Source organism: Pagrus pagrus (genome assembly GCF_965226575.1).
Source record: "Pagrus pagrus genome assembly, chromosome: 2".
NCBI lineage: Eukaryota > Metazoa > Chordata > Actinopteri > Spariformes > Sparidae > Pagrus > Pagrus pagrus.
In genome coordinates this window covers 18,147,480-18,203,727 of record NC_140186.1, presented here as the reverse complement: position 1 = coordinate 18,203,727, position 56,248 = coordinate 18,147,480, and the positions used below count along the sequence as shown (strand labels likewise).

The 56,248-nt window shown below is 40.6% G+C and overlaps 3 protein-coding genes across 4 annotated transcripts; all 3 read right to left on the bottom strand.

The window, feature by feature from the left end:
• Window positions 1–3,907: 3,907 nt before the first annotated feature.
• rnaseh2a (ribonuclease H2, subunit A) lies at window positions 3,908–8,903 on the bottom strand. Its single transcript, XM_084375635.1, has 9 exons — window positions 8,816–8,903; window positions 8,344–8,475; window positions 8,086–8,157; window positions 7,735–7,861; window positions 7,548–7,635; window positions 6,891–7,028; window positions 4,998–5,085; window positions 4,642–4,765; window positions 3,908–4,263 (listed from the first exon to the last, which is right to left on the bottom strand). Exons 2-9 carry the CDS (start codon window positions 8,468–8,470, stop codon window positions 4,104–4,106), a joined length of 924 nt encoding a protein of 307 aa, XP_084231761.1. The 5' UTR covers window positions 8,471–8,475; window positions 8,816–8,903; the 3' UTR covers window positions 3,908–4,103.
• A 1,804-nt stretch (window positions 8,904–10,707) lies between these two features.
• LOC311270119 (transcription factor Sox-10-like) lies at window positions 10,708–17,872 on the bottom strand. Of its 2 annotated transcripts, none has more exons than XM_084374813.1 (5): window positions 17,598–17,872; window positions 15,763–15,875; window positions 14,722–15,382; window positions 14,074–14,360; window positions 10,708–13,957 (listed from the first exon to the last, which is right to left on the bottom strand). In XM_084374813.1, exons 3-5 carry the CDS (start codon window positions 15,162–15,164, stop codon window positions 13,170–13,172), a joined length of 1,518 nt encoding a protein of 505 aa, XP_084230939.1. In that variant the 5' UTR covers window positions 15,165–15,382; window positions 15,763–15,875; window positions 17,598–17,872; the 3' UTR covers window positions 10,708–13,169. The 2 variants fall into 2 exon arrangements, with proteins under 2 accessions (XP_084230939.1, XP_084230940.1); XM_084374814.1 differs by having other exon boundaries at window positions 14,089–14,360; window positions 17,598–17,868.
• A 13,081-nt stretch (window positions 17,873–30,953) lies between these two features.
• Window positions 30,954–42,449, bottom strand: LOC311273592 (ATP-sensitive inward rectifier potassium channel 12-like). The gene is made up of 3 exons (XM_084380719.1): window positions 42,116–42,449; window positions 34,827–35,005; window positions 30,954–33,350 (listed from the first exon to the last, which is right to left on the bottom strand). Exons 2-3 carry the CDS (start codon window positions 34,916–34,918, stop codon window positions 31,712–31,714), a joined length of 1,731 nt encoding a protein of 576 aa, XP_084236845.1. The 5' UTR covers window positions 34,919–35,005; window positions 42,116–42,449; the 3' UTR covers window positions 30,954–31,711.
• Window positions 42,450–56,248: the final 13,799 nt, after the last annotated feature.

Below are 56,248 nucleotides of genomic sequence, written 5' to 3'. Positions count from 1 at the left end.
TTTGCTGTAATGTTGTGGTTGTTTCTTCAACACTTGCTGGAAAAGATAAAACAAATTCTGTAGATAAAAGGTGGAGTTCCTCTGTCAATAAAATTAAAGGACATGATGGTTTGTGATAAGGGTCGAACTTGTGATTTTTGTCACAAGTCAAAAAATTAAAATGGCCCATCCTAAATTCCCAGGGTTTAAGATGATCTTCAAATGTATTTTCTTTTTTTGTTTTTTTTAAAGACTAACAGTCAAATAAACACAGGGATATTTTATATAAAACGGACGTAAGGAGCAAATTGTCACATTGAAGAAGCTTGAACCATAATAATAATAAATAGCTTAAATGACGGATCTGTTATCTAAACTGCTGCTGATGAATTAGCTGACAACGTACCCATTGTATCAGCTCTAGTCTGCGTTAATATGAGGAATGCCATCCAACATCATCTGCCTGTTTTTTGTCTAAATGTAGTAACACATACCACTGCATTTGCGATATATAACACTGTGAAAAAACTGCGAGCAGAATAATAACATGCACTTTGAAGATATTCGAGATAGAAATGTCTAAAACTGTCAATATACAGGGACATAATCTAAACTTTGATGACAAACTATGCCCATTAATAATCTAATTAGAAAACTATTTGAACTCACAGCATGCTATTTTGAACTTCGAGGTTGAGTTTTATTGTATAATTGGCTCATACTGTCTCTTAATCAGATGTACTCTGCCTGGATCTTTGACTGATCATCTTCTTACGCTCTTATCTCAGCTAAGGGAATGAACAGTAGGTGAAAAATATAGACTATCCAGTCTGCTGTGACTCATTCTGGCACCTCTTCTGGTCTCTTTTACAGCCCGTAATCAATGGAAAAACACACTTGCTGCCAAACATTAGCTTCACCTCATGTGCACCTTGTCTGCTAAGAATGGGCCATTTCTTTTGGTTAACAAAACTGCTTTTGTAAACATTTACGTTTATTTGTTTATATAAAGTGGGCGACAAAAGTCAGAGGCCACTAATCAAGAATCTTCTATTTTGCATTTGTTTCAAATGTAATACTATTTTTTTCATTGCAAATAATAATATCAGCTTAACAATTTGAGTGAAAAGGTGAATCTCTACTAAGAATAGTAGTATTTGACATTTTATTCTTTCTTGCTCTGCAACCAGGACAACCGGACAATATTTTTATACAAAGGAATTAATTGATGTATAACACATGCTGAATTTACAAGAGGGGACAGATAACCAAGAATTTGTTGCAGAGATCTTTTCACAAAGCTTGCCAAGTTTCCCCTAACCCAACAACTCACAAAACTCAATTTTTGAAGGGAGTCTGGGGATGATTTGCAGCCTTCTCAAGTTACTCATGGAGGGCAGAGATCCGATCTCAATGAGGATAACAAGAATTTATTAAAAATGTCAGGTGTAAACAGAAACGCATGATCGGATGGTGTATTATGCGGATAACATATCCAGATACAGATCCCTTTTTAGTACCAAGTGTAAATGGAGTGTTTGGGACTGCCTGATCGTGCTTTGTATACAACTGATGCAGTTTCTGTAAAGCGTTTTAGAGTTTCCACTCGGAAACCTTTAGTCTAGCCATGATTTCACGCTGAGAAAGCCCCTCTGCTTCTTCTTACACTTCCATTTACTTTGAATCATCAAACCTTCTGATTATTTCCAGGTTTGAGTGACAAATAAGAGATGTCAATGTGGTCTCAGACGTTTCGACCCCACTGTATATTTTGTGTGGTTATTTTAAAATACAAAAATTAGCAGAGGAGTAAAGGGCTTTCTTTTCAGTCGTGATGTTTATAAAGAAGAAATGGCTTTGAAACTAACACGCCAAGACGTGTGGAAATTACCCTCATGACTGACTGACCGTCAAATGGTGTCATTGTTTATGCCTTTTTCTAATTATGTTGACACACCAGAGCTATGGCTGTTTGTAAACTCCCATAAACAACTCCATTCTCTCGCTATGGCGGGGTGATCTAATAGAATTAAAGAAGACGGTCTTACGCTGAAATAGATCGCCACCTTAGTCCTTTGCTGGCATGGACTAACTATTTTTAATCCCATTGACGCAGTAGGAGACGGGGCTACTTAGAGGGATTAGATGAGGAGCCTGGGGAGTCTATAAATGCATGTTCAGGGACAGATCAGGAAAGGCACCAGACAGAAAATAACATATCTAGATCTGTTAGTCAGGACAGAGACCCAGACAGCTCCCGCTGAGGCTGCAGTTGACCAAACGGCTAACCGAGACCAGCTTGTGGACTTCAGCTTCCTTACATCCGAACAACAAGACCATGGAGTCTGTGGCGCCGACGGTTAACACCACTGCAGCCTTCGACAGAGAGGCTTTCTCCAGGAGAGCCCTGAGAGCAACTCCAAGAGGAGCATCTTCTCATTTTGTGGGGAGCTCCATCGTGATCCTGTCCTCATTTGCAGTCTCCACTTTAGCAATGAACTGTGGGAAGAGGATCCAGGAGTCCAGAAACAAACCCAACATGAACTAGCGACGGAGGACAGACGGATATGCCTTTATTTTTTAGTTAATCTCTGTTGAGATGGGTTAGTAAATTAAATATTTATTTTTCTGATGAAACAACGGACACCCCTTCTTAGCCAGCTGCCTTTTGTGTTTTCCCTGGCAAAATGTGAAGCGTTATGTCTTGAAGTTTCTTGTGTGTTGGAGAAAAAGCCTGGAGAGTCAGAAGATGATGAAGCTCTCAGAGGATGCAAGACGGGTCAACAGCAGGAGAACACTGATTTCTGAGAAGACAGGCATTTGGCAAACATCGCAAGATCAATCTACAGGACGACAAACATGTTTTGTTGGGTAAATAGAGATTACGCTGTGGTATTTAAAGAGAAGAACAGTATGCAGTAACACCATCAAACCTCATCCTCCTTTTTGCCTCAAACTTGTAGACAGTAGTCTCACCATGTGAGATTGTTACACTAAAATAATAGAAAAGAAGGAAATCCTGAAGAGGTTTCAGTTTAAAGTGTCTGTTGCTGGTGCTTCATGTGATCTTTTCTTGTCAGTTATACTCTGACTTAGTCTAAAATATCGGCATCCTGAAATAAACATTACTGCCGATGTGACAGGCTGAGTGAATATGCACATTTTGAAAAGCATTGTGTGCCTGCATCTGCCGATGGGCAATCAATAAGAGTAGGCAAAGTAATGTGTTCATTCTGAGAATGCACGATATGGATTTTTTTCAGCCAAAACCAATAACTGATATGTACTTGCTTCTTATGGCCGATACTGATAAGATATCCGATAATTTTCCAAAGTTTATAACCTGCAGTTTATGCACACTGGAGGGTAAGAAAGGCTCGGATGTAGTGAGCAAGGATGGATGATTGAATATTAATAATTAATTAATTAATAATTCTTAACTTATTCATTGACTAAACAGTCCCAATTTTAATCATTTAAGACCATTTTATTTCAGAAATGTTTTTGTTTGGTTGTTTGTTTTTAGACGTTTAACATTGGCACAATTTGTCTTTCTATTCCCTTCTGTGGTAATAAATGTTTGTATAACTCATTTTAATATATGCACCAGAACTCTGGTACTGCGGTCTTTACACAGTACTGAAGCCCAGACAACATGATGATAGATTATGACTTCAGTGTAAATTGAACAAGTTGTGCTGAGTGGTTGTCATATTGTGATGGATATTTTGCATTCGTCCATGTTAGCCATCAGAACGTAGCCGTGTTGGAGCCCATAACTGACGATGCTTTTAAATCCTCTGGTGTAATGTGTAGCATCACCAGCAGGGGGCAGTATCGGCATTAAAAATTGCAACAACTTCCAACAATGTCTGTTTTGCTCCTTTCACAAGTAGCCTCACATTTTTAAAACAAATGAAGAAAACCGGAGTTTTAAACATTTCTTTTATGTGTAAAAATACAAACAGAACAAATAAAGATAGATCGTCATTTTGAGTCTGAACTGATGATACAAACATTCATCAAAGTTTGTCCACATCTGTGCCCAAGGCTCAACTATTCGGGCTGTATATCACAAAGATTTGGAGGATGATTTTCTGTGTGTGTTCTCTACTTGGTTGTCTTCAGAGTGTGTCGAGGCTCTTCAGCCTCCGATCAGTGAAGAAGCGGTGTGTCTGGGTCTGCTTTCTGTCGTTACCTCCAGCTGATGCACCGAAGTAGGACAACATGGACTTGTTGTTCTGCCTCTGTGCCGCCTTCTCCCCGTCCTCCTCATCATCATCCCTGAGGACAGATTTAAAGAAACTGATTTTTACACTGTGGTTAGCACTTGTCCCCTAAAGTCAAATGATTTGCATGCACATTAAGCGTGACCTGGAAATTGAAGGGACTGTGGTTTTCAGATACATTCAAGTATTAAGACAGACAGACTCATTACAGAGCAAATCTGAAAAATCATTTTTGTCAAGTTACTTTACTTCTATGAGAAAAGGCTGCAAACCATTTTAATGTGTTTGGGAAGTTCCTCTTACCTTGGTAATAAATATCTAGACTAATTTTCTCTGTAACAGTCATTTTCTCTGAATCACCAAGTCAGGTTTTCAGTAGAATTCCTATTTAACTCCAAAATAGTTTGTCAGATCACATCTGAACGCTCTTTACCAGTGGACTGCCACACCCTTGCTGTCCATCAGGGTCTGGGCAGTGCTCCAGCTGAATCGAACAAAGTGAGGGTAACCGAACACAGGGTCCAGGTGCTTCAGGAGCCAGGCTTTAGTCTTGGGGTCTGAAATGCAGGAAAACATATCGGTCTTAGTATCACTTAATCTAAGTGCATAGATAACTGTCTCACTCTTGTTTAGTTCATTTTAACAGGGATACAGATTTTTTAGAAACTGCATGTCTAATAACAATTCAAGTGCACATAAAAGCTGATTTAAATTCAATACTTTTAAAAAGTATTCCTCACACCTTGATGTCATTATGGCAAGATTATAATAACTGGATAGTTGCTGTACCGTTGGGGTATCCTGAGCCGTAGTCTGTATCCACCTCTCCCAGGTCCTCAGTAAAGTTCCAGGCCTTTACAACACGATCTCTGGCCACCTTAAAAATAAGCAAATAGCATCGTAAAAACTACTGGTCAACTTTGAACAAAGCTTAAAATGTGGACACTGAGCTTTTCAGCACTGGTAAACGTTAGCGTTCAGTAGATCGCATATTGCACTCTTTGAGGCAATATTTTTCGTGACTTGGACGACCCTTAGCGTTCTTTTGCATGAAGGCAACACAGAAAAACATGAAGGAGGGTGAATGTGACACAGAACAGGATAATTGCGAACAGGAGGTGGTCTCCAACCAGCCAAGACAAAACAAGGAGCCGGTACCTATATGAGGGGCTACTTCTGTCACATGGATGTGGTTTAGGCAAAACTATTTATTCATTGAATTTACAGAAAATGTGCAATATCATGATACGTCTCCTCTAGATATGAAATTACCTATGTTGGGATATGAGATTTCGAACATATCGCAGAGACCATCAGTGTTTCCTCTGAATCTTTTCAGTGGCGATGCCGTTGTGCGTGATATATGTCTGTGATTCACTGGCACATGCTCATGAAGGAACTATAGGGGAAACAATGGCTTTATTATCTTGAATTAAGCCCACTGGTTTAACAAGGACTACCATTAAGGCAGTCTTGACAACTGTGAAAACTGCATATTCACACATGAAGCACTGAGCACTTTTCTTTAATCTTCCCAAGCCTAAGAGCACTCATCTGATCATCTTACGTTGCTGGCGACACCAGAAGACTGTATTCAGCTGACTAAAGCCACGATTCCACCGCAGGAACATTGCCCAGGGGCTAGGAACCTTTGAACATTTCTATCACAGGGACCAGGGTCTTAATTTAGTGCCAGGGACATTGTTTTACTCCCCCAAAAAGTCCCCTGCTCAGGGCGCAGTACTTTCCAAAAGTACATGAACTTTAGGGGTGGAGCTTGCAGCAGAGATGGTATCTGATTGGTCAAGTACTCACAGCATTTAACTTTCTCAGCAACCATTGTTTAAAAATCTGCAGCCACAAACCAGTTTTATTTTGTCAATTGTGCTTTGACACATCAAGTCAGAGTTGACAGGGAGACAGACATAATGATGCCTGTCAGGCGCATTATATAGCAGTGTTGTTGTTGTACTCACTAGGGATGGGTATCAAGAACTGGCACTAAATTGGAGCTGGTTCCGGACTGGTCGGTATCAAAATATTGATAAACTCCTTGACAAACTGTGCTACTAGCTGGAATTTTTTAAATTCCTCTCTGTCTCCTAATGACAATGAAGCAGCAAGCATCAGACGAGTTTGTTTTGACGTTGCAAAACTGGAGGATTGTTTAAAGCTGAACTGGGCCTCGGCTGGAAAGCTGATGAGAGCAGGAATGAGCAGCATTGGCAGAGACAAAAAGCTGCGGTGAAGTTGGACATTTTCCAGCAGCCTTCAGTCTGTACAGGAAGACACGGAAACATTCACACCCTTCTAGATCTGATTTCGATTTATTAACATTTACTTATCAGGCCCACATATCAGTTTGTATGCAGTCTCCTATTGTTGTTACATAAAGTCTCACTATGTCAGGGTCAAGTCAGACACAAATCTAACCGGCATGCATTGTACGACAATCCCCTCTGACTGATTCTGCGCAGGACTGGCTGATCTCAAACAAGCCTTGTGTGAATACGTTCTGTGCTCTGTCATCACGGCTAGCAGAGCAAAACTTTCAAAGGCAATGTTGTAGTCCAGTGCCCACATTATCTTTTCAACCTCAGCCTCAAACCCTCAACAAATGTTAATAGTCAGGTGAATGACATGAGAAAGACACAGAGATCCAGCTGGCTAGTGGTCACTAACCTTCGCACAGATACTGGCTGCACTGACGATGGGGAAGAGGGAGTCGGCCTTTGGCCTCACAGTCACCTCAATACCCGGGAACAGCTTCGACAGTTTGTCCTCATATTTGTCTGCTGGGCCGACTGTGTCCACAAATACCTGAAGAAGACCAGAGAGGCCAAGTAAAACAGAAAAGCACAAAGTAAAAAGACGGATGAGAGACAATGAGAATATGTTGTCCGAGGTTGACTCATTTCATCTTGAATCAGTTGAATGTATTCTGTAGAGTATAGCAACAACAATTAGTCAATTAATAAATTAGTCCATCTAAGAAAAGCTGCCTACTTTTATAATAATCGACTAAATGTTTCAGTCATTTTTCAAGCTATAAAGTCAAACATTTGCAGGTTCCAGCTTCTTAAATGTAAGGATTATGCTGCTTTTCTTTGTCGTGGGACTGTTGGCTGGACAAAAGAAGCAATTTTTTGACATTTTACAAATTAAACGATTAATCGATGTATCCTGAAAATAATCAGCATACTTCTCGATAATAAAAACAGTCATTAGTTGAAGCCCTATTGTACAGTACATAAAAGAGGACATATTTCACATGGGTTGCAAACTATGAAATCTAAAAACACTATCTGTGAACCTTTCATATTAATTACTTGTACATACCTCTTTGAGCTGTACTCCACTGTCCAATGCATACTGTACTAGACCAATTGCTGTATCATGTGAAAGGGCATTCAGGTTGTATTTCGTCCTGACAAAAGATATTTTATAAAGGGTGAGAATATAGAGCACAGTTTCCAAAAAAAGAACAAGTCTCTGTGTGCAGTATACTTATACATGAGCCAAATACCTCTGTAACATGCTGGTAGAGATGGTGTTTGGTGAGAGGATCTGCAGAGCCCAGCCGACATAACTTTTGGCTTCATCCAGTTTTTCGAAAAGATTCTCTCTTTCTGTCTCTGTTAGAGTCTTTGAGTCTGACAGGAGAGTGACAACATACATCAGTTTGTTTATGTAATAATATAACATAACTGGGGATGCAATGAAGAATTTACTTTATATCTGTGTAAGGAAAAAATATGTAGTACTTATTCAGTATGAGCTGAATTGGCTCACTCCGCATTTGGTCAGGTACAAGACAAGGTGACAAGACAGTGAATTCAAGGAGTGCATCAGCAGAGATGTAAGATAACAGCATTACCTGCAACTTTTGAGTTCTTCAGCTCCTCCTTTTTGGAAATTGGACAGAAACATATTCCATACACCATGGGCCCTGGATCACAAAACATGAAACACAATACAGTGAATGCTAAAGGAAATGAACAATGCATTCATACACCATTGTTGACAATAAATCAAATCATTATCTCCATGATACATTATGGACGACTGCAACACAAGAGGTAACGATGCAACCTTATAAGATGTTTTTCTGTTAAGAAGTTTAGTAACAGCATACCCAGCACAGGCCCCCTGCCTGCCTCGTCAATGCCCAGACAGCAGTCTTCAGTCCGGCAGACGTCAGGGATCTGAGAGGCCAGTCGGCAGCTGACCGAGTTGTCTGTTTCAAACGGGCTCAGGTCCATGACAGCTGGCGGAGAGGCAAACATTCAATAATGAAACACTTACCTTTTAGTTTCAATGAACAACTCTAGATTTAACTCGGAAACAAAGTGTGTCTTTTCGTTTACTGCAGCTCCTGACGACTTGACTGAGACGTTAGCTAATGTTAGCTCTTGTACTGACTTGTTGTGTTCATACTGAAACATTAGCTAAATGCTACACGCTGTTGATTCGCTTCGAGACGCTCAAATTGACACTTTTTTGTTGCGTCTGTTCAAATGAGTATTCCCGTCTGTTGCGAAAAAAACAATTAAGTATCACATATTATCATACACATGAATAAAGGCGACGTTAACGATAGTTCTTACTTATTTAGACGGTCACAGCGCTCAGTGTTGTGTTTGTGTCTGCTGTAGATTTGGCGCCCCTGAAGTGACGTCACACGCTTCTTCTTCGTCTTCTTCTTCATCGTCTTCTTTTTATAAAAGGCACACTACCGCCACCAGCTGGTCTGGAGACTTACCTGGAAATCATCTGAAAACGCAAGACTTTTACAAAAAGACTAATTAACAGGTAAATACGCTTTTTATATTCATGTCTTGCTTTTGATTTGATGCATAGCCTGTAGTCATCTCAATGCCCCAAGTGAAAGTCATTAAAAGTGGTGCAAGTACATCAGTAAAATATGCTCAAAGTCAAAGTACTGATTAAATATATATATATACGTATATATATATGCAAAATTATACTTTGCATAATACAATTTTTCATACAATGCATAGGCTCATCCTGTGAAAAATGATGCACTGTCGCAGATTTATCAATCAACAGTATCATAATAGTTAAAATTAGCTCCATTTCAACAGGTGCAACATTGACATGCTGTTATGTGTTAATACATCACTAATATGTATCAGTGATTATCATAGAATCATATTAGGATGATCCTATGCATTGTATGTAATATGTATTATGCTAAGTATATAACAATTACAGCTGTCAAACTAGAAGTAGCACCTGATATTTTTCATCAAGGTACATGCATTATTCAAAAAACACCCTATCTCGCAATGTTAAAGAAAGTGAGAAAAAAATCCCTGGATTTGTCCCGTTATCCTGATCTGCAAATAAAGTTAATGGGGTTTATTTTGGGCTGGCAGCCATCCCCTGTCCAAGTTTCAGGTAAATCCGTTTAGTAGTTTTTGTGTAATCCTGCTGACAAACCAACTAAGCAAGCAACTAGAAACAAACAAACGGCCACCGGTGAAAACATAATCTCTTTGGACGCAGTTATAAATACAGTGGTATGAAATGTACAACGTTTCCCTCTGAAATTTAGAGTGGCAGAAGTGAAGTAAGGCTAGGTAGAACATTTTACCAAGATATACCATAATTGAATAACTTTACCTGTTACGTTGCATTATTGGTAATCTGAACAGCTGGATTGATTTTAAACAAACATCAAACCTTATTTTTTACATCTTCATCTACCTCAATTTTTTGTATTTGTTCATCAGGGACACATCATATTAATCAACATGCATCCCTTGCAATATTATGTCAAACGGTTCTACTTGCAAAGATGAAGTGTGTGACATAAAACAGACATGGGGGGATGAAACTGCTCAGGGGTCTCAAAAATGTGCTGCCATGGGACCTCATTGACGTCCTCTTTGTCAGGGTCCTTTAAATTTGAGTTGATACTGTGCCTGATGGTGTGTGTTTCCCCAAAAAAATTAGCAAGTAATCAATTTTGCCAAGTAACTCAATAAAAAATAGTCCAACAACTATCTGTGGCCCTGATGCCTGCTTTGCACAAAATACTTTTCTATGGTGTATTTTCAATGCTTTTTTAAAATTTTGCATCCTTGTTAACTTCTTTTTCATCAAAAATCCCCTCATGTCCAAAGGGGTTATTTTCTGCAGTGATGGAATGTCAGTGAATTCATTTATTCCAGTACTATAATTAAAAAAGATTTAATGTCCTTGTACTTTACATGATTACTTCTATTTTTTTTCTTTTTACTACTTTATTCTTCCACTCCACTGCATTTATTTGACATCTTTAGTTACTTTGCAGATTTGCTGCATCAGAGCCAAAGGAGCACATTTTAAAATGATTTTATCAGCATTAGGATAAAAGAAAACACTGATTGACTGAATCGTGCTATACAAATAAACTTGCCTTGCCTTCAGTCTGATATTTAGAAAAATGCTGAATACTGACTGAATGTTAACCCATATAAACAATACATGCCTGTAAATATATGTATACTTTACTTTAACAACACTTCAGTACATTTATTGCAATAAAATGACTTCTGATACTTCAATACATTTAATATCAAATAATGATAATGGTAATGTTGACTTTCACTTTTACCAAAATAATATTTCATCACGATATTTTTACTTTTTACAACAGTGCAGTGCAATGATCATACATTTTCCAATTCCTGAATTTCCACCCTGAATGTTTTTCATGCGATTAAAGGATTATTTATGGTTTCTGTAGCCGCCAAAGAGGCTGGCCTGAATCTTGAACCACAGCAGTTAAAATAATTGTCCTTTTTTATATTCTTATCTAACTAGTTTTTCCCCTTCCCGCTTCATTATCAATTTTCTCTCCTTGCTCACAGAACGATTCTGTCAAGTTCTCTCAGGGCCAACCCTTTAAATTCAAAGTGTGGCTTATATAATTAATGATGTTTCTTTGAAAAATAAAGGTTTTTTAAAGGTTTGTGCTGCTCTGTGAATAGCTTCACCACTCATTCAAGATAATATCACTTTTTTTTTTTGCAAAAGATCCCCACCTCTATCATCATATTTGTCTTGCACCTCCCTCAAACAGAAAGCCAGTACAATGAGCTTGACATTTTGATTTTGGATGCCCGCTGAATGGGTTTTAACAGCAGCTGAATGTGGAGGCAGGGAGGGAGCCTCAGGTGGAGAGGAGAGGGCAGAGGGAAAGCAAAGCCATGTACAAAAGTCCAAGTGTACGCTGGTTACTGAGCTGAAATTGGCCTTGCCTCTGGCTCTTTACACCCACCCCTTCACTCTCTCTCTGTCCCTCTCCCTCGCTGAATGGCTCTCTTTGTCTTTCTCAGTAACACGCAGTCCCCAGCCGATTAAATGTGGGGAATTAGTAGTCAATTTTAGCCTACCACACACACAAACACACTAAACAGCTTAGGTCGGAGGGGCACTGAATGTGTTGTTATTACAGTTCACACGTCAGCAGCGTGTTTTTAATTTATTTTCTTTCACCCTTCACTTGCTCACTGCTCCACGCGTTATCTCCGAACCATCAAATAAACGCTCTTACACAGGCATCTTTTTCTTTTTTATAAATAAATTGATTTAATAGATGACAACAATAATATTTCAACATTGCTTTTCTCGTATGGAAGCAAAAATACTCAAGTGAATGTATAGCAAACACTTTACAAAACTATCCAGAATTTTACAAAATGGAAGAAGCGAAGGTGTGACACACGATGCATTATTACTTACACAACAAAATAATGGCTACATGGTAAGAGGGTCAGTATAAAATGATAAAGTATGCATCACGTAATACAGGTGAAGCCTGTGGTAATGACCATTATTCACATTGCTGAACAGGAAGAGGGCTATTTGGGCACAACATAGGAAAAAACTGTAAAGACGACAAACATGCTTTTGGCCTACATGCAGTGCAGAGCGGTCGTACATGTGATTCTAATCCTTAAGTAGGACCCAAAGCTGGCCAATTATCTGAAGAGATTTGGTTGAGACCTTGTACTTATAGATTTTAACTCAGTTATTGGATAAATCAGATGTGAATCAGCAAAATGTTAGGCACTTAAAAAGCAGTCGTTTTGAATACCTTCAGCATCATTTTATCAGGTATCCAGAGTCGAGTTCCTCCTTCGCTATTGGCACAAAATGAACAGAGTTGAGGTAAGTGTCCAAGACTGAGCGATAAGCAGAAAAACATCTTTAAGAGCTCTCTTTCCCTCTCTTTTTCCTATTTTTCCCCTTAAAATGCTTAATTCTTCAGTTCAGTGAAGTAATAATGAGAGGACAGAAGTAAAGAGTGTGCTATCTACAAAGAAAAAGAAAAAGGTTGCAACTATCCTTTTCTGGCCACGAGATAAAAACAACCCCAGGGAACATCTTGTTGAAACAGAACGTGCTTTTCCCAAAGCAGTGGTGCAAGATGTATTAGTGTAATATCAAATCAGTCACAATAAAGTTACGCCCTAGGATATCAACAACGACAATAAACTTACTACTCATATAAAATAACACAATAACATCAAAAAAACATCGGCTTTAGTTTGGTTAATAAAGTCTGATTATGTCAGTCCAACCCCGTCACCTCTGGGTCAAATCAGAGTCACTCTCAGCGTCTCGCTCGTCTTCCTCTCTTATACACACTCGCTGTACATCCCAACTTATAAACTCATGATGGCACACGTTTGTTAAGGTTTTATTTATTTTTTTGATTGGCTGTTGATTCACACTTTACACTGTGTGAGTTTGTGGCTGTTTCTTTTTAAACTGTGTAAGGCCCCGTGGATGCGTCTTGCATTATAATGGCTAAAAAAGTAAAAACCTCTAATATAACATCAATATGGCACGGGCACACACATACACGCACACACGCTCACATATTTGTACAGACACACGGATCCACTCACACACTTCCCATATTTCCCTCTGCTCAGCTGGTCTCCCTCAAGGTCTTGTGAGTGTGGTGTAAACAGGCTGCTCCCAGTGTGTGGGGCTGTGGGAGGGGGCCACGCTGGAGGGGTCTCCTATGGTAGTGTACAGAGGCCTCTGTGTAGGGCCCATGTAGGAGAAGGCTGAGTACAGCCCCGGGGCCTGGCTGGAGTGGGCATAGTACGCCCCTGGGGCCTGGTGCTCTCCGTACTCGAACTGAGCCCTGGAGGCCAGCGAGGGGAAAGCAGAGCCATAATGAGGGAGGCTCAGCGGGGTGTAGGTGACGTGGGTGCCTGAGGAGGGAGAGGACGAGGCCTCGGCGTAGTGGCTCCCGGACGCAGACTCGCTCTTGATCTGGGCCTTGGAGGGGTCGGAGGAAGACGGGGAGGCCTGAGGCTGCTGCTGCTGTTTGGAGAGCCAGGCAGAGTGGCCACTAGCAGCAGCCAGGGCGTAGGCGTAAGATGAGGCCGAGGATCCAGCAGAAGGAGCCCCGGTCACACTCTGCGGGTGGCCGTTTGGGGGGAGGTACTGGTCGAACTCGTTCACGTCAAACGGCTCGATGTTGGACATCACCTCGTGGCTTATCTCGCCGATGTCCATGGTGCCAAAGTCGATGTGGGGTTTGGTGCTCGATGACGATGGACCACCGGATGCCCCTTCGGCTCCCACCCCGAGGGCTCCCCTGGACCCTCCTGATCCTCCGGCCGCTCCTGCTGCCCCCTCCCTCTTGGCATCGGACAGCTTCCCAGACTGGAGCTCTGTCTTCGGGGTGGTGGGGGGCGTGGGTGGGCTGTGACCCTGACCTAGAGGAAAGAGGAGGGACAACATGGTCAGGTGAACGTTTTTTTTCTTCATCCCATATTGTAAGTGTTACTTTGAATTTGGAATTATGGGTAAAATTATTATCCAAAATCAGAACCTGTGAGCCACCTACCAGCAGGATGGTGGTGGTGATGGTGGTGGTGGTGCAGGTCACCCAGAGGAGATCCAGCCCCGCCATTGTGCTCCAGATGCAGGGTTTTGTAGTGTGACTGGGAGTGGCTGGCCTCCCCTTCCCCCTGGCTATCGGACTCACTAGCAGGCGCCAGTTTGCCGTTTTTGCGTCTCCGGGGCTGGTACTTGTACTCCGGGTAGTCCTTCTTGTGCTGTTTCCTCAGCCTCTCCGCCTCCTCGATGAATGGCCTCTTGTCGTTCTCGTTCAGCAGCCTGGGGGGAGAAAAAACAGGGAGTGATTTTAGTCTCATAAACCGGCTGGGTTAATGTGAAAGTATTTAATAAGTGCGTGTCTGACAATTATAAAGATCGCCACATTCAGTGCCGTGCGTAATGGATAAAGACAGGAAAGGGGAGCGTAAAACGCGCCATTCAGGCTGGTATAAACCATTTTTTAGGACATATTGTGCATGAAATTAACGAAACACAACAAGAGGCACATTTTTTCCCAATTTAAGCTCATAATTCGCCCACTTTTGCAGTTTAGTACATCTCAACGTATCCTTTACGCACAGACTACACAGGAAATCTGCCGCTGTAAGGCCACACTGTTCTTTCTCTGTCTCATACAAACCTCCACAGTTTGCCCAGGGTCTTGCTGAGCTCCGCGTTGTGCAGGTGGGGGTACTGGTCGGCCAGCTTCCTCCTCGCCGCCTGCGCCCACACCATGAAGGCGTTCATGGGCCTCTTGACGTGGGGCTTCGCTTTGTTCCCGTTGTTTACGCGCACCGGCATAGGCACAAGTGTCCAGTCATATCCGTCCAGCACCTGACTGACCGCCTCCCTGATGCCGATCGGGAAGCGGTCGTCTTCCTCCTCCGATTTGGCTTCGGATCTGCCTCCGTCGTCCCCGCTGCCATCCGCGACGCAGAGCGCGGCCAGCTGCTGCGGCGGCCCGGCCAGAGGTGAGTCCTGGCCGGGTGGCGCTCCGGGTTGAGTGGGTGACAGTGAGTGACCATCGTCTGACCCTCCTGGACTCAGTTCCGCCTCGGACAGGCTGTGCTCCTCGCCGGACATTTTGTTTGACTTTAACTAATGACAAGGCAACCCTCGAATGCGAAATTTGTTTCAGGGAGAGTCCAGACTATTCACGGTAATTAAATCGTTATAATTAAATAAGACGGCAATCCCAGTTATTGCTGACTCTCCTCAGGCAAAGCCATACTGCTGCGTAAAAGAGTCCAAATCCTTTCCACCGCTGGGCTGGAAATCCGTTTCAGCAAAACCGGTTACACCTAAAAAATCATATTAAGTATAACAGAAACATTTCAGTACTGATAAAGTTAAATTGATAAAATTACAGTTTTTGTTTCCCTGTAAATCAGACATGCCCGGTTTATTTCAAGACAAACAATTTACTAAATGCGACCACAAAAACTGCATCCCTGCTGATATTATTAATAACACATATTATTAATGATACTCGGAGGAAAGAACTGCATACAGACAATAATATTCTTCTGATAGAATGATTTAACCAAAGCCGAATTAACGTTGAACCTCTCTCAATTAAAAAAATAATAGAAATGCATCTGCCGCACAGGCACCGATACAAAATAATCCCTTTTTATCTTATAAATGTAGTTTAAAAAAAAAAAAAAATTACATAACTTACCAGTTAAGATGTCCAGTGGTTCAACATGGGAGTGTGTGTGGCTGACTGTAGAGCCGATGAATGGCTGCTCTGTGTGGCAACACCGGAGCTTAAAGAGCGCCTTGTGAGAAGGACTGGGAGAAAAAAAAAAGTGATTGAAAGTGGAAAACATTCCCAGAGAGGCAGCATTCCAACACACACTCAGCCCCGCCCCCCGGCGCCACGCAGCGCTCCCATTGGTCCGCTAATTATCCCGCCGCTCTCCGATTGGCCGGGCGCAACACACTGTTAATGCCCGTCTGTCCGTCACTGCAACATTTCCAACAGAGAAGAGGTGAGATTTTACATCGGAGTGGCTTAAATGACTCTACAGAGCGCCCATTTAGAGGCAGGAGAAGGCCAGCTTTGTTGGACGTGTTGACATGTTATATCAAACAAATAAACAATCATGAGGAGAGTTATTGCCTCGTGTGGTCATGTTCCTCAAAAAATTGTGAAGTTCGCCTCTGATTTACCCGGATTCAGTTTGATACAGGGAATAAAGCTCACACTTCTGAGTTAGAAGGAAAAAAACATCTCAATCAGAGAAGCAGAAATTTATCTTATTTTGAAAAGTAAAAGAAATACAAATGTGAATCAGACATGTTGGAAAGGCTTTATATCTTCAGTCATAATTAATCCAGCTTCATATTTTTCTACTTGACCACAAATAATCATGGAAAACTTTATAATACTCAACAAAATAAAAGCATGCACTCTCATTAACTCATTCCTGCAGTCAAGATGAATAAAAGTACAGTTAATGCAACTTTAAAAAAAAAAAAGGTTTAATCAGAAAGGAGAGGATGGGTTCAGCAAAAGTAAGGGAAATGTGCTCAGGCACCAATATGACTCACTCCAGTAACGTTTTCCTGAAAATGATGTGACGCATCTTGTGAAGTTTTGAAGATATTAACCCCCAACTCAAACCCAACAAGACCTTCTTCCCCCATCTTCAACCACATCAGCCATGTTCACTATTGAGTTAAGATGTATGCTATTACAGAAACTGGACTGGGACTGAACATGCATAGGAAAGTGTTTACCTAAAAAACAAACAAAATATGATCCAAGAGAACTGAAGATGACACTGCAATTTTAATGTGAAATGTGATCAGACACAACACGACTTCACTGAACACTGATAAAAACGTTTCTGCTCATTTTCTCTGAACTTTTGCCAAAAATCTGTCTCTCCTTGACGGTTAACCACGCCCACAATGATGGCGTCACACAGGTAAAAATGACTTCTAAGTGACAGGTAGTGTTGTGGCAAGATTTTCGGATAAAAATGTATTTGTTCCGCTCCACTTTTCTCTTTTCTTCTTTGTTTTTTTTTTTTGTTTTGTTTTTTGTTTAACTGTATCCACGATTCCTTTAATTCATCAGCAGTCGTTTCATAAATCAACCACCTATCAGCTTTTACAGGGCTGTTTTAACACCAAATCTGAAAAGTAGATCAATCTGTAAATGTTTTATCTTGACAATACCAGAAGAAATTCACCATTAGCTGACTGGAATAATCTCATCTGAGCTGCTTTGGCTGAAATGACGCCTGGAAACACGTAGAGATACAATAGATAAATAGACAGACTGACAACATTTCTTAAGTCACCTTTTATTAATCAGTCAATCCAATCAGTCTTTATTTAACGATTTAGTGGTAAATTGTGATAAATTGCTTTTTTTTGCCAACGTGCTTGTAAGCCCTGCATTTATGTCGTTAAAGCAAGGCCTGATGGGAAGGAAGAGACGCGACTTGAGCAGCATCTGATGACACACACACACACACACACAGAAAATGAAGTCAACAATACCCCCTGTGTTTCCGCTGCCTCTCATGTTGAGGCCGTCTCTCGGCCCTCTCCCTCTCTCCCTCTCCGCTCTCTTTGCTCTCTTTGTCTCCATCTCAGGTGAATTGTAGCCATGTGATCAAACGCCCAAGCCTCTATCCATTAACCCTCGTAAATGAAAAAAAAATGGGGAACAAAAAGCAGTTTTGTGCTGCAAACATGGAAAAAATTGATAACAGAGAGCGATGTGTGCGTCTTTCTCCCCTTATGTCCGAGCATAGACACCAGTGGCGCACACATAGAAAACACTCCGCAGCCGGACGGGACGCACGGATCTCTCTCTGTTTCTGCCGCTCCGACACGTTTCTGTCTCCAAACACCTGGATTCAGGCCTCGGAGGTGCTGATGATGCTGGGTGCGGGGGGCTGTGTTGGAGGGATGAAGGGGGTGATGTGGTGGTGGAGGATGGCGGGTGGGGTGGGGGCAGGGGGCGCGCTGGGGGACATCATCACGCTGCACCCCACCGACCAGCCAGCAACTCTGGGATCCTGCATGAGGCCTCCGAGGCTTGTGAAGTGAGTGTTTCTGTCTGATATGATATGACAGGGTGTTTGCTGGGTTGTTTGGGGTTTTTTTCTGTAGGAAAGTGTTTTTGTTGTTTTGTTTTGTTTTGTTTTTTAAAAAAAAGGGCGCCTGGTCTCTGCAGCTCGTTGATTTGTAGGCCGGGGAGACTGTGGTTTAACGGAGAGTTTAATTAGTGCAGCTTGATGTGGATGAGCCCCCGGGGGCTCCGTCAGACAGCAATGTTTTATATCCGTTCTGAACAAATCCATCAAAAAATTGACATTAATTAAATTTAACTTTAATTGCAATGTGTTGCATCTATAATCTGCAGGATACCGAGTTAAAACAGTTGTATATTTTTATATCAGATACAACGATTTTTAATAACCTCAGCAAACTGCGTTATCTTTATTCTGCTGTCAGCTAATGTGTTACACTGACTTAGTAATGGAAAACAATCCTGTGACATTATTAATTCCTGCCGGCTCTGTGTTTAGTCGATTCAGTGCCGAATTGTGTAAAACCAAACACTTTTTATTTTCCGTGTTGGTTGTTGTATATTTGCTTTAAAAAAAATCTACGTTGCCGTCTTTCAAAGTTTTAATTCACAGTTAGGCGGATGGAGGTTTCGTTTAATATTCAATTACTTTTGTTGTTGGTTTTGGGGGGATGAAAGAAAAGCTTGTGGAAATCTCTTTTTTGTCTTCTGAAGAAAACCTTTTATGATGAAAACAATAATGTGTCGCTTCTGTTTATGATTTATAATACAATACAAAACATTCAGGCCAAATGTATTATTTACTTTTTACTAATGACCTGTGCTCAGGAAGCTAAATGATCAAATATGTGTAACGAACACAAAATAATGAAACGAACTTTTCTCTAGCTTTTGTTTCCTCGGATGGTTTGTCAGACAAAAATCCAAACTTCAGCTCTATGATCCTTCATTATATTTATTATTCATGCTACAATTACTCAAACCTGTAATTAACAAACTACAGCAGGAGAAAGCGTCGTGGCCTTATGAGATATCACCCAAACAAGATGTCCGATGTTTCTTATTTAGATTATTCAGTGTCATTTTTTTTTTTTTTTTACATTTTCATATTAAAATCTTTTCCTTATAACGAATGAAAAGAACGAGTCGCACTTTTTCAAACCGCGTGGATATTTTTGATTTAATTGTGGTTTCTTCGCGTCTCAGCAGGCCTCAGAAATGTGTTTCCCAAGCGGCCACGTTATATTTTCGTTGCACTGAGACGAAAACATTTGATTGATCGCTGAAGATGTTGATTTAGATATGTGTATGTGGTTTCTTGAGTTTATTATCTCTTCCTCCATGTTTGCCCGCAGGTCTCCAGATCTTCAGCTGGAGTAAAGCTCACAAAATAGTCTCTAAATGAAGCTGTGTGCTGTCTCTAATTTTCAGATAAATGTCTTTAAAATATTTTAACTTAAAACAAGACTTTATATTTTCATATTGTTTTTGTATTTCTAATTAAATTTCCCGCCCTTTTTATGCTTTTATTGTAGATGTTGAGTGAAAACATATTTGACTGTTTGAGCAAAATTGTGAACTTCAACCTTGAACCTGGTCAGTCAGAGGTAAAACCTGATAAAATGAGAAAGTGGATATCAAACTGCTTCAGTTTAACATACAGATGCTGTAGTCATGATTTGAGCACCCAGCACTGATTTAATATAAAGGGACAATCAACTAATTTATTACTTTTATAGCCTATCATTGACAACATCTACACTTCCTCCTCTGGTCCTTTGAGAGTTTAAAAACACATGCTTCAATATGATCATTTTGCACATATTCATGATCTTTGAATGTGCTTTAGGAGTTTTAAAAAAGTCGTTTTTGTTAATCAGAAGACTTTTAATTAGGTGCCATTGCAATCAGCTTTAACAGGACAGAGCTAACATTCTGGTGATCAATATCTCAGAGCTAAAAAGCTCATTTCAAGCTCAGAGTTTCTTCATTTTTTAAAGGATACGTTGTCAGCTTGTTTCATAGGAGATGAAACATCTCATGGATAGTCCACCTGTTACCCAAATCTAAAGAAAGGAGCACCACCTGTTCATTTCCTTAAGCTGATTCAGTTCATATGTGCGCAGAAAACAACAAGTGATCTTGTGTTTTGCCTGGAATCTAACCCCCGCCATGCATTTTAAGACATCTCAGACGTGTATGTCCTGTGTGAAACTCTCATGGGCCTCGGGGGAAACTTGTTAGAAAATAGAGCTCACATGGTTGCATCAGTCTCTGCGCTAACCTGCCATGTGACTGCAGTAATGGGCCTCTCCATGGCTGCACAGACCACTGGGTCACAAGAGCCCGTTTCCTGCGGCTCCTGGGGGAGAGGATGGGAGGACGAGGTCTCATGATCAGCAGGGAGGTCAAAGATCACGATCAGCGATAGGGGGTCAAAGAGTCAGCCTTCAGGTGCACGCTTAGTCACGGGCAGCCGTCGTTGGGACGAAACTGAGCCGATGAGTTCAAGTTGGAAACATTTATTACTGAAGGATATTTTCTTGCAGATGATCAGTTGGCAGAAGGACAAAGAAAGTAGGAGAGCAGAGAAAGAGAGCGGCCTTTTGCTCTGGCCTTAATACTGGAACAACTCCCAGGGGAAATTCCTGAAATCTGACGATGGATGGAGGGAAAAAGGCAAAGAGAGAGAAAAACAGAGAGATGCAGATAGTGTGAGAGAGCGAGTGTGAGAGGGATGCAGATAAGGGAAGCATGCACAGCGGTCAAATATTCACATGCTGGGTCACATTCTGCATTAAACTGATGTATAATTGGTGGAAAGCATTCATTCCCATGTCAATGGGCACATTGGGCCCGAAATGAATGGCGTCACTTGTTCCCAATGATGACGAACTCGACAAAAGGATCTGAAATTATCAGGCGCAGAAGCATTTTGTCTTCCAAAATTCTCCTGTGAGCTCGAAAGTGCCTGTTTCAAAATGAGTTCGATGGAAGAGCTGTTACGATTTTCTTTGTGTGTTCTTGGTTTGTTTCTTAATCCATAGAGGGCATTTTCTCTCAGGGTTTGTGCGAAAAGCAGTCGAGCTCACTGCTTCAGCGCGGGGAATTCCAGCTCTGGACTCAGGCTATCAATAATACTGAAGCTCATGTGACTCAAATATTTTGAGTTAGGCTTTTAACATATCCTCCTCTAGCTTATGTCGTGGAGTCCGGTGCAGTGAGCTCACACAACGCAAGAAAATGGAGACAACATTCGTAACCCCTCAGAGAGTGATCAGTGATAACAGATGATCACACTGTAACTCGCTGTGACTCTGTATCACGAGGTCACCTAAAGTATCATCATAGCATCACAGCAGTTTGTGACACAGTCGTGAAATATAAGGATTTGTGTATGTGGGCACGTTTCACCACTCTTGGTATGCAGAAACTTTTGTTGGTATATGACGTCCTGGGAGTGAGACTCAACAATCAACTGTCTTTCTGGTGCGTTTACGAACAGCTCGGACAAATCTGAAGCTTCAGTTAGATTTGCACAGAAGTGGCTGGTAGAAAAGTACTTTTTACTTTGAGTACATTTCAGAGGCTGCATTTTCTTACTTTTACTTGAGTAAAGAAGTTGAATCAGTACTTCTTATTTTACCAGTCTTTGTATCAGATATCTAAGTATCTGTACTTCTACTGAAGAATGTGTGGACTTTTGCCACCCCTGACCGATTAAAACGCTACATTAATGAACAGGGTCAAAGGTGATACAAAGTCCAGTGCTGCCTCATCAGAGGGTTTGTTTGTGGTACACAGACGAATCCAACAAGTGTTTTCAGAAAATGAAATAAGTTCATTCAAAAACATAAAATACTATCAAAATACTGCAGAATTTCGAAGTTTTGTCTTTGTTTTATCCTACTACATAGTCACACTGCCAAGGATGTTGCACAGGATGCACAATGAAAGCTGCTCAGTGGCGTTGAAGCCAAAACAAGCCAAAGAAGGTCGACTTCTTGTGTATTAAAATACTCGGATCCTACATGTTGAGCGCCCCATAGAGGGTGAGCACTTGAGACTTCCACCGACCGAGCCAGCTTACTTCCAGTTTACTGCCCGGCTTACTGGAATTGGGATACAATAATTTAATCATGCGGTTCTTAGACTTTCCAAATTTTATTGGACTGAATGGCTTCAGTTATGACAGTTCAGAATGGACAGTTGTGACTCTCAGAAAAACGTACCCACCGTTTTACAGCCACTTTTCTTTTACAATGTAAGCTTATGGGAAAAGTCTTTTTGAGCAGCAGTGCATCACGTGACGATGTAATGTGCACGGTTTGGCGACTACTAAAACTGGCTTCCTGGGGCCTTGGTTCATGCACGTCACACGTTAATTCGTCATCCATGGTTATTTACGAGCTAAACTCAAACTGTGATGGCAAGATAGTAAACAGAGGTAAAATGAAAGGTTCAGAAACGCTACAAACGTGGCTCCAAATGGGAACTATTGGGAATAAAACTGCGGAGCATGAGTGCGAATAAAAGTGAGCGCGAGTGCTAGTGCTAGTGGCTTCCTAAGCAACGGTGCTAACATTTGCAGTTTAAGCTGAATAGAGAAGGTCTACACTACTGTATCGTAACGTTGGTCATAACAGAGGTACTTGGAGAGCCTGATATTTGTAAAGAAATTGTGACACACTCATCTAAAAGATCGACTTCGGTTAAAGTGCAGCAAAGATTGTGATTTTGGTTAAATGATCATCAAAATCAAATATTGATGACATGTAGTCTTTAGGATTCCTGTACATGGATACAGATTTTTTTATTTTCAACTTATGTTGAGTGTCACGAAAAAAAGGGAAACCTGAGCCTATGTTGAAGACACTAAAGAATAAACTGTGTGACTTTTTCGTTGGTGATATTGGGTTTGAAGCATTTAAATGTGGATTGAAAAACAAGGGTCGTGTTTGGACTTCGAACGGGTCATCAGGGAAGTTGTTGAGTTGTTGGGATAAAAATCTTACTTTTATTTTGAAATGATGCCGTGCTGCAGGTGTTTTCTAGATTTATCACTGTTTTTTCCATCATGCAGACTTTGTAAGTGTTGATGATGATGCAGTGACATCCATGGGGATGAATAAAAAATGATTCTGCTATCTGACCTCTGCAACTCCTTCTTTCACCCATTTTCACCCAGTAAATTAGTGCAGCTGCACCACACTTAAATGGGTGCCCCTCTTTTTTCTCTGGGAGTGTATGTGAGAGAGCATGAATCCTCTCTTTGTGCTCCGTCTGCAGAGTTTCCCCCCTCTATAGTTTCTTGCCTTCTCCGTCTCTTTTATTTGGGAGAGAGGGGCTTCGGTTGCGATGGCGGCAGCACTGGTGAGGTGGTGGCGGTGGTAGCGATGGTGGTGGCGGCGGCAGGGAAGAGGGGAGGGAGCGGGTAACTTGTTGGACCACATTCCTGTGCAGCTGTGGAGGCTGGTGCAGGCTGGGGGGTGGAGGGCAGAGCAGGATCATCATTGCATTGCAGGGCATCATGAATGGCCCATTGTTCGCCGGTTTGCTGTGTCCGCATCTCTTTGCTACAACTTCAGCCGGAGAGAGAAATGGAGGAAGAGAAAAGGAGCACCAGGGGGATAAAGACACAGATATTTAGATGTTTATTACTGATGAGACAGAGAGATGAAAACATAAGAGTGTAATGAGAGAAAAGCCTGAGCAAAAGTCAAAAATAGACCTCATATTTATGACTCAGATGCAGATGGAGGATGTTGAGATGTGGTGATGATGTGGATGATGGTGACATGGACAATGGTGGCATTCATATTGTGACTCTATGACGGTTTTGCCCCTCGGTCATACGTGCCAGCACGCTGTTTAGTCATACATATGTGTCGGCTATTAGCAACACTTAAAATTCTTCACTCCTGCAGTTGGAGATGTTGCCTCACTTAATTGTAAGAACGTGATTGCACTGATTTTGTTTTTCTGTCATATTCAATTTAGAAATGTGGTTTTTGTACATTTCTAACTACATAAATAAGAAATTGTGCTGTTATACTTTTACCAGTATGACTTTTGGAAACTGTTCATCACTGCGTTATGATTATTGTACTTCTTCAGTCTCGAGTTACTTTTCTTCTTGCTTCAGTGGTTTCTAATTACTGTCTCTTTTGTCAAAGCATGGATGATAAACAAAAGCAAAGTTAAAATAAAGAGTAGATTGGGACCATATGAACCCAGGTGAACTCCAAGGTCTTCAATCAGCATCCAACTGAGCAATTAAGTGAGCGCATATGAGAGGCTGTAGACAGCTTCATTGAAGACCTGCATCCATTAATCTGCTGGTTAGTTTTTAGATTGATTGTTTAGTCTATGGATTATCAAAAAACAAAAACAAAAAACAAAACAAAAGCCCATCAAAACTTCCACAGTCAAAGTTGACATCTTTACAATATCTTGATGTGTTTGTTAGTACAGTCAAATACCCAAAGATGTTTAGTTTATAGTGATATATGACAAAGAAAAGCAGCAAATTCTCTCATTTGAGATGCAGGAATGAGAAAATGTTCACAATTTCTACTATCAAAATTGTTATATTTCTGTTGATTGATTAATTAACACGTCTAGCCACGGTACGTGTAAACAGAAAGGGGAGAAATTAGCTGCTGTTTTTTTAATAGAAAACATCAACAATACAGTGTGTGTTCAATTGGTTTGGCATGAGCAGTCTCAAACTGATGTTTATGAATATCTGTGCTTTGCTTTGCAGGACTCTGGATCTTTACAAAACATTTTAAAATGTATTTGTTTTCTTTGCCTCTCACTTTATTTCATGAATTTTAGTTTTTCCCATTTCTCGTTGTTTTCTTAACTTCTCTGCCTGTATATATTTTCAGTTTTCTTCTGCCTGTAAAAGCACTTTGTAAATTCAGTTTTTATAAATGTGGTCAGTTGCCCTTCTGCCAAATCAAACGATTAAATGGACACTTGTTGTTAAAAGACTCTACGCAGCCACACTGTCCTCAAACCTTAAGGCAATTGTAAAACATGGACATTACTGGAATATATTTTGTCTTATTATTTGTCTGGTGTAAAGTGATCTAAAATCGCAAATAAAGTGATATTTTTCTTTGAAAACAAAAACATCTGTGTCTTGATTTTTAAAAACATTTCGATTCCACCATGGAAAATAATTCAAATATGGACGTTATGAGAATTTTTTGTTTATGAGACAGAGAGGGAGAGACAGAGAGAAAGTTGCGCAGACTTCCCAATCATGAGTTCTTCTCAGAACATTTAATTAGTCTGTGTGAACGAAAGAGAAAGAGGGAGAGCCTGAGGGCTCTGACGAAAAGATGTCTACATGAAAGAGTCTGTTGTTGTCAGAGCAGAGGGCGAGATAAAAGGCAACAACAAGACAGAAAGACAGATGGGATATTTGGGAGCAGAGAAATATGGTGATTTATGCCATTCCCCATGTCAGCCATTTTCATTTCTCTTTTGATATTTTTTGTTTTGTTTTTGAAGATGTGAATGGTAACGAGCAACCCAATTATCCTGTTATTTGACCATTGCTGATGAACATGTGTCACACAGCATGTTAAGAACAGAAAGATGTTCATTTTCTGTCAGATTCACAAGTAAATCTCCTGCACATGTGTACAGCTACAGATACAAACTGCCAGGCCGACAGGTGGTGAGGAGAGGAGCGTAGACAGGTGTTTGGTACGGTGGCCTTTAGGGTCAAAACACAGAGAACAGAAGAAACAGCGACATTTCACAAAGCACATTTTATAGAGCACAATGGCAGAAAAACCCAACAATACAACGTACAGGACGATGTTATGTTTCCTTAAATGTTGTGCTGTGTTTTGAACTCCAGGGCCACCGTAGTTCAGGCGTAGACAGACATGCATTTGAGTAGACAGACAGATGCACAAGTGAGTCATACAATCATCTGATTTAAAGTCAATGTGGTAATAATAAGGTAATAATACAACCTCGGAAGTATTTCCATAATTGAATAAACAAGCTGTTCTCAGAGGAAAATAAGGTCCCCAGCACACAAGGTCAGTTTGTTTACTCAGTCATGTAAACAACGAGTTTATTCAGTTTGTTTAAGTACAAAACAAAGAAAGAAACAAAATTATTTTTGTCGTCTCATCTTTCTCTTCTGATTACAATTTCTTCCACAAAACTACAGAGTGAAATTAGAGGAAATGACGGGAGACATCAGATTAGTGTCAACATGTAACAAATATCACCAGGGACACTGTAATCACAACCTCAGCATCTTATAGTCATCCAGGCAGAGTTGTACAAAATACCCCAAAGTCATATTTGAGTCGAAGTAAAGATATTGTGTTAAAAATATTATTTCGGTAATATTAACCTATATATAATATCTCATATTATAGTACCTCATATTAGATGTACAAGTATAAGTAAATAATTCATATATTTAAAATTACATACAATCTATGCTGTGTACTATGAGTTGAGCAATAATCTGCCTGGCTGATTATCAAATCTGATATTCAGCATTTTTCTGATTATTTGACTCAGCGTTTTATATATATATATATATATATATTAAGGTACGAACTTGAGTAAAAGTACTTTGTTACATTCAATCACTGTGCCTAGGTCAGTGGGACATTAATATTTTAGTTAAATAAAAACCACAGGTCACAGTTGAGTTATAGAAATGTGACCGACTGTGCTGACGACAGCCTATAACAGAAATACAAGATAAAAGAGCTCAGACAGACAGTCAGACAGACAGACAGACAGACAGAAGTATCCAGAAGATGTTTGCCCTGTGGTGCTTCCCAGCCTGGTTCAGTCAGGCCTCCTCTGCCGGGCAGAGCTGTGGTGAGCAGCACACAATGCTCCTCTGTCTCTCCAGCGAGCTGCTTCACAGCTCCACAACACACAACAGCTCATTATGGAACCAAAGATCCCCCGACCAGCGCTCCCAGTGCCTAAATACTGTCCCCTGCTGAGCACACACTCACTGTCACCGGCTCTGGTCGCACTGCCCGAGGCCACAAACAGCCAGTGAGGCCAGAGAGGGCAGGAAGAAATACAGAGTGTCACACACATGAAAGCACACGCACACACTCACACACTTAACCTATGTGAAGATGAACACACACCACCTTATTAGGCCAGATCCAAGTCAGCCATTAGCAGCCTTAGCTGAGGTCACAGAGGTCACCCAGCTGCTCTCCTTCACGGACGCTGATGACAGGGGGGTGTGACGGTCCGGTTAATTAACCAGCATCAGAAAGCTGCCAGGGAGAGAAGGATGGGATGACAGCAGGGAGAGAGGTAGATAACACAGGGGGGAAATGGCTTGTTAGATCAGACAGGAGCCGACATTTAACCAAATCAAAGATCACTCGATTAGATTACAGGAGAGGAAGACGATGGAGGGAGCGTCTTTCTGATCATCATGCGAGGTGAGATGAGAATCTTTCACTTTGTTTGGTCTTGTGAGGACTGTGAATGTGTAAGAGGGCAAAAAAGAGCAGCAGGAGGGGAATTAGAGCATGATACGCCCTAATTATCAATCATGTTAATGAGGAACAGCCGCTGACTGGGTTCTCATCTAAGCACTGGTACTTAATGTGTGGAGGTGTGACTTTCCTCCAGGCATTTCTTCTACATCAACAAGTATGAATATTATGTAGTAGTATAAGAGTCATTCCTGATTAACTATGAACCATTAAGGTTTGTTGTTAAAAAAATAATTTAGAACTAGCAGGAAAAACACAGGTACTGGTCGTAATCATGAAGTGATGACAGACAAGCTAATTTCAACTTCTCCGTTTACCTGAAGGTGCACAGGAAGAGTAACTAATGATTAAGTAATTAGGAGTTAATGAGTCAGCAGCAGTTTGTGCCAGTCAGCGGCTGTTGATTCACAGACATTCATGAACTAATCATTACCTATTCAGTCATTAATATAGTATTTCCCAGTCTGTTCTTTAGTAACTCATCATTTTCTACTATATGGTCCTCAAATCACAGTTATTCACGAATTACTCATTAACCTTTTATTAATTACCATTATTGTGCCTTATTGTAAAGTGTTACCGAAAATCTGAAGAAAACTAGTTCCCTGCCTTCTCCTGTTGTTATTGTGATTTGAAGAAATTCAACAATTGTTTGAGTTTATATCTTAATGCTTCCGATTTTCAAGGCTTGTGACAAATAATTGTTTGGAGCCTGAAGAGGTCAAACAATGCAGTGATTCACAAAAAAGAGACAAGATGAGACATTATCTTAAAAAAATCATGCTTGTTTTTCCATGATGAAAAGAGGGAAAACACACACACCTGCAGAAATGCGAGGTAGCAAAGAAGGTAGTGAGGCCAAAATGTTTGATATTTGTACAATATAAATCATCTTGTTACTGCTTGGAGAGACTCTGACCCAAAATCTAAGTATTTAAATGCGAGAAATGAGAGAAATCTCGGGAAAAGCACATACAATTTAAATATCAGCTACATTTCATTATTCATAATACCAACAAACTGGTCCCACAGGTAAATGTTCACTGTGGTGTCAGTGTTCAACCACATGGGGGAGCTTGTACAACAGCCAGAAACACTAATTTCTCCCACATCACAGTCAGGTGGACTTCAGAGCCTCCTGATAGGGTTTTTCTGTGGCGAGGTCCCTCCTGTGTACACAGTACTTCTCATTTGACCTTCTTTTCCCTCCCAAAGCTTTTCACCTTTCAACCCTGTCTGCTGTTGCTGTTTGATCTGCCATTAACTTCATCTATTTCTATCTGTCCGGGACTCTCTGGGACTTCAATTGAGACAGAGAAATTGAGAAATCATTGTATTTGGGTCAGAGTTGCTTTGTTATACTCTTCACAAATGTGGGTCTCATTAAAGAGGAATTGTAGGTGAGGTAGATCGAGGTTGAAGTATTGTCCTTGTCTCTATGGAAGGACTAACCTGTTTAGGTGCCTGGAGGCTGCTGTTTCCAAGTTTGCCCCTCATCCCAAAGGCTTACTTAGTTGTGACCAACTTCATCAAATCTTCAATATTATACATATGAAATTAGAAATCAATAACTGATGTAGTACCCTCTGTTGTCCTGTGTTTCCTGTGCCAGGGTAAAACAGGTGAAAATTACTCTTTAACACTCAAAGACTCAGTTTATCTGACTCTGTGTGGTCTGCGTGGCTGTGGTTGATCAAGTAGTTGTGACCATTAGTGATCAAACAACCCACCAACTACCACCAGAATCTGATCCCCATGTTTCTGAATCTTGATTGGTGCACAAAAATATGACATCACCTTATTACAGCTGAGCTGTGCCAACTTCAAACCAGGAAGAAGAACACAGAAAAGAGCAGAAATCTCTCTTGTGCAACAACAAATCTGATCTAACTCGGCAGAAAGTAGTGTGTTCACGACGGACCCATCACTCCCAGTAAGAAGCTGATTGGTGGACGATTTGCGTTTTATTCACCTCAAACAGCTAATGCACCAGCTGTACAGATGTTAGCCATGTTAGCTATCACCGTATCAGTGGGAATGTGCCTACAGTACTTGTTTGTATTCAGCTTAGCCTCTGACTGAACTCAGAACTCTTATTACTCTTTACTTATTTTCACCCCTGGGGGAATTTATTCTGCTAATTGCATCCTTCCCATAGACTTTTTATGCCGCCTCTAAAATGAAATTCTTTACAAACAAACAGAATTGGACTTGACACTGGATGTTGGGCCACCAGATTACATGATGACAATGTACTTGGGTGGTTCAGTTTATCTGACAAATACTACTAATAGTCAAAAGCCATTCTTGTGGCTCTGTAAGGCTTTAACCTAATCGTAAATTCAACAGGCTGACACGCTCGCATAACAAACAAGCTGATGTTTAAAGGGGCTCTGTGGGACTTCTGTGTTGTGTTAGAAACTGGTTGTTAGCTTATGTGAGCAGACTCCGTCTCTAAACTAACTTTAGCTACCGTTGCTCTCTGTTAGCAGAGCGGAGAGTGGCACTGAACTTGCATAAAATGTGAAAAGTCCTTCACAAAGAAATCCACAGTCAAGCAGCATTAAACAACATAAACAATTTATCCACAGGAACCTGAGAGAGAAGGGGAAGGTCTCCTTTTTCACTTAAGGTTACAATCCACTCACACATGGCCAATAAAAAGTGATTCATACATGTAAATTTCTGCAAATTGTTACATAGAGCCCCTTTAACAGGTGTAATGCTGTTGAAGTTCACCAACTTAAGTACAGTTGAGGCTGATGATAATGTCATGAACTTTGCAGATATTCGGTTAGAAGGACAAAGGAATGATGAAAGTTACCACAATCCATCCTGAGGGGAACATGTTTGTTTGTTCCCATTTTTCATGGCAATCCATTTACATCCCAGCAAAGACATCTGAGTCAGTCATTAAGTGTGGCGGCTCTAGATGAAAAGCAGTCACCAAAGTGATGATGATGATTTTGTGAATCTGTAGAAATCTCATTACAGTCCATCCAATATTTAGTATTACAAGATATGTATTTCAGTCTGAATCTAAGTTGTGGACTAATCACCCGACTGAGAGACTGTTAGCATGGCTGAAAACAGATTGACACACAGTGTACCTGGGGCTTTTAAATCTCCTGGTGGTCTGGCACCTTGGATGAGTTGCCTGTTTTGCTTGCTTCGATCGAAAGTCAAGACAAATTAAATGTGTGTTATCTCATCTCATCAGAAACAGGTGATAACTGTCTTGGATCAACTGTAAAACCTGTGAGAAATTGAGAACATGTGCAATAGAGATTCAAGAGACAATTCAAGTGTTAACAGTATATACTGTTGTTTATTAGGTGCTTTATTCATACAAAACAACACGCTGCAAAGTGTCTGTATCTATTGATAAAAGTAAGAATAAAGTGCTTGTTCTTCATTTGTACATGTTTGACTAAACATTTGAATTATTTTCCGGCTCAGGATTTAATCTGAACTTGTTTTTAGATGTGAAAAGTAACAGAACTCAGGCAAGAAGACAGAAGTTCAAAATACAGAAATTATTTATTTTTTACATAGAGAAAAATAAGTGTGTTGAAGTTGAGCATATGTGTCATGCTTCCTGTAACATAGATAGATCTTTCTCTCATAACATTTATCTGTATATGATGCATAATCATTTTAAAATGAAAACAAAAGCATATCATATTTACAAAGACTTGAATGGAAATCAAGAACAAAAAGTTTGACTTAACTGTAGACCATATACTGTCATATTGAATAAAACAAGAAAGCAATAAAGATACCTCATTTCAAGATACCTCATGATTTGAGAGAAGTACCCGGTCACCGTGTTTAAAAGTAGATGAGCTGTGCGTTGTCTAGATGCTGATGTTACAACTGAGAGTGTACAATACCTGAAACCAGAGCAAGTTATGAGCAAAACACATCCTCCTCTTTCACCAGATTTACAGTTTAAAACGTGTCCTCCATGTTTCAGTTTTTTACACTAGTTCAATACTTTGGTTGGATGCACACAGACAGAGAGAGGAAACAAATGGACAGGCAGCCATTACCATTGATTAAACTCCTGACTCTCTGCTGATGTATAAAGGTAGGGTGGGCTGTAGTCTGTCGAGGCTGATCTGATTCTCTGAGTCCAGAACACACAGCATCTCCACCGTCTGGTCCTCCACAAATGTCTCTTTGAAACCCAAGTGAATGTCGTCTCTCATCTTAACTTCTCTGTCACTTCTTACATTCAGGCTCCCCGCCTTCTCTTTCACATCCTCCTCATCCTCGTCGTCCCCGCAACATAAAGCTACCTCGTTCTCGTAGCAGAAAGCACTGGGGGAGTGAGGGCCCAGTAGGTGGCGGGCTGCCCTCGGCGCAAACGGTGATGGAGACCGGGAGTAACTCGAGCTGGAGGATGAAGACTGCCTGCCACAACCTGTCATCATGCTCAGTTCCCTGGCACTGCAGTGAGGTGTAGATGGCACTTCGTAGGTCTTATGGAAGCGAGAATAGTCCACGTGGTAGCGGTCACTCTTCTCAAAGACCACAGGCTCAAAGCGGTGACCCCACAGGATCTCCTTCGCCAAGTAGGAGCTACGGGCCTGAGTGGTCATAGCTGTGGCCTCCACCATCCCCTCCAGGATGACCACGATCTCAAAGTCCTCCTTCTGCAGGTCGTTGCAGCTCAGGTTATACAGAGGACTGCTTTTGTTGATTTCGTGGACCACCACAAGTGGTGAGACCAGAAACAGCCGATCCAGCCCGTCGTCATAGCCGACATCAATGTCTGTTTGCTCCAAAGGGAGGTACTCGCCCTCCGCCGTCACATGCGGCTTAATGAGCTGAGCACGCACGTGTGCTTCGACAATGTGGCTCTTGCGCATGTTCCCCAGGCGCCACATGAGGCACAGCTTGCCATCGCGCAGAGCGATGACGGCGTGATGCGAGAACAGCAAGGTCTGTGCCCGCTTCTTGGGTCGCACCATCTTTGCCATGATGGTGCCGATCATGAAGGAGTCAATAATGCAGCCCACAATGGACTGGACCACCACAGTCACCACAGCGACTGGGCACTCCTCAGTGACACACCGGAAACCATATCCAATGGTGGTCTGGGTCTCTATGGAGAAGAGGAACGCCCCAATGAAACCCTGAATGTGGAGGATACATGGTCGCCATTCGTCTTTTCCTTCCGCTACATTGTTTCGAGGATCTCCTTCCTTGACAGGAATGCGAAGGTTAAAGTCTCCGTGAGCGAGCGCCACTCCCCAGAAGATCAGGCCGAACAGCAGCCAAGACAGAAGGAAGGTGGTGGTGAAAATGAGCAGCAGGTAGCGCCAGCGTATGTCCACACACGTGGTGAAAATGTCAGCCAAGTATCGTCGCGGCTTATCCTCCATGTTGTTGAACACCACATTGCACTGGCCGTTCTTCTTCACAAAGCGACTGCGCAGGCGGCCGGTGCCCAGATCCAGGCCCAGACGACATGAGGGTGAAGCACGGCAACTGTTGTGGACGATGGGCTCGTTTGTCACTCGCAAAGACAAAGTCCCTCTAGCCTCATCACTTCCTGGACACTCTCCGCCTCCTTCTTCGCCCCGCATACAGGCCCCTGATAATGTCTGCTGAGTCAGAGGACTGTGGCCGTTGTGGAGGCCCAGGCTGGAGATCTTCAGGGCATCTTCATCTGTGGAAACGATGCTGTATCTGAAAGAGCAGAGGGGAGAAAATTAGTTCAGGGGAAGTGACATGCCCTGCTAAGTTATACATATACATACCCTGTCAAACTTTGCATACGTATGATAAGAAAAAAGAATACCATAATCCTATTTGGCTGCTTAGTTTGTATGCAGTGTTCACATTCAACATTATAGGAAATGTTCTTATCATGAGATCTTCCTCAAAACTTCCCCAAATCCAATAAAGGGCAGGAAAGAGCTGCTAACATTAGCTTAAACTCTGATAACATCTGCAATTTTCATTCTATGTATGAGTGGGGAAATGTTACACAGTGGATGTACCTGTTGTGAGGTTGCTTGTTTTGAAAAGGTAATACCCCAAAAACTATTTAAGTAAGGTTAATGATGTGCTCCGTGGCTTGTGAAGCAGTGGTTAGCAGCTACAATTGGTAGTGAGCCAGTTAGCTCGACATGCTAATGTTTACAGCTTATATTAGCAGCAGACAAATGTAGCCTACTGTGAAATTTATTCTTTACATGTTTGCTCATGAGCTTTTGGTTTAGAAAAGGCTGAAAAAAATACACCAAAAAACAGTATCTGAGTATTGCTCTCACTGCAGCCCTGTGCACACTGCTTCAACATAAGCTAATATAGTTACAGTTAAGCTATGAATAGAAAATCAGTGTTGGGGGGGATGTGACTTTACTCACATATGACCTTTTATAGGGTTTAAAAATGGTAATGTCTTTATAAATGGTTAATAAATCGATCAAGCCACAACTCTTGGGTTGCCAGATTGTATTGAAAGTCAGGCCATTAATAAATTGTTAGGAGTTTATCACTTTCTACTAAGCTATCAAGTCTGCAGATATAAATGTTAATGATCTATTTATAGGAGATAATGCAGTTACACAAACTAATAAACTCATCGGTAAAGGGCCATGAGTCCCAACAACAAAAGCTGGTATGTTATTTGCATATAAGTATAAACATTAATGAGTTGTTAAGTTAAGTTATTGAGACAATCCAAGTCTGCAGTTGTAAATGTATTAATGGTTAATAAATGGGTTGTTTTCTAGAAGGTTAAATGTTCAATTTAAGGGTCGACCTGATGAACTATGGTGTACATTTTACACAATCTGGCAACCCAGATGTTTGGGTTTATTGATCTATTAGGCATTAGTTGATGATCTATTAACCATTAAACCATTTATAAAGGGTGACTTATTAAAGTATGTATTGTATATTAGAGTGTATTAAAGTATGTTTTATTTGATAATGAATTAGGCGTGACTGAATTAAAGGGGACTGACCTTGGTGGAGGTATGCACTCTACTGAGATGTTTTAATGTTTTAATATCTGCAGCAGTTTTACGATCACAGCAGTTATTTATCAGTGGACATTTTTTGGGAGAAGGACCAGAAATAATGTAAAAGGTATTTTTCTTTTCTTCATCAAAGCAGCGATGGCCACTGACAGTTTTATTTGCCATCCTCTCTTACCTGTTGACTCGCACCGCTCCCATGGCACCGGTGATCATCAGGCTGTGTCTGCGAGGGCAGTAATGTAGGTTGGGGCGGACAGTTCCAACCATTAAAGTACTGTTGCTAGACAGGGAGGCAGTATGAGCTCAGGTCTGTCTTGCATTTGTTATGAGCGCTGCCGTCTCATGATTCATTTTCTGTGAACAAAGAGGACAAAGAGGAGATTTCTTCAATCGACAGAATAGTACAGGACAAAATAAGACTGACAACACAAGGGTTAACAACAACAACAACAAAAAAATGAAAAAGACTCAATAGCAGGGGAGCCCAAATTTTCCCTTAAAGGGTAACTCCACCAATTTAAAATGCTAAAGTGTGTTTTACAGGTCTTGGGGAGTACTACTGCATATGTGAAAAAGTAGTATAAAGTCTTTCGTGGCTCCAGAGGAAGCTGCATGTAATCTGATAAATTGTCTCCAGTGATGTCACTCAGTGGTTAAGTTGCATTGTGGGTAATGTAGGCAAGCAGTCCACTGGTAGCATTGTACTCCTATTACAGTGTTTGATTCATAATTGACAGTTTAAAAAACAAAAGTGATATAGAGACATCACCTGCTTTTTTCTACACAGTCTTCTTCCTTTTCAAAACCCGGGGCCTACACAACGCAACTTCATCACTGGAGGCAATTAATCAGATTACATGCAGCTTCCTCTGGAGCAACGAAAGACCTTATACTACTTTTTCACATATGCATTAGTACTCCCCGAGACCTGTAAACACACTTTAAAGAGCTAGAAACATCTGGTAGGCCAATTTGAACCCTATGGCGGGACAACCTTGAGCAACACAGCGGTGCTTTGAACTAAATGCTAATGTCAACATGCTAACATGCTTACAGTCACAAAGGTAACATAGTAGTTTTAAACATGGTCACCTTTGTCAAGCATTTTAGCATTAAGCAACATTTTTTCTTCAAGGGCATTGGTTTAGCTTGCTTAAAATTTGACCTGATGATGGTGCTAGATGAAAAGTTAAAGGATCTGTAACATCCGTACCAAATTTCACAACATTTTATCCAACAGTTGTTGAGATATTCCAGTCTGAACCAAAGCAGCTAACCAAAGCAGTGGACTGACTGACGGACTAACATTAGCATCCATGCAGCCACGTCATTAGCGTGGCTAGAAATCAGAAAAATCAAAACTCTAACCCTGAAAATTTCAGCCTTGCCCTAATGCATGGAGCAGACCAGACAGTTTTGTGTAATGAAAGCTTATTGATTAGGTCCTTGCTAGTGGTTAGCCTTAGGGACCTTCAGGCCAACCAGGGGTGGAAAACCAGACAGGCAGTGGAAGGGACAAAGGTCTAAAAAAGAGATGAATCAGTGGTAATCTACTGTTAGAGGAACAATTGATCTGCTGTTTGGCCTGATGACAAGGTTGCAGGGTGATTTCGCTCGGCTTATTATGTCAGCAAGCTCTGAACCAGGAGGAACAAAAAGCAATGGGTTGCATAACCAATAGACGGCCAATCGCACACAATACGTGTGCGTTCGTGGTTTCTGTTTTATTGTGCGTGAATCACTTCGGATGACATAAATTAATTGACATTAATTGGTAGAGATGGATTGTCTTGGGAAAATTTCTGACAACTGCAGTTTAAAAGCCTTTGTTCGATATCCCTGTCACATCAATAACAAGCACAAGCAAACAGAAACACACTCAGGCACTAACACACACACGTAGAGATTTTGAAGGGATTTGATGTCACGTCATGTGGATAGTGTGCAACCCTTGTGTGTGAAGCCTACAGACTCTTTTTCCTGTTACTCCGAGGACAGATGTTATGATCCCGCAGCCGATTGGCTGGATGAAGGGTGATTTTAGACTGGATAATCCCAAAAGGTCAGATGATTACATCACCTTGATAACTCCCACAGCTGGAGGAGCCTGTCTCCTCAATGTTAAATCACATCCTTTTCTTACAGGGGTTCTTAAAGTCGGCAGCCAATATGGCGGGTCACAGAGGTCAGCCCCGTGTCAGAGCCCGCAGCTTCATGTTTGGGATCAGGACAACACACCGTTCACATGTCGGTCTGTTGCTCCAGTTCGTATCAACTGGTGAAGAGCACCCTGTGGTTTTCATGTCAGTGTCACTTGTTTGTCATTTAATGTGCTGTTTTTTTATCTTGCACGGTTCGATTTTATTTTCATGTAATGCCAAACATTTAGTCCATCCCACATGGAATTACACCACTATCAGACAGAAGTAGAAAACATGGCTCTTCCATTATACAAAATCAAAAACATTACGTACCTTCAAATGGCATATTTATGTTTTAAAATAGGATGTGCTCACAGCATAAGAAAGTAAATTAATGCTATGAAGCTAAACATTTTGTCCAACTTTAATCCAATCTCTGTGCATCATGCAATGCCAGTTTACCTTTTTATCTGTTTACTTCTGCCAAGGAGGTTATGTTTTCACCTGTGTTATTTGTTTGTTTGTTGGTTCCTCAGCAGGATTACACAAATAATGCTGAATGGATTTCCATGAAACTTGGATGGAGGATGCGTCATGGCCCAGAATAGACCCTTTTAACTTTTGGTTCAGGTTCTTTAAAATTTTCTTTAATTTCTCAGGGGTGCATCCTGATGGAAAAAAAATCTGGATCTAGCGATGTAAATATATTTTATTTGATAGTGAAGTGGACTTGATCAAATTAAAGGGGACTGATGGGCCTTGGTGGAGGTATGCACTCTACTGAGTGCCATTCTAGTTTATCAAAGCATTGTGTAGTTTCAAGTAGGAAGACAATACAAAACCAAATGAAACTTGTTTTATATGTAATAGAGGCGAATGATTGAATAAATCTGCTTGTATTTTGTGGAGATGTGATCAACAATTATTTTTGTACTGTTGTGGAAAATAAACATTTATTGTATTGTGTTGTTATGTTTATTACATTCTCCCAAGTGAAAGTTATCAGCTAAAACTCTGGTTCTCACCCTCAGGGATGCTTGAGGGGGTTCAAATGGGTCCCCGGCAAAAAGAGGAATAATTTATTTTCACTATAACTCCATTCATAACTTACATATATTACATTATGTCTGACTATTTTGGTTGTGGGTTTCATACACTTTCTGTAATACAACATCTAAAAGCAAAATTCTTATCAAATGGGGGTCCGTGCACTGGTGGACTCACCATGTTCCCGCACGTTCCCTCGCCCTTTGGTAAATAAATCATGATAAAGTGACCTACAGGGTGAAATGTATAATGACGTTGGTGCCCTATTTATTTTTCTGAGTCCGCCACTGGGTCCGTTTTCTAATCTGTGTCATTTTAAGGGAGCAGTGCTACTTCTGAAGAATGATATTTGTGTTTGTCATCATCAGTGTCACTCACCAAAACTCCACATTTCATTAAAAGCATTAATAACAAGAGTTACAGGCAGCGGACACAATAAAACAAAAACTGACCAAATATGTGATGTTTATTTTGTCCTATTGGTCAAAAAAGAGGGGAAACCTGATAACATAATGCAGAATAATAATTATAAAGTATGTATCAAAGTGTTGTTGCCTTGACAACATGACAGAAATGTATACAAACAATAAAAATCACCAAGGGTCAAAGTTCATCCACACTCACTGTCCACTTTTATGTTGTTGTTTACACTCAACCCGACGCAAATTCTGTTGCTGTATATTTGTATATAAATAACTGTACATATATCCTGTGTGTTGTGTAGCATGAAGAGTTTATGAAAAGAGTTTAGATTTACGACCATGCACCTTGTAGTAGTTTGGCTTTTGGGCCCACATGGACATAAAGTGCAACTGCTGGGTGAAATCATGTCATGATCCATCTCCATGAAACACAGCAGCAAACTCCAAAAGCTAATAAGTGGACCTGGAGTCGGGATTGTTTTGTCAAAATACAAACTATGACTTTACAACCTCTCAGACATAATCTCAGGAAAAACATTATAAGCTTCACAAATTTAGCATTTGACTGTAATGCGGTCCATTTCACTTGTTTCATGTTTGTTTTCGTATCTATGACTCATCAAAAATCTATATTTGTCTCATGCCTCCCGAGTCGAACATGTTCACTTTACTAGATTTGTTTACATTGTTTGTTGTTTTACTGTTAAAACTGTTTAACATAGATTTGATATACATGTTCATGTCTTTGTGGCTTTAGATGTGTGATGATGATTGTAAATACTTTTCTTTTCTGTATACGTCTGTATGTCTTTTTCTTCTCAGCTGACGGGAGCCCTGGGGGAGAGTGGCAGTAATTAATGGTTGATCATAGTTACTGTTTTAGCCGTCTCCATAGGAACATCTCTTGTCTCTCTATGGGGCTGATTCATTGCAGTGTGTATGTGGTGATGGTTTATCATGTGAGACAACGTTTTGAGGAGGAGGAGGAGGAGGAGGAGGAGGACGACGACGAGGAGAGGAGAGGAGAGAGGTAAATATGACTCTCCCTAGAGTTAACCAGGTATCCTGTAACTCATAAAGAAGCACCAAAACCTACAGTGTGCTGGAGAGGAACGCTCAGTGTCTGACGTAGCTCTTATCCAAGTATGTCAGAGCAACCAAACTGACGTATATTACAGCATAATCCAATGCAAAAGAAAGGATGGAGGAAGCCCTCATCGAATCCCCGATTACGACATCCCTTAATCTCCAAATCCAAACAACAATATGAAAGGTGAATGTCGCTGCATGACCTGGCTTAAGGCCTTTGGTGTAATCTGTGATCTGATGATATGAGAAGGGAGGGAGGGATAAAGGAAAGGAAGGACCAAAGAGAGGGAGAGAGAAAGAAAGAAAGAAAGAAAGAAAGAAAGAAAGAAAGAAAGAAAGAAAGAAACTTAACTAATGGGTTTTACAGGTGTTGACGTCTGACACATTGGACATGGTGTGAGGAAAGATACAGATTAAGATGAAGAGATTATGACGTCAGAGGATGCTACTACAACGTGTAATGACATTTACAGAAAAGTGAAAGATTTACACCGAAAGCGTGAAAAAATCACAGTCACAGTACACTCTTTGTTGTGTAAATGCCTTGTGTAGAAATGTGTGAAAATGTTGTATTTGGTCATGTCATGGAGTTGAATCTCTGTATCTCTGTGCAACACGCTCCGGTCCACAGAGGCAGAGGACGCTGCTCCTTTTCTATTTTTTGAGCGGCAAGAGGGATAAAATACTTATTGACTGAAATTAAACATAAATCTCAGAATGATTTATAAAATTATTACGATTTTACTACGAGTGTAAAATAACATGACATTGTTTTTTTTCCTCCTGTCCTCCCAATTTTTTTGATTCACCAGCCGCCACTGCTTTAAACTGACATTTAAGAAGGGCCTACATGTCCCTGTGGACAGCCCCAGATCCACACAGTGTCCCAGTCCTACAGTGTGACACAAATAGGGAATTGTGTGCACAACAGGAAGGTACTTATTTAGAGCGTCACAAGATATAACAACAAATTAACAGTGATAAATGAACAATAATCCATTCACGGGACAAAAGCAATAAAATGCAGTGGAAGAATGTAACTATTTTAATTTACTCAAGTTTAAGTATTTCTATTTTCTGCTACTTTATACAATACTGTATCTACTTAGAGGCAAATATTATGCTTTTGACTTGATTTACTCTTAAACTAACATGTTAAACGTGTTTAGTTTGTAAAATATGATGCATTGTTTTGATTACACATTCAGAAAGAGACAAATTATTTAATACAATTTTCTTTCCTATCAGGACTGATGTGAATGCACCCTTTCACAAACACACTCAGTAAAACTTATATCAAATTACATCATGAGAACAGGCTATGTAATGTAAAATTATCCCCCATTATTTCATTTTTTTTCTCAACAACTGGCCACTCCTGGGAATTACCTCGCGACACCCTTGTGGGTCCCGGACCCCAAGTCGAGAACCAATGGATCAAAACACTCAACAATACATACTGTTGTTTCTAATTGAAAACATTAAAATGCTGCTTGCATGTTGATTCATCTGCGATAATATTCCTGCAAAGTATTTATGAAACTTATGAGCCTCTGAACTGCCATTTTGCATAATGAGTACCGTTACTTCTTATATGTGAAGTTTGTTAAGTTGTATTACTTGTTTGGTCTGTGTGAATCATGTATATTTACAAATTGAATGCCTGTTTTTATGCTTCTGAACAACGTCTTGTGTGTTTCCCGGTAAAGAGAAAAATAGAAAACAAAATGGAGTTTGGTGTTTGATATCAAGATGGTACTTTGATTAGATCAGCTTGTGCTTTGCAAAGGTGTAGTCATAGACATTTTTATATCGTGGTGGACATTAATGCCCCATATTTAAAAACGTTTACTGTTTTTCTTACATTATTTATAACTGCATAACATATAAAAATAAGACATGTATGTACATGTAATCATACTATGAACTAACTGATATTGCTTTGTTTTTAACATAAAAATAAACTAAAACCAAACTTTGTGGAAAACCTTTGAAACCAGGATTTTAGTTATACATCATTAGTCTGGTATTTAATGCTATATTTAAAGGATCATTATGTTGCCTCAGCTTTGAAATGCCTCTCAACTGTGTTATACCAATTCAAAATTACGTAGATAAAAGTGAAGTTTCCATTTTTGCACATGCATCACTGCAGGAGGAAGCCTTAAATGTCGATCAATGCTTCACACAGTGCAACCAGAAGTTATGACGGGGCAGTTTGCAAACTAAGCAGCAGCTGTGACGTGAGTTTCGTTTCATTGAGGCCACAGGAGCTGTCCAGTGCTGAAAATCAATCCAAAGCCTGCAGGAATAATCGACAGCTGGGAGTGGGGAGGGGGTGGTGGTGGCAGGGGTGTTGGTAGGGCAGAGCCGAATACTACCCTAACCTTGAAAATGATTTTGGCCTTTAAAATCTTTACCTCTATCTGTTTACGCTCCCCTCATTTTTTACAGTCGACTTACTCAGCCACATGAACGTTTTGTTTAGGTATTGATTGGGATTTCTCAGTAGTTGGTTAGTTACGGGGACAGATGAACTATTGCAGGACTCAGCGAGTTTTTCTTAAAATGCTGTTATCAAATTTTAGGATTTAAAGTGGAGTCAGGAAAGTAAACGAGTTGGAGGCAAGAGTTAGTCATTCTTGATCATAACAAGATAAAAAAAAAGAAAAGCTTGTTTTTTTGTTATATAATGATCATTTTTTTCTTTTTAACTTTTCCCAACAGAAATAACACAAATAAAAGAAGAACATAAAGATACTTACCTTTGTGTGACTGCAGACTGAATCACTTGAAGACAAACATAGGTTTCATCCTCATAAAAAGATGCTTGAGTAGCTTCACTCTTGGCACCGTCCTCTCTTCTTCTTCTTTTCTTCCTCCTTCATCAGACGAACACCTTTTTCATCAACCTGCTCCCAGATTTCTCCTGCGCAAACTTGTACGTGTCTCCAGTCTGAGCTTTGTCTTGTTGCTCCATAGTCGCTGAACGGAGTCGCTCCTGCCTGCTGGTTGTGCATCTGCCCCGATCCCTGCCAGTCTGTGTGTGAGTGTGTGAGTGTATGTGTGTGTGTGGGGGGGAGAGAGACAGAGTGAGAGAGGTAGAGAGAGGAGAAGAGAGAGAGAGATCTGATTATGTTCCTATTTATATATGCTATTGTTTTCCCCAGAGTGTGGAGATGTGGATTGTATAATTTAGACTTCAGCCCACTCAGACAGATACTTGCACTGACATCTAAAAACACCAGTGAGGACTATAATAATCCTACAAAATTCCCGTAGAGACTTAGAAGAGTCTCTGAGGCATTTTACAGTGTTTATATCGACTTTGTGGTGCAAAATGGGATTTTTCTGGTTTCATATTACATCACAATGACGAGTTTTAAATCGACTTACTGTAGGGCTGCGCTAATCTAGTATGAGTTTATAGTAATCTTGTGTGTTTTTTAACCCGTTCTGCTTGATTTGTATGTAAGTACATATTGATTTTTCACATTTTTGTAGAAATCAGGACACAAGAAGCAAAAGAAAACACGTATAAATAAAACAATAGAAAAGCTACATTTATTTATCAGAAAGTACAGGATTGGTTCGTTGCTTTGTAAGTAAGTAAGACAGTATTATATGACGCATGTTCATATATTTTGGGATGTAGGTGTAGGTGGATTTTAGGAGCATATGTCTGCTTTTCCATGGTCAGGCAACTTGAGAAGATTTTCAGCCACTGATACCATCAAACTGAAGATAAATATTTTAAAATTAATTCAGAAAAAAAATGTGTCTGTTTGATTCAGAAGCACAGACAGGTAGAGTGCCCTTGATGCTTTATATGGTGTATAAAAAGTTAAACCTTCTTAAGGAAATCACTTGGTTTTTTGTTTACGTATGAAATAGTTTTGGACCCAAAAAAAAGAATAATTACACTTTTAAAACTTCAATTTAGTTTCTACAACTTATGTCCCCACAGTTTTGCATGACAGGTGAGAATCATGTTTTCTTCCTTCCTTCCTTTACCCGTTGATGTTTAACTTGTTGTTTGGGAAACTTACAAGATACACATTAATAAAACACGGTGACAGTCAAAGCAGCAGAGGCCGAGATATTGTCATTTTATTCCTAAATTTCCCATAATGCCGTCTCTATATTAGAATTCTACTTTATACGACACAAAACACCCCAGTTGAAGTTCTTTAAACTACATACAAACAACTTCACAAACTAAGGAATTAAACAAAAATCAAGTCACAAAAGTAAGCTATGCTGGGGCATTGAGGATGAGGAGTCTCACGGCCTGAGGAAAGTAGCTGCTCTGTACTCTGGTGATACGACAGCAGCTACCCCTGTATCAGGACAGTGAAGAGGCCAGCCTGTTCTCACTTGCAGCCTGTCAAATACAGCAGCCTGGTCAGCTGCCAGCTGTCAGTGCCTCTAGTATGACGCTGTTACCCCTTTAGCATCATTTCTGGAAGCTCCCCTTTTGCATTGTAGTTTAGAGAGCGAGAAAAGTCTGGTGGTGTTGGCGGTTGGTACACAGGACTTTTTCAAAGGAGACAAGGTTATTGAGTCCCGTGTGTGATGCAGTGTCAATATTGAATTATTTTAAAGAAAACGTTGAGAAATGACAGAAAAGTAGTTTTGGTGACTATACCTAACCAAACTGTGACCGTTTGTCAACATTGATAAAAGTCCAAAAGTCATAATATGTCATCATAAGTGTGCAGTTCTTGACTGCTTGCCCCTCACATGCAAAGCTGGCATTAGACGGGTGGGTAGAGTGGTGTGTCAGTATCCTTCAGGTGCAGACACCTCACCTACATCTCTGATGCTCGAGAGCAGAGCCAAAAGAAAGCCTTTCTCAGCTGAGATAACCCTGATCAAACAGGTTGCCGCACTGGCTGAGCATTATTCCCACTGATGACTACAATAAAGCTCATGTTTAAAATTGGTGGAGTGACTCTTTTCAAAATTCAGTTAAAAGAGTGCGGTCATTCAATGTGTCATTTTCCTGGCAATAGATCTACTTGAATGAGTCTGAAAGCAGCCAGTCATGTTCAGAGTTTGTGTGTTTGTCAGTCACAGACCAGCAGCTAAACGACAGATGATACCTCTGATTATCACATTGAATATCAAGACGCTGCTGTGATCGATGATACTGTAACAACATGCACAACAACTTATTTGAATCATGACACAGGAACAACACGCAAAAAATATATACAATGGCATTGAATTTGGTGAAGGGTAGGCCTATATATTGTAATGATTAGTAATCAAAACACAACCTGTAGGACTTATGACTTGGACTTAACTTTGGTCAAGTAGAAGGTTTAACAATTTTGTATTTGTTTGGAAGAAACACATTACTTGCGCTGCCAACCATGATGAGTAAACAGCCAGTCTCCTGAGGATAATCAAAGAGGCGGAAGAAAGTAATTGCCGCAATCTCTTCCTCCTCTTTCTCTGTCCTGCATCTCCGGCTTAAGCAACAGCACCCAACCCACAGCCACACTGTAACTAGTCATGATGGACTGATGGCTTTTCTTGATGAGTTATAATGAAAGGTAAAAATGGTGAAGTTAAACTGTGGTGACACTTTCACTGAGAGGTCGAACGGCTCTGACCTCTTTCAGTTCACTGTCGTGCGGTCCCATGCCAGGAGAATTAGATTAAGTTAGTTATTAGTAACGCTGATGTCTTATGTCTGCTTACATAATGGTGATTTGTGTTTACGTCCCTCTGCAATTACTGGAACCTTTAATTTGTCAAGTAACTCTTAAAATGAGGAATTAATCACACGTTGTTGACCCGCAAGTCACAGAGAATCTAGGGCAGCAGCTGTAAACACACAGTATGTAGGTCTCAATCAAAACACAACTAAAGCGATGGTTAGCGGAGGATCATGAGACTCTCTGAGTCTCTCCCGGAAGGTGATCAAATGAAAAGCGTCCTTTACCTCGAATAAACTCACTGATTTCTCTGGGTTTGAACAGTGGCTGCGTTAACGTGGATCTTGATGTATTAAAAAGTCAAAACAGAATAGAAATGCTCCATATAAACACCTCAATCAGAATAAACAGGCCCAAACCAAATTAAATTTCAGTCGGGTTGCAGAAAGCTTAAACTGATCAAAATAAAAATGGTCCCATGCAAACAATATAATCGTATTATTTTCCAGCTGCAGCTGCGTAAATGTGTAGTGACGGACATTTCACCGCTTACCAAAGATGGCGGCTTCTTCTTCTTCTACTTCTTCTAGGGTGAACTGGTCCACTGCTTAACAGAACTTAACACAATAGGACACAGGGAGCTAATCGCACACACGCCAAAAGTAATAAAATGTCCGATGAGGCAGAGGAATGCATGATGTAACATCCCTTTTGAGCACGTCACGCAGCTGCCCCAGTTGAATTTGGTGTTGCATGTAAACACCAGACTATTAATCACATCCGTTGTAAACAATCGGAATGAAGAGATGTTGTCAATGTAAGTGTTGGAAACTTTTAGGAAAAAGATTTTAGTTCGTTTTTAAACACTTTAATGCAGAAATGTTACATATTTTATCTTTAAGTTGTCAATTAGGTAGAGGAAAATAATCAACAACTATTTTTTTAATATAATTAATTATTTTCTGGTTCTGGCTTCTCAAATGTGAGGATTCATCTGTGTCATGTATGAAACAGAGTGAATGACGTCACCTTGAGTTCTGGGAATTGAGATGGACTTTTTTCACAACTGTTTCATAGACTAAACGATTAATTGGAAAAAAATGTATTCTGGGATGTCTGAGATGGCATGTGAACCAGCCAGTCTTAATAGCTCTTATGAAAAGAGGGATTTTCTTTTGGCAGCCTGGCTGATGTTTGATTTTGTGTGTGTTTGCGCGCGTGTGGGACGCTGCTGAATCAATCTGGAGGGCTACCTGTGTGCCAAAATAATCTCCCCTGCTTTCAGTTTCTGGTAACCATTCATCCCAGAAATAGACCCGATAGAGAACTGGCTGCTGCTGCGGTCAGAACCGTTTTGTACTTGTTGCACTGCACAGATTGAACGCCATCAGTCTCTGTGAATAAATAAAGTAGCAGTGTTGATTGAGCGGGGCAGCGTGGTGTCAGCCACGTCCGTGTGAGGCCGGCTTTATGGTTTCTTATTTCAGATCTCTTTGAGGTGTTATTGCCAATTAGACACAACTCTTTAGTTTCCATGGAAACCTTATTTTTTCTGTTCTTTCTCTCGCACATAAATACACATGATGTACACGCCTGCTCTCTCTGCACCGTTTATTTTTAAAACTCCTTCCTTTTTAGTTTCATGAGACAACAGGTGGGTGTTGCATTGTGTGGGAGGGAGGCTGGGGTACAGTGGTACAGGACTGAGCCGGTGTAGGCTCAGGTCAGAGGTGAGGGGATTAACTAAGTGGGCACGTAGAGGGAGTTAGTGGGCTGAGGATAACTCACAGGCGAGGGAACATAATGTCCTCCGTGTAACAAGTGTGAATGAAAGACAAGTCGTTTTTTGTTGTGTTGGCCAGCGAAGGCAGCAGTTTGATGACTCATGTACTTAAAGTTTTACAATCAAACACGAGGTGGCACTTACACTCGAGAAATGAACGTGGGCTGCACATAAAGATAGTACAATAACATATAAATAATAAATCAATACTGTTGAGGCATGAGGACGAAAACAGTCCGTGCTGCAGCCACACTCTCATGTCATGTGTGGCTAATAGAAAACCCTCTAATTAGAGAGTGTTAAGTCATGCAGCGGGACATGAAGCTGAGCGAGGTGAAGGAAAGACCGTCCTCGCTGCCAACACGGCCATCTGTGTGTAGAAATAGCTCTGATCTAGGTGGCAGTGAGATATTAATGCGTTTCGGTGGCATATTTTGCTGGAGGCACTGTCTCCATCAGGACCATCCATCACTTCACACAGAAAAGCACACACACACGGGCACACACAAGAAAAAAAACCTCATTGTTGAGGTCAATGACAGAAATCACCAGCAAGAGCCCTCGACACCGTTATAATAACTCTTCCCTTCAGTCCGTTTTGGATTTGATAAGCAGATGATGGGAGCTATTTTCTGTAGTGCCGGCCGTCTCTGTGGCCTTGCTTCATGACACCCCCTCGAACGCTACGAGAGCCAATTTACTCAGAAGCAGGCGGACGCCTCATTCCTCACTCTGAGAGCTGATCCAGGTCAACATGTTTTCAGTAAAGTAGGCCGACGGGGGCGATGACTCCCAGCGCTTGAATAAATTTACTCTAAATAAAAAACTGTATACAGCGTTGCTCTATACCAACATGCCACATACACTTTGTTCTCTTTATTTTGTTTGGCTCCTAATCTACGACTTTTACTAAACATAGACTTCTTGGACATTTTATGAAATTATCACAAACAACTCCGAGGAACTGCGCTCATAGTTGGCAGGCTTTCTCTTTGACACTTTTTGTCTAAATAAGTGTTGCAAGCATTGCTTTAATTTCTCTCCAGACAGGCTTACATAACAATACAGTTATTCACAACACAAAGTACCAGACAAGGCTGAGAAATCTGTGCTGACATTTAACAACTCTGAACATTGTTTTTAAACCATTTAAAAAGTTAAACCTTTACTTTTTGTGCGACAACTTACACATGCAGTAAAGCATTATATTACCCTCACTATTTAAAAATATAATATGTACTAATTCTGCATTAAAATGTCTAAAAACAACTGGACCTTTCTTCTATAATTTATTGAGCTGTGTGCTTACATTATCCTAAATGTTTACTCAAGGTACCGGTCCATTCCATTAGGTACTTCCTGGATAGGGAAGTTGATGAAGGAGACAAAATTTAAGGTGAATAAACTCTGAACATTACCTCATGTGTGAACATTTGTACGTGAGTCACATCAGATAGATTGTTATCAGCAGTGGTGGATCTTTGACAGCAGGAACATTTGTTGTTTATCAGTGTAACTCGTGCAGAGTTTATCTGCCCCATACAGCCAGACTTAGTGTACACTAGCCGTAAGCTAATGTTAGCGAGCAATGGCACACTGGCTGTGTGTGTGTGTGTGTGTGTGTGTGTGTGTGGGTGCTTAAATTCAGGACAAAGTGTATTCAGTAACCTACTCACCACAGACTCCAGTTCTCACTGTTCTTCCCCCTCTTCTCTCTGTAATGTTGTTTATGAAGTTAAGTACATTCCCTCTCCAGCTCCAGTCAGCAATCAACATTACAGATCATAAACACCTGAAAACGCAGGTCAGCTCTGCAAATCGCTGCTGCAGTCAGGTTGATAAACAGGAGTAAGGATAAATTCAGTTTTTAATCCTAAAAGTTTAAAAGTAGTCTCTGAGTTTGTGACTCCAGGTGTTTATTCTTCAGAATAGCAGAAGGTTCAGCGAGTGTGGATGAACAGGGTATCCCTTTCTTCATTGACAAGTGGAGGTTTCTGTCAACAGTAGTACGCTAGCTAACGTTAGCCACGAGGGCAGAATGTTTACTGTTGATTGGCAGGACCATCAGCTGCTCTGGGATTACTTTCTCGCTGGTTGTTGTGGATACATAATGAGACAGATTTCAAATTATAAATATCACACATATTTGATATTATTGTGGTGGCCCAGATGAGTCTGTGGGCAGTTCAGGAGGCTTGAGACTGGATCTGTAAACCTCTCACGCTACCAGTTAATCTGTGCAGTGTGTTTCTAACCGGCACTGCATTCGTGTTTAATGACACACTGTAAGGGTTTGTTAGTGTGTGTAATTACATATTAAATATTATTGGATATAATATGCTATGCTATGCTATGTTAATTGTTTAAACACCAGTTGAGGATGTTTCATAGGAAAACTGTTGACAAATATATAAATAAAAACTCAATGGGAAAGTGTTATCAATTAAATGTGACTTTAAAAAGTAAAGCAGTCTCTGGTGCACTGGTGGCTGTTTACAGTAGATATAATCTCAGGTAAACTTATATAAAGCCAGTCAAAGCATGCCTGTAACACCAGAGATGAGTCAATAAACAGTTTAAAAATAAAAACGATTTTGGCTACAGAGAATATATTTTTCACATGTAAAAGCTTAACATCCAGGCTGCTCCTGTGAGGCAGCTCCGCTGCTTTAAATAAAACATAGAATATAGATTTATAAAATGTGTGGGCTAGTTGATCTGACAGAGAAAAAGATGGTTGAAGTTGTTGAGTTCAGAAGGTTGTACTGAGCAGGAGTACTGGTCATAATCAATACTTGCCCTGGGTCAGGGGTAGGATCAAGGTTAGGAGTGCTGGATCAATGTTTGCCCTTAATGCTGAGGTGATTTCTGACAGAGGTTTAATTATAAATCATCTTTGATTGGTCTTATTATGAGAGACTCTTTTTATTTTCATCAATTATTTTCATCTTATTTTGACTCCAGGAGACTTTGACATAAAACATACAATTCAAGTACACAGCAGATGTCATTTTAAATTAAGAAAAACCTACGATTTGAGATAACTCAATTAAAACTTTCAAAGAAACCTGCCCAGGTGGATGGTAGGCACTCTTACAATACCCCTACCCCAAGGATTCAGCAGCTTTCACACTGACACAATCCTCTGCTGGCCCTGCTCTCGAGCAGGGTTAGCCCCAAGTGTGCAGGGTTATCCCTTGAGAATTGACTAAACATGAGATTTAAAGGTGCTAGTGTGGAACGTTTGGAGGGTTCCTGCAGGCCACTGCTGGAGAAGTTTAAAGGAACTGTTCACCCAGAAATGAAAATTGAGTCATTATCTGCTCAGCCACACCTGCTGACTTGCCGATGGAAAGTCAGGTGAAGTTTTGTCGTCCACAAAACATTCACAGCAAAACAGCATTGCAAGTAGCGCTAAAGTAGATTAGGACGTGTTTTAAAATGTAAAATGATAATTTTGTCCTGGCTTTTCTCTACGAGTGAAACTTTTATACCACACCTAGTCATCAATATAATTTTTTTTTGTCAAGGTTGTAAAAAATGTAATGTTTTGGATGAAAACACATCAACATAAACTTATAACAGCTCATGTCCAAAATCGCCACATTGCACTAAATGTACTGTCCATTATTTAATTTAAGTGTTAATGGATTGAAAAGAAATTGCATCCATGGCATGCACACTACTTTCTGCTTACAATCCCACAATGCAACGTGCTGCATTTTATAGACGCTAATAGATGTGTCATGTGACACTACACTGATCAGTGATGATGCAAAATGATGATGATTGATAAGTGTGTTAGTTGACTGAGTGTCTATGGGAGTGGTGGCTGAGTAAAATGAGGAAGTGATTTCAGATGAAGCCTTAATTTGAAGGCGCTCCTGATTACGTTGGTGCATGGTGACCTCATACCCAATACTGACGATTCCATTTTTCAAATGACCAAAAACAGAAAAAAGTTCAGCTCTGGCTTCACTATAAACTCTCACAGTCATAAATGTGTCACCTTCATGTTTGTTTTAAGTTGTGTGAGCTGAACTTCTCAAACTGCATTTCCATGGATACTGGCTCTCCTCTCCCGTTATAGCAAGCGCTGCCAGAGAGGCTGAATGTAGCTGCAGTATGCATGTCACACGACAAAAATACCTCGCCTTAATTGTCATGTTACGTGCCAAAAATGTTTAATTATACTCTAGTGTCTTAGAGGTTCACTTAAAGGTGTTGCATGATTACAAAACTGTAATTCATCATCAGGACATGGAAATGTTAGACAAGTTTACACACACACACACACAAAAGCACATGCATGCAGGCAGACACACATTATGAAACGTGCACTTATAAATAGACGCCATCTCTGTGGATGTTTGATGAGCTTGTTTTCGTTAAGTTGATGTTTGTGTATGTGTGTGTGTGTGTGTGTGTGTGTGTGTGTGTGTGTGTGTGTGTGTGTGTGTGTGTGCAGAGGCTCTGCTGAGACAAACGGCCCCCTCTTGTGGCTTGTTCAAACACTAAAATCCCTCCTGAAAAACAGCCTCAGCACTTTGTCACCCGATGGGAATTTACTCAACTAATGATGCCAACAGTTTTCAGAGACGTACTCCGCTTGTTCGCAGGAGTTCAGTGCAGAAAATAAAGTGAGCTATTGAATAACCTTGTTACACTGCCTGACACTATCACATCTTTCAGTTGTTCCAGCTCCTCACTGATGCTCTCTGACATTTATACTGATACACATATTTAAGACTCCGTGTCCTTAAAAGCAAAATAATCTAGGGTCTAGCTGCCTTGCATATTTTATACTCCCAATTAATCTGCCTGACATGTTTGAGATATTTTGAAACATCTCTACTGGATTTCAAAATAAAGGTACAGTCTTTGGCTGCCCTGCAGGCACTGGTAACATTGCCCCCATTACTACTTTATAACCGTTTATTCTGTTCACTCACTTTGTTGTTATTGCATGAGATGTTCCTTTTTGGGGTGCTGTTAACCACTTATATCATGATGTTCATGCTCCATTATTACCATTTAGTTTAACTACCACTTGTTGTTATCTTGATGTTAACCATTTATCACAGCCCCAAAGGCCTCTAAGAGAAAAACAGGAAACACAGAAATGGCCTTCCCCCATTTAGCCTAAATTGGTCTCACACGGTAAATGCAAACAAATTTGAGTGAGTGTTTGACAATGTGGGAAATACCTTTGATTCTGTGTCTTAAATGAGCGTTAAAGTGTTACATCAGAAGATCAATGCCCCTCTAATAAGTCAGTACGGTAAGCTACCACCAGCTACCAGTTATATTTTCAGTTTTTCATTTCACTTTTTAATCCTTGTTTGCAGACAGTGCCCTGGCCCATCTCTGCTCTTTTATCTCTCTTCTGTGGCTTCACTGTCAGAGTAACCATCTGTGCAACAAGCCCACCACCATCCATAAGACATCTGTCAAGAGGAGTCAGTGCTACGTTTCACCTTCTAAAGATGATGATACTTGATAGGACACACAGTCACCACACTGGGCCAATATGAGAACCAATGAATGTTGTTTTCTGATAAAAGACCTCTGCCACAGCCGCCATGATCACTCCAGAGTATTTCTATCATAGTGTGAAGAACCTGAGCTTTCAATGAAGGATCTTCTTTTGGAAACAAAACATACAGGACTGTTTTCTCTGTGAAAATGAAGACTTTGGAGCTCATTCCTAAGGTAAAGATGTTTCTATGTGAACCTTGCCACAGAAAGCTAATGCTGGAGGATTCCCTCTATGTAATGATTATAAACTGTCACAGTTTTCTGCTCAGAGGTGTAAAGGTATCCCATCAAAAGTGGTGTGTGTTTCAGTCAACAGGATATTTGAGTAACTGTGCTCACACTTATCTCTGCTTAAGATATATTACATTGTTAGTGACATGGAGGCATGACTCACCAGTTCTATTTATAGTAAAAACATCACAAATATATATTAGCTGTATTATTCTGCTCATATGCAATTCAAATATAGACATCTAAAGAATTAACAAATAATCTCTTAGAGCCTGCCTAATCATTGCTAATAAGGTTTCATCTTTTGATTATATTTGTTATTTATGTTATGCTAATGAGCTGTGTCTAGAGTCTCCTGGGAAATAAGTTACACCAGTTATATAGAGAATATATCAGTCAAAGGCTATTTTAGTGTTCAGGTGCCTGAGAATACCGAGTCGCACACAACAGATGACAGAGGGCAGCAGGACCAACATGGCGCCCCCTGCTGAGGACTACTACTGCTGTCAGTTCCAGCCCAACACCTTTGACCCGTCCCGCTGTGGCTCCTGCCTGCGGCCGGATCATATGCACCTCAGCAGCAACACCACTGCTGCTGCTCCACAACAGGACGGCTCACAAGAGTGGGTATGTACATGAATCATTCAATAGTTTTGTGAAACAATCCGGGCCTGTAGGCTATTTATCAAAATTCTCTAAAGTCATATTACAATTGACCCACCCCTCTTAGTTACTGTTGCTATGCATTTTTACAGGCACGGGATGTGCAACAGCAGGGGTGTAGAAAGGTCATAGCATAATGGCAGCTCAGAAATGGCCAATTTCTGTACTAAGGCAGCTACAAGGAACCTTCACTTTGTGAAAAACAAAGGGCCAGCAACAGAGCTTATACAGCGGATTGTGAGCCTTAGTTGTCCCGGTAAACACACCAACCACTTTGGCTGTCGCAGCTGTAGTGGAGCAATGGCAGGGCAAACCAGCAGAAGCCGACCTGTCAGCTATAACTTACGGGCCCAGAGACCCTCTGACAGTGAAGAGTGACCCTGACAGGAGCAGTAGAAAACCAGGAGAGAGGCCGAAGAGGTTGGTGTGTTTACCCACAAGACTACAGCTCAAAACCAGCTGAAAACAGACATTACCAGAGCTACTATGTGAGCTAACAGTTTGAGTCAAGCAGAAAGCAACCAATGAAGCCACCTAATCAGAGTTTAACTTTCATTTTAACTTTAATCATTCACTTAAGTCCAAAATTTCATTTGATAAGTACAGGCCCTGATGCTCACAATCAGCAACAACCAAGTTAATGTGACCAGTGGTCGTAGTTACACGTGATTTACTAACATTTATGAATACAGTTAGATCAAGATTAAACATTAGGGTCAAGTGCTTTCTGATACCTTGCTACTATTTAGTACAAGATGTAATAAAACTGTACCACATGCTGCACAGTGAGGTGATGATGTCAACCTATAACACAATCACCAAGTGAAACTACTGTGGAGGTGGGAGAATGTAACAAGGTGGCATTTGATTCTTTATCATTAATTAATGAAAGCTCATTTCAATCCTCGGGGAATAGGTGTAATTTGATACGACTATATGACACATGCAAACATGCCCCCTCGCACAGCACTGTCCCACTTAAATTAAACTATAAGGTGGAATAAAGTCAAGACAGGTATTTTTTACCTGTAATGCAGACTTTATTATGATCTGAAACGAAAGACAACACTTACATCCTTTAAACCTGCATCCAGTCAAGAGATCGAGACCTAAAACAAGCAAAAACTTCTGTGGCCTTGTCTGTTAATGTGAGGTAGAACCGAAGAAAGGATCAAGATAACGATGAGAAAGAAGTTGAGTGGGCGGTTCTGGTAATGCAAAAGCACTAGAGCAATGAAATAATGATGAGCATGACCAGAGACTAGCTTAAGTTACGTCCTGTGCAGTCTAAAAGTATTGGCTTAGCCAGAACGAATGGAGAGAAGGAAGGAGAGAAGGAGGAGAGCTGCTGAAAGGCTTGACAGCAGATTTGGCTGAAGGACAGCAAGAAGTCACAGTAAGTGTAATATGTCTTAATGTTTCGACTTGGGATGTTCGCTGGCTATATATTAGTGTCTGCAGGGTAAGTTTATGTTGTTTTGTTTTGTTTCTTCTCTAAAAATTATGGAATAAATCGTATCAGCCAACAGGTAGTTGCTGTGTTAAGCTATTTTCAGGCCCAGAATGTAATGTAAGTGGTTTTGTTTCTGCATAATATAAAACATGATCAAACGTAATAGCATCAAAACATGCTCTTTTGAAAACAGGTAAAATAACTAAATAAATATCAAATTTATAAACATACTATCGCTAGAAAAATTGCAGCTATGAACAACCAGACAACTCAGACTCTCAAATGCTTAAAAAAATGTTTCTGTCTTCCACAAACTAGGAGGCAGATGTTGATAACCGTCCCCTGTCCGAGGCGACCAGTGCCAGTAGTGATGATGTCAGTGGTGGTTGGACCTACGAGTGGAGTCTGGTCCACAGTCTGAGTCCTGAGTGGGAACTTAATATCTGTGACACTGACATACAATCCAGGTGACTGTATCCTGTATCCAGAAACAGCTTTTTTACCTTAAACAACCTGAGCATATCACTCTATGAGCCGCCTTACAGCTGACTTAATTGCACTAATCAATTTATTTATGTTAACAATGGGTAAATTGATTGTGTCATTTGAAAGAGGTCGCACATTGTGACAAACCCACAACATTTCTTTGTTTTTCTAAGATGCATCTTAATAGTTTTGGTTCCCCATCCCACACAAACTTGTCTCACTCCCAACTCGTTAAATAAGGTAGCTTGGTCAGTGGCCTTAAAGCTGCTGTAAGCGTTGTCGTCTTTTCAGCAAACTTCCTGTCCACTTTGCAGTTAGCAGTCCTCTCCCTTCTCTTTACATCACCGCACTGTAAAGACTCCTTTCTTTTTTCGATGCAGCTCTCTTTGGATTTTTTCCATCAGTGTTTTACATCACTTGCTGTGCTTGGTAGTATAAGTACCGTCCCCTGTTCTGCCATTTCTGGTAAACAGGAGGATCCTGCTCATTACTTTGAACACTACGCTCTACTGACCGCTCTAGCATAATTTTTGCACATCAAGGGCTCTGCAGTATGATATGACATATGACTTTTGTAGTGTTTTTAACGTTGTGAAACAGTTGCGGTTTGGCTAGGTTTAGGCACAAAGATGGCTTGTTTAGGTTCAGGAAAATATCATACTTTGGGTTAAAATAGTTATGTTTAGTCAAGTCACTTACATTACGTTACTATGTACATTAACTTAAAAACAAATCAATCTTAACTCTTTATCACACACAGGATGAACCCCGGCCTCCAGGGGGAATGTCTAGTGTATGACCCATCAAGTCACCTAACAACTTGGGCTTTTTTTGCTCTTTTACTAATTGAGGAGAGGGGTGCTTTGAGAAGTGATGCCACAGGGGTAACGACAACGTCAAACTTAGAAGTGTAAGGCCACTGACTAGGCTGCTGTATTTGACGTGTTGGAAATAAGAACTGGCCAGAGGAGGCAACTGTTCGTGAAAGTTACCTGCCCAGCACCAGATAGACTGTTAGCAACTAGCCTGTGAACACAGCAGAGCAATTAGCAGCCAAAGAACCACATTTCCTTCGTGG

What these genes read in the sequence shown, in the direction of transcription:
- rnaseh2a (XM_084375635.1), bottom strand. Translation starts at nt 8,470, where the DNA reads ATGGACCTGAGCCCGTTTGAAACAGACAACTCGGTCAGCTGCCGACTG. An exon ending in CAGCCAGTATCTGTGCGAAG is followed by an intron (nt 5,086 to 6,890) that starts GTTAGTGACCAC and finishes CTTATTTTTAAG; the next exon opens with GTGGCCAGAGATCGTGTTGT. An exon ending in CGGCTCAGGATACCCCAACG is followed by an intron (nt 4,766 to 4,997) that starts GTACAGCAACTA and finishes CCTGCATTTCAG; the next exon opens with ACCCCAAGACTAAAGCCTGG.
- LOC311273592 (XM_084380719.1), bottom strand. Translation starts at nt 34,918, where the DNA reads ATGGTTGGAACTGTCCGCCCCAACCTACATTACTGCCCTCGCAGACAC. An exon ending in GGAGCGGTGCGAGTCAACAG is followed by an intron (nt 33,351 to 34,826) that starts GTAAGAGAGGAT and finishes CTGCTCTTTCAG; the next exon opens with ATACAGCATCGTTTCCACAG.
- LOC311270119 (XM_084374813.1), bottom strand. Translation starts at nt 15,164, where the DNA reads ATGTCCGGCGAGGAGCACAGCCTGTCCGAGGCGGAACTGAGTCCAGGA. An exon ending in ACCCTGGGCAAACTGTGGAG is followed by an intron (nt 14,361 to 14,721) that starts GTTTGTATGAGA and finishes TTCTCCCCCCAG; the next exon opens with GCTGCTGAACGAGAACGACA. An exon ending in TGCTGGTAGGTGGCTCACAG is followed by an intron (nt 13,958 to 14,073) that starts GTTCTGATTTTG and finishes TCTTTCCTCTAG; the next exon opens with GTCAGGGTCACAGCCCACCC.